Below are 72089 nucleotides of genomic sequence, written 5' to 3'. Positions count from 1 at the left end.
ACTTTCTTTTGCTTCTGAGGTTTTTTTTCAGCTCTCTGCTTTGCCTTCTCTGCCTTCTGTGCTTCCTGTCTTTTCTTTTCTTCAGCTGCATCAGCAAGTCGTTTCTTGTATGGGCTTGATGTTAAATGCTCTGACATTGACCTTTTTGATTGACGTGTTGTAGGCCTACCCTTAGCAGGAGTAGCCTTAGGTGGGGGACTGATTTGAAAGGGTGAAATGAACTCCCTACTGGTGCTTGCAACAGCAGGTCTTGGAACAGCAGCATGTCTTTGAGTGTTACCAATGGGTCTCACAGCATTAACATCAGGTGCAGGACCACCAACAGGTCTCACAGCATCTTCAGGGCCTCTTGCAGCATTAACACCAGGAGCAGGAACATCAGCATCTCTATGGGCATCTTCAAGGGGTCTCTGGTTATCATCCATGGGTCTTGGTTCATTTTGGTTGAGGTCTGTAACTGTCGCTGGAGCAAACTCGTGATCTTGGAAGATGTTGCGGTTCACTGGGAAGATACCAGTTTTCCTAAACCCATTTGCTGCATTCTCGGCTGTAGCGGACTTGCGATATGCAGTCCCAAACAGGCTGGCCAGTTGAAATACTGTCACACATCGTCCCGGGTGCTGCCTCAACCACCTCTCCACCTCCTGCGTGTAATATGTAGATAGTGGCCATTTTACCCCAGGGAAATGGACGGTTTTGCCCCATGAACGACCTCCATGAAAACCTGACATCATTGGAAACCACATGTACTGGGCAGAATGTTTCAAAGGTCAATTTTAGTGACTGACTTATACTCTAAAAGCATGCAGTAACACTAGGAAATATGAGTCACTCTGTCACCACAAACACAATTTTCTCACATACCTACCGATAGATCCTAGTAGGTGTCAAAATGTTGGATGGTTCAGCTCGAGTTCAAGACTGGATAGGGATGGCCACCATGTTGTTACTTTCTGCTAATCCACAAAGGAATGTTTTAACATGAACAGCCACAAGATGGCAGCAGCTGCTGGTGTAATATACCAAGGGGTCCATATGACCCAAGGGGTCCATTTTGTACCACTTTCCCCTATATATCATGATAACACAGCAACTCAGGTACAGTCATTATCCTCAGCTTAAACAAGTCCGTTAGGCGAGCGCAGCAAGCTGAGCCAAGTTCGTATATAATAGGTGAGCGCAACGAGCTGAGCCAAGTTCGTATATAATAGGCAAGTGCAGCGAGCCGAGCCAAGTTCATATATAATAGGCGAGCGTAGCGAGCCGAGCCAAGGACGTATATAATAGGCGAGCGCAGCGAGCCGAGCCAAGTTCGTATATAATAGGCGAGCGCAGCGAGCCGAGCCAAGTTCGTATATAATAGGTGAGTGCAGCGAGCCGAGCCAAGGTCCGGTCCGGAGAGGACGCTGGCGTCGCTTGCTCGCCGCTTCTCCGACTGGGCCATTGTCCGTAGCGTGCTTTGCTGGTGGTCGTGGCATATTTTTAGCCATTGAGTCTGCCCTCTGCATGGTCCCGGCTCTGCTCCTAGCTCCGCCTGCCCAGCTCCTTCGCTGTTTCCCGTGGGTTGTGGCCATTGTTTGCAGCGGCGGTGGTGACGGTTTGCCGCCGTGATCTTGATTAGCGGCGGCGGTCGTTGCCGCCGTGATCTTGATTAGCGGCGGCGGTCGTTTGCCGCTGCATTTGCCGCTTTGCCTCCTCAACCTTGGCCTCGTGCTCGTCTCTTCGCTCCTGTCTGCCCTCTGCTCGGTCCCGGCTCTGCTCCTGGCTTCACCTGCCTGGCTCCTTCACTGTTTCCTCGGGCCCGCTCCCGTGGGTTGTGACCATTGTTTCACCTCCCCAACCTTGGCCTCGTACTCGTCCCTTCGCTCCTGCCTGGCATGGCTCTGCGGTACTCCGCCGCAAGGCTTCTTCTGCTTAATACCCGCTCCACCCCATCATGCATCTCTGCAATCAAATCAAATGGAGTCCTCCAACGACCCAGGTACATTCACCGTGGCTCCGGTCGTAAGTTTGTTTATTTACAATCAGGTCACTCCATCCCCGTCCTCTGGTCGGCTCAGTGCACTCCCACTCATCATCCCAGCGCACCTGGTCACAGCAACGCACGCAATCGCACCTCCTGTCTGCGAACCCTGGCCAAATCACCTGGGTTCATCCCCGCCGTACAAAACAACATCAAGCTCACCCTGTTCAATACCCGGTCCCTCAACAACAAAAGCCTCATCCTGAACGACTACATCCTGGAAAATAAACTGGACTTTCTCTGTCTCACCGAAACCTGGCAACAACCTCTGGACTACTTCGCACTCAACCTCACCACACCCAATGGATATTCTTACATCAATAAACCACGCTCAGAGGGCCGAGGTGGTGGAATTGCCGTTATTCACCGACAAGACATCAGGACCAGCCTCATCTCCATCGCGTCTGCTCCATCATTTGAACACCTGGCTTTTAAACTCTCTGGTCACACACAGTCAGTCAGGGCTGTCGTCTGCCGCCCTCCCAAACCACACCCATCATTCCTGTCTGACTTCTCCTACTTTCTGACCCAGCTATGTTCCCTCTCCCCCTCAATCCTCCTCCTCGGTGATTTCAATATCCACATGGACTCCACCGACTCCACAATAACCACTGACTTCACTGATTTACTCACCTGCTTTAACCTCACTCAACATGTCAACTTTCCTACCCATAACCGTGGGCACATTCTGGACCTTGTCTGCTCTACTGGATTAATTTTGCACCATCTCTCTGGCTCTGACCTCACCCTCTCTGACCACTTAGCCATCACTATGACCATCAACATCCCCACCCCAGCACCAAGGCATTATCGCACTATCAACTTCCGTAAGCTAAACGCTCTTTCACCTACCTCATTCTCATCCACCCTCTCTGAAAAAATGTCCACTTCTCCCTTCGTTGACCTCCACACCCCTTCTGACCTCACTGACTACTACAACCACACTCTCTCCTCCTGCCTTGACCAACTTGCACCTATAAAAACCAAAACAGTTTCTTTCACCCATTCTGCTCCCTGGTTTACCCCTGAACTCCGCCTGATGAAAACTCGTGCTCGCCAACTTGAAAGACTCCGCAATAAAACAGGTCTCACAGTTCACTCCCAAGCCTACAAGGACCACCTACAACACTACAAAGATGCCCTCTCCCGCGCCCGCTCTGCCTACTACTCTCAAATTATCCACTCTGGCCCCGGAAACCCAAAAGCACTCTTCTCTACAATAAACAAACTCCTCAGCCCCCTGAAAACCACCACCAAGTCATTCACAGTAGACAACTGCATCTCCGTCCTTTCATTCTTCCAACGCAAAATTGAAAACATCTACAACAGCTTGACCACCACCGCACCCGCTCCCCCTCAAACCACCTGCCCCCCCTTATCCTGCCATCCCCTGTCTTAATTCTCCCCAGTCTCCCCTACTGACCTCTCTGAACTCCTCATAGGAATGAAAACTGCCACCTGCACTCTTGACCCCATCCCCTCCAGCTTGGTCAAGGCCTCCCTTCCTGCTCTCTCTCCACTTATCATTGCAACAATAAACTCTTCCCTGTCTACAGGCATCGTCCCACCATCCCTCAAAATTGCTGCTGTTACCCCCATTCTGAAAAAACCTGGACTAAACCCTGACACCCTAAACAACTTCAGACCCATCTCCAACCTACCCTTTCTGTCGAAAGTTTTGGAACGCGCTGTAGCCACTCAACTCAAACATCACCTCTCTGCCAATAACCTGTATGAAACATTCCAATCCGGATTCCGCTCCAACCACAGTACTGAAACTGCTCTCCTCAAAATCAACAACGACCTTCTCCTCTCCTCTCCTCTGACGCTGGAAACCTCAACATTCTCATCCTCCACAACCTCAGCGCCACCTTTGACACCATCCTCCTCACCCGACTTGAAACCACCTTTAACGTTACCGGCACTGCCCTCTCTTGGATTAAATCATACCTCTCTGACAGACGCCAGTTCATCTCCATCAATAACTGCAAATCCCCCACTGCTCCCCTCCCCCAAGGTGTCCCCCAAGGTTCAGTTCTTGGCCCCCTCCTCTTCATCCTTTACCTGTCCCCCCTCAGTCACTTAATCTGCAGTCATGGTCTCCAATTCCACTGCTTCGCTGATGACATCCAGCTTTTCATCTCCACCATGTCCATCTCCACCGCCACCCACTCTATCCTGACAAACTGCATCACTGAAATAAAATCCTGGCTTCAAATCAACTTCCTCAAACTTAACTATGATAAATCTGAAATAATCATCATTGGCCCAAAAACGCTCACCAAATCCACCCATAACTTTGCCCTCAACATCGACGGTTTCCCAGTGTCCACCTCCCCTCACATCCGGAATCTTGGCATCATCTTTGACCAAACCCTCTCCTTCGACAAATACGCTAAACAGATCACAAAGACAGCCTTCTTTCACCTGAAAAACATCGCCCGTCTCCGTCCATCCCTCTCCTCCATGGCTGCAGAAACCCTCATCCACGCCTTCATCACCTCCCGTCTGGACTACTGCAATAGTCTCTTATATGGTTCACCCTCAACAATCACCAATAAACTCCAATACATTCAGAACTCCGCTGCCCGTCTACTCACCCATTCCCGGACCCGTGACCACATCACCCCCGTCCTTTACAAGCTTCACTGGCTCCCCATCTCCCAGAGAATCCAGTACAAAATCCTCCTCTTGACCTACAAAGCCCTCCATAACCTGGCCCCACCCTACCTGGCTGACCTCCTCTCCAGACACACTCCCAACCGTAACCTCCGCTCTGCTGGTACCAACCTCCTGACCCCCCCCCCATCCGGACCAAATTCAGATCCTGGGGGGACAGGGCCTTCTCCATCGCTGCTCCCACCCTCTGGAACTCACTACCTCACACCATCAGAGACTCCTCCTCTCTCACCACATTCAAAACATCACTCAAGACCCACCTGTTCAACACTGCATTCAACATTTAACCCACAGCATTTAACCCCTGAATATCTCTTCTCCTTCTCCCTCCTTTTTGCTTTAAATATTTCCCTATTGATTCTTGTCTTTTGCAATTGTTTTTATGTTTTGCTATGCATTATGTTTTGCACTCTGTCAAAGCATCTTTGGGCTTCCTGAAAAGCGCTATATAAAATAAATGCATTATTATTATTATTATTATAACAGGCGAGCGCAGCGAGCCGAGCCAAGTTCGTATATAATAGGCGAGCGCAGCGAGCCGAGCCAAGTTCGTATATAATAGGCGAGTGCAGCGAGCCGAGCCAAGTTCGTATATAATAGGCGAGCATATCGAGCCAAGCCAAACTCGTATATAATAGGCGAACGCAGCGAGCTGAGCCAAGTACGTATATAATAGGCGAGCGTAGCGAGCCGAGCCAAGTTCGTATATAATAGGTGAGCGCAGCGAGCCGAGCCAAGTCGGTATATAATAGGCGAGCGTAGCGAGGCGAGCCAAGTCCGTATATAATAGGCGAGCGCAGCGAGCCGAGCCAAGTACGTATATAATAGGCGAGCGTAGCGAGCCGAGCCGTCCGTATATAATAGGCGAGCGCAGCGAGCCGAGCCAAGTCCGTATATAATAGGCGAGCGCAGCGAGCCGAGCCAAGTCCGCATATAATAGGCGAGCGCAGCGAGCCGAGCCAAGCTAGTATATAATAGGCGAGCGTAGCGAGCCGAGCCAAGTTCGTATATAATAGGCGAGCGCAGTGGGCTGAGCCAAGACCGTATATAATAGGCGAGCGTAGCGAGCCGAGCCAAGTACGCATATAATAGGTGAGCGCAGCTAGCCGAGCCAAGTCGGTATATAATAGGCGAGCGCAGCGAGCCGAGCCAAGTCCGTATATAATAGGCGAGCGCAGCAAGCCGAGCCAAGCACGTATATAATAGGCGAGCGCAGCGAGCCGAGCCAAGTTCGTATATAATAGGCGAGCGCAGCGAGCCGAGCCAAGGCCGTATATAATAGGCGAGCACAGCGAGCCGAGCCAAGTTCGTATATAATAGGCGAGCGCAGCGGGCTGAGCCAAGTTCGTATATAATAGGCGAGCGTAGCGAGCCAAGCCAAGTACGCATATAATAGGCGAGCGCAGCGAGCCAAGCCAAGTACGTATATAATAGGCGAGCGCAGCGAGCCGAGCCAAGTTCGTATATAATAGGTGAGCGCAGCGAGCCGAGCCAAGTCGGTATATAATAGGCGAGCGCAGCGAGGCGAGCCAAGTTCGTATATAATAGGCGAGCGCAGCGAGCCGAGCCAAGTTCGTATATAATAGGCGAGCGCAGCGAGCCGAGCCAAGTTCGTATATAATAGGCGAGCGCAGCGGGCTGAGCCAAGTTCGTATATAATAGGCGAGCGTAGCGAGCCAAGCCAAGTACGCATATAATAGGCGAGCGCAGCGAGCCAAGCCAAGTACGTATATAATAGGCGAGCGTAGCGAGCCGAGCCAAGTTCGTATATAATAGGTGAGCGCAGCGAGCCGAGCCAAGTCGGTATATAATAGGCGAGCGCAGCGAGGCGAGCCAAGTCCGTATATAATAGGCGAGCGCAGCGAGCCGAGCCAAGTTCGTATATAATAGGCGAGCGCAGCGAGCCGAGCCAAGTCCGTATATAATAGGCGAGCGCAGTGAGCCGAGCCAAGCCTGCATATAATAGGCGAGCGCAGCGAGCCGAGCCAAGCTAGGATATAATAGGCGAGCGTAGCGAGCCGAGCCAAGTTCGTATATAATAGGCGAGCGCAGTGGGCTGAGCCAAGACCGTATATAATAGGCGAGCGTAGCGAGCCGAGCCAAGTACGCATATAATAGGTGAGCGCAGCTAGCCGAGCCAAGTCGGTATATAATAGGCGAGCGCAGCGAGCCGAGCCAAGTCCGTATATAATAGGCGAGCGCAGCGAGCCGAGCCAAGTATGTATATAATAGGCGAGCGTAGCGAGCCGAGCCAAGTTCGTATATAATAGGCGAGCGCAGCGAGCCGAGCCAAGGCCGTATATAATAGGCGAGCACAGCGAGCCGAGCCAAGTTCGCATATAATAGGCGTGCGCAGCGAGCCGAGCCAAGTTCGTATATAATATACACGAACCTGGCTCGGCTTGCTTCGCTCGCCTAACGGGCTTGTTTTAGCTGAGGATAATGACTGTACCTGAGTTGCTGTGTTATCATGATTTACACCAATCAGAAGACAAACAATTATTTTGCACAAATATATTTGTAGTGTTTGTGATATTCCATTTTTATAAGTTATTTCGGTTGAAAAAATATATAATATTTCTAAAAATAACCCTCAGCACATACATACAGGAGGGGCTGGTGCAGACTGGGGGTTTGGGACAATTACACCGCACCACCATTAAATTAAAAACACCTCACCACCATTAAATTAAAAACATCTCACCACCATTAAATTAAAAAAACCTCACCACCATTAAATTAAAAACACCTCACCACCATTATATTAAAAACATCTCACCACCACGAAATTAAAAACACCTCACCACCATTAAATTAAAAACACCTCACCACCATTAAATTAAAAACACCTCACCACCATTATATTAAAAACATCTCACCACCACGAAATTAAAAACACCTCACCACCATTAAATTAAAAACACCTCACCACCATTAAATTAGAAAACATCTCACCACCATTAAATTAAAAACACCTCACCACCATTAAATTAAAAACACCTCACCACCATTAAATTAGGAACACCTCACCACCATTAAATGAAAAACATCTCACCACCATTAAATTAGAAACACCTCACCACCATTAAATTAGAAACACCTCACCACCATTAAATTAGAAACACCTCACCACCATTAAATAAAAAACACCTCACCACCATTAAATTAAAAACACCTCACCACCATTAAATTAAAAACACCTCACCACCATTAAATTAAATACACCTCACCACCATTATATTAAAAACACCTCACCACCATTAAATTAAAAACACCTCACCACCAATTTTTTAAAAAAAACGTCACCAACACAAAATTAAAAACATCACCACAACAAAATTAAAAAATCTCACCACCACAAAATTAAAAACACCTCACCACCACGTAATTCAAAACACCTCACCACCATGTAATTCAAAACACCTCACCACCACGTAATTCAAAACACCTCACCACCACTAAATTAAAAACACCTCACCACCATTAAATTTAAAACACCTCACCACCAAAATTTTTTTTAAAACGTCACCAACACAAAATTAAAAACACATCACCACAACGAAATTTAAAAATCTCACCACCACAAAATTAAAAACACCTCACCACCACGTAATTCAAAACACCTCACCTCCACGTAATTCAAAACACCTCACCTCCACGTAATTACAAACACCTCACCACCACGTAATTAAAAACACCTCACCACCACAAAATTAGAAACATCTCGCCACCACGATATTAAAAACACCTCACCACCACGAAATTAAAAACACCTCACCACCACTAAATTAAAAACACCTCACCACCATTAAATTAAAAACACCTCACCACCAAAAATTTTTTAAAAACGTCACCAACACAAAATTAAAAACACATCACCACAACAAAATTTAAAAATCTCACCACCACAAAATTAAAAACACCTCACCACCACAAAATTAGAAACATCTCGCCACCACGATATTAAAAACACCTCACTACCACGTAATTCAAAACATCTCACCACCATGAAATTAAAACACCTCACCACCATGAAATTAAAAACACCTCACCACCATGAAATTAAAAACACCTCACCACCATGAAATTAAAAACACCTCACCACCACAAAATTAAAAACACCTCACCACCACAAAATTAAAAACACCTCACCAAAACGAAATTAAAAACATCTCACCACAAGAAAATTAAAAACATCTCACCACCATGAAATTAAAAACACCTCATCACCATGAAATTTAAAACATCTCACCACAATAATAATAATAATAATACATTTATTTTATATAGCGCTTTTCAAGAAGCCCAAAGGCGCTTTGACAGAGTACAAAAAACAAGTGCAAAAAGACAAAAATCAATAGGTAAATAATCAAAGCAAAAGGAAGAAGGAGAAGAGATAGTCAGGGGTTAAATGCTGTGGGTTAAATGTTGAATGCAGTGTTGAACAATGAAATTAAAAACACCTCACCACCATGAAATTCAAAACACCTTACTACCACGTAATTCAAAACACCTCATCACCATGTAATTCAAAACACCTCACCACCACGTAATTAAAAACACCTCACCACCATGCAATTCAAAACACCTCACCACCACGTAATTCAAAACACCTCATCACCACGTAATTAAAACACCTCACTACCACATAATTCAAAACACCTCACCATCACGTAATTCAAAACACCTCATCACCACGTAATTCAAAACACCTCACCACCTCGTAATTCAAAACACCTCACCACCACATGATTCAAAACACCTCACCGTCACGGAAACAAAAGTTTGAGGGAGTAGTTCTGTGACAACACAGACACTGCCCAGATATGTTGATAATGTTACATTTATGGGGGGAAGGCAATGAAATACCTTAGTCCAGGTAGATTTGTATGGGTAGTGTGCTCCGAATGTCACGGTGAAGAAGAAGAACCCTCACGTACCATAAATAGGGATCCGTTTAGACTGGATGTAATGTAAGAGTGTATCTTTGTCCCCATGATGAGGGGTGGGGTTATGTTAATTAGTTAGGGATTAATGGTAAATCCCCTGTATGCAAATTGCCTCTGTAAACTTTGCCTGTATTAATTATGACACTGCAGCACACACACATAGCCAAGCCAAGCAATCGTGCATTAAAACATTAAATAAAAAGTAACCGGAAACAGGACATTGAGCACCACCAATGATACCATCAGCCGCCACATCACAAAGGAAGGTCCTTGAGGCCCCACCCCGAAGAGCAGTGATTGGTCCGGTATTGTCGAGCGATGAGATGGGACTCGCTGATCGGGGCATGCATGGATATCGTTGGTTGATGTCAGAGCCTTAAGAATAAAAGAATTGAGTACCGACATTTTGTCCTCTTGCGTGGGTACAGTCATTATGAGCAGATGCAGTTTATACGCTCTTGCGTGAGGGACATTGAAAGGGAGCAGTCACATATACCTCTCGGTTTTGGGGTTCGGTGAAGAACAGTGGCATTCAATATATTTCTTGAGCTGGGACCTTGAATGTGCATGGTCGCAGATATCATCCTCTTGTGATGGGTTTTCAATATGGGTGGTGGCAGTTCGTGCACTCGTGCTGGCTCTCGGCGGTGCCTGGTTCGTGTGCACCTCTGTGAGGAGAACCTTTCGGAGCTTTGGGGAGCTTTGCCATGTTGAAGAAGGGGAGGCTGTGCGACTTGGTGATCTTCGGGGGAGCTGGATTTCGTGTTGTGCTGGCTGGCCCGGGATTGAGTGCTGAGACATTTGGCTGCCTGCGGCACGGCTCAGAGCTCGCGTGATTGACCGATGCCATTGGTTGAGTGCTTCGATGTGCGGTCCTCTCATCAACCGATCCCACCACAGTGCTCATCGAGGCCGGAGCTGAGTATCAGGCAAACGCACCTCACGACATTTTGTTACTTTCACATTTATTTTTCCCCTTGTGTGTATGCGGGTCTGTTTGGGAGTGCTTTATATTTTATTTACGACTTCATATTTTACCATGCATTCTTTTGTTAACGGAATTTCTTTCACTAAAGCTGGGTTTTTTGCATTTTTATTCCATGTCAGTTTGCATTGATTAACAGGTTCAAAGACATCCGGTGGAATCCGTGAAGGTAAGAGTTTCCTTACCCTTCGCTGCCCTCCCTTGTACGTATAACGAAGATTCACCATTGTTGACTGAGCGCCTCGGAGTGTTAAGTTTGCTCGGCTATCCGTCCCCAGGGGTGTTCACCCTGGGAATGCGACAATATATAGATAGATGACTGTACCCGAGTTGCTGTTTTGTCATGTTTTACACCAATCATAATACAAACAATTATTTTGAGGAAATGTATTTGTAATAAACGTGATATTACATTTTATAAACAATTGAATGGTAGAGCGCGTATGGGAATTGCACACTGGAATTGGTAGTGAGGCACGTGATTGGCTGTGCAAGTGAGAGCACACCTGTGGTTGTCACAGAGGAGGTGACCGAGGAGGGGCCGCGAAGAGGTGTGTTGGTGAGGTGTGCGAACGACGAGTGTGTGCAAAGGTGTGCGGTGGTCAGGTGTGTGACAAAGTCTGTAAGCGGATGAGTGTACCTAGGTGTGCCAGGGAAGGTGCAATGACAAAGAGCATGGAGACGGCTGGATGTGTGAGCGAAAGAACGAGTGCAATAACGAAGTACGTGGGGTGTACGGGCGGCGTTGGAGCACCGAGCTCGGTGAGGGTGAAAGGGGTCGCGTATGCGTGTGAGCATGCAGGTGAAGCATCGACGGTAACCGGGTTAGCAGTTAGAGCGACGTATAGCCGAATCGGGCCTTCGGTGCGAACCGGGCAGCTTTGCGTGCCGCGGGGATCCGCGGCGGTTTCGAAAGAACCGCCGTGCGAGATCCACGCCGGGCCGCGCTTTGAACGGCCGCGTCCGTGCTCCACTAAGCGGAGCGGGTGGCCCTGTAGGAAGGGTCGTCACGACAACCCTTTGTGGTTGAGGCGTTCCGGCAGGTCGAAATCGGGCCATTGGACGGCTCCGTGCCGAGATGGTGCGTGGGATCTCGGCCCGGGTAAGCGTCCTTCCCTGCACCGAATGCCGGACGTATCCAACCGCCGGCACCAAGCAACCCGCATTCATTGCTCGGCTGTGCGAAGCCGGGCTGTAGAAGTGAATTGGCGCACCGAGAGGCTCAAATGAGTAGACGTGTGATGAGGATAGTGTTTTGGACCCGAAATTAGAAAAACAAAATTTGAGGATTGGCAAAGGATTGGCAGAGTGATGATTGGTAATGGTAGAGTGATTGGCAGATGATTGGCAAATTTTTGATTTGTTGAATTTGGACGAGTAAAATTTATAGTGAAAGATGCCCGATGTGGTGGGATGGCAACTCTGCCATCTCTCACAACGGGGGCAAAGGAGCACTAGTTATGGGGTTTATGGCAGTGAAAACTAGCCCGGGAGGGTTAGGATATAGTGTGTAGGGATCTAGAGAAGATGACAATAGGTAACGGTAAGATTTAGGTAGTGACAATGATACCTGTAGTGGGGACGCAGGTAGATTAGTGTGGATGATAATGACGTGGTATGTGCTTAGTTTAAAGGGAAGACGGGGAGCACTAAGTTAGCAAGGCAACAGGTAGATTAGATGATGCCGTGTGTGTGGTTAAAAGGTGTGATTGCACAGGTGTGCAACTGAACAGGTGTATGGAGCAGTGTGTGAGTGAGTGATAGTGATGTGAGTTGTGCTGACCAAATGGTCCAGGAAGGAAGGAGGGTGCAGGTGGCACAAGGTGATTGCACAGGTGTGCAACTGCAGGTGAATGGAGAATGGTTGTGTGAAATACATGGAGTGTGGAATACATGGAGTGTGGAATATATGGAGTATTGGAATGGATGGTGGTGGAGTGAGTATGGTGGAAACTGTGGAGTGGAGTGGATGGTGCGAAGGTGTGAATGGGGGAAGGATGGACCCCCATCACGAATACCCGGGGAGGGTAGTGTAAGTGTTAGGTAGAGGGTATAGGTAAATTGTGGTTGGATATTGGCACCTGTGGTGCGTGGTGGAAGAATGGTACTTGGATGGGTGCATTAGTGTTGTGGAAATGGCTGGGCGTGTAGCCTGTTAGTGTGTGTAGTTGGTTGACACTCCGCCACTGTTAGGATGTCGGCCAGGTGAGGCCGCAGGTGGGCTCTGGGAGCCGGTAGTTGTTGTGGATGGGGTCCGAGGATCCGGAGGACGGACCCGGGTAGCCCAGTGCCAGAGGGCACCGAGTGGGGTGACAGAGCCAGGAGGGGCCTTCCCCAGTTAGATAGGTTAGGGTGAGGAGATAGGTAAGCTCGGGTGGCAACTACAGTGGTGGCGGTGTGCAGGTGTGTAGACCTGCTGGGAGAGCTACATGCCCCAGTCCTGAAATTGTGCAAGGGCACAGGGAGATGAATCGGGGGAGTGAGACCCCAAATTGAGAAGCACCACAGTTTGGTCAATGGGAATTGGTTTTTAGAACCCATAGTGTAAGTTGGCCAATGGATTGGCAGGGAAAGACCCCGGGTAGTGTAAAGTGTGTTAAAGTCATTTAGAGGATAGTTAGGATGAAAATCTCCTTGCACGATCTGCATCCACTCACCTGGGATGACGTACCTCCACACCATGCCAGGTTGTTTTTATTATTTTTATGATGCAAATGTTTGGAATGCGAGACGCATCATGACGTGGGTGTGACCTTGTGCTGTGATCCATCTCTTCCTCCTTATGAGGATTGATGATGAATTGGGTGATGGCAAATTTTGGATCGAGGGATTGTGGAGACGAATTTGGTATAGGGGAAATATGGGGAAGACGTGACATTAGCGACAAATTTGTAAAGGTGTAGATTTTGTAAATATGGGGTAAGGGCAAGGGTAGAGTAGGTGACAGGGGGGGTGACGTACGGTAGGGACGAGCTTTCTCACTTCGCTCTCCGTACGCACTTCGCCTTGCATTGCCTGTATTGATGTGTACCCTTGTGACCTTACCCCTCGCTCATCTGTCTTTTCCCCCCTTGTCTCCCACATGAGGACCTGTGCGCCACTGGGCGCCGAGGGGAGCGTGCGTGAGTCTGCCATTGTGCGCCCGGAACCAGCTGTCTGCATCGATGCACCACCTTATGGACCACATGTCTGTGGCTGAGCACCACTTATGGACCCCATGGGTTGGGGCATGGCCCCTCTGCTGGAACCGGCCATGAAGGCCCGAGATCTTGCTGGCGGACCTTGGTCACAGGGCACCGATGCCCCACAGGTGAACTACACATAGTCGGCCCTGTGGGCCATAAATAAAAATGGACACGTTCTGTGCTTTTTATTATGACAAATAGGCCGCCAGCAAAGAAGATGACAACATCAGGAAGAGAGCATTAGCCAGCAGAGGGGGCCGAAGAGCAAGACACCACCAAGGGTTTGTTGTTTTTATTTTTATTGAACAGTGATGACTGTGCACCGATTGGTGCTTGAGAGTGTATTGGTGCGTTTTTGGGTGCTTCATGGTGCGTCGATGCAGAGCAGACTGTCTCCCCCCCCCAAAAAGAACAATCACAGGTCCTGGGTTAGTTTTGTAAATAAAATAGCGTCGTTGTAAATAATGCGCCCCCACCGTAAATGTATAGTTTGAAGACAATTCCGCAATTCGGTTAGTTGTGGGCGTGAATCTGTTAGGAAGGGTGCAATGGAGCAGCGGGACATATTTATTTATGTTTTAAAACTGTCGCACTCAGGGTCAGGTTAAATGTAGAGGGAACTACACCTACGTGCCACACTAAAAGTAAAAGTAATAGGCCCGGGACGTGCCTAAGAGGAGGAGGGTGCAGTGTTGTGGATAAGAGAATGGTGTTTTTTTATTGTGTTTTTTTATTGTATAGTACATTGTAAAATATCGCCCTCCTTCCTCCCGTTGTGTATAAAGGTCAAAAGGGCGTCCCGTAATTAGGTCATCAACAATCACGTTAGCCAATCATAGATTTCCTCCTTGTTGGTAGTTTATTTCCTTATTCTGTGTATTAGGCTAAGGCTTTGTCTTCCATTAATTAATACTCCATTGCACCGAATCAATTAAGAATAGCTCCCCTTCAATAATTCAATTTCCCAGCCAAACTCTCCATCTCTGGGTAAAGCAGTTCACAAGCGTGGGGTGCGCGCCCTCTCATTTCGCTGCTATAGTGAATATGTGCTCCGTACTCTGTTTGAACAGGAGGGGCGGGGTCGCCATGGAGAGGCAAGCCAAGGGCGGGGCTGTTCAGCCCCATGCCCAAATAAGGAAACAAGCCCGTGGCTCGCCACGAGGGGCGTGCCGTCGGCGCCATGCCCAAATAAGGAGACAAGCCCGTGGGATTGCCATACAAGGTCACGAAACAGAGCACGGGGGGGAGGGCGGTACCGAAACCGACGAGGGCGTGTCACACCCGCGCTGAAGGTATGAGAGAAGGGTGCGACGATCGCTGGGGAAAGATACACCAGAGATACGGCAGATGAGTCCAGGTGCGTAAGAGGGTTGGCAGTCCACCGGGAGAGAGTTGAGAGTTGCACCGGAGTTGCGTGAGAGATACGGAAAGCCTTTGGGTGGTTGTTGCGTGAGAGATACGGAAAGCCTTTGACAAAGGGCCGCTTCAACCAGCCCCGTTTCAACCAGCCGCGTGAAGCCCTGACGGGGCAGCGAGTGACCCTGCCGGTGTGCGGTGTAAAGCCGAATACAAGGAGCTGCCGGCTCCTCGCTTCCTGCCCGGAGTGGACCTGCTCGCTGTGCCCTGTGATTCCACCTGCTCATCCCTCCAAACGAATCCTGCCCTTCGATCCTTTTGCGTACGTGAGTTTGTTTTGTTTGTTCTGTCCTGGGTAATAAGTTAAGCCTGTTTAGTTGAGCAAGTATTTTCACTGTGTCTTTCTGGTCCGTCCCTCTTTCTGCTTTATTTTCTTATCTTTCCTTCTTCCTTGGTTTCTTTGGTCCTGTACATAGTAATAAATTATATTCGTATTGCAAAACCTTTTTGTCTCCTTCTTCTTTTTCACATCCGTGTCGCCTTTGTCTTTTCCCTATTGAATATCTGTGGCGCGATTTTGGCCAACGTTCAGGAATCGGGTTAGTCGGGGTAACTGTTCGGGCGCGGCGGCCATCCGCTCGGCAAATAACATCCTCGCCGCGTCCGTAACAATTGGTGCCAGGAGCGAGAACGGACCTGAAGCGCTTCGTGCGCTCAAATTACGAGTGGGCCGAAATTTGTTTTGTAAAATCTTAAATTGAACATCGTGCCATGGATAGTCAAGGCGATCGGATGCAGGTGGGTGAGCTAGAAGAGGGGTTTGGGGTAACCCAGGACCACAGGGAAGAAATGGAGGAGAGCAATGAGGTGATTGAGGGAGTATCAGGCGCACAAAATGGCGCTCTCACGCACGTGGTTGAAGAGGCACAAAATGGCGGCGCTGCGGCAGCCGAGACCGCAGCGCTAGGGATATTGGACCTCTACGCGGCGCAGATGATGGGGTATATGGAAAAAATGGGTGAGCGAATGAGGGACGAAGCGAGGGCTGATAGTGAGCGAATGAGGGACGAAGCGAGGGCTGATAGTGAGCGATTGAGGAGCCAAATGGGAGCGATGAGGGACGAAGCGAGGGGTACCGGTGAACGGTTAGACAATAATTTAAAGGGGTTAGACAATAATTTAAAGTGGTTGGACAATACATTTGAGGGGTTAGACAATAATTTAAAGGGGTTAGACAATAATTTAAAGGGGTTGGACAATATTGGGTTGGCGTCAGGAAGGGCATCCGGCCATAAAAACATTGCCTCAAAAAGAGAACCATGACAATCACAAGTACATATGGGTAGGGTACAGCCCGAAGTGGAGATCGGTTTCTGAGGTTTGGGACATGGAATGTAGGGACAATGACAGGGAGATCAGGAGAAGTGGTGGAAGTATTGTTCAGAAGAAGAGTGGACATATGTTGTGTGCAAGAGACGAGATGGAAGGGAAGTGGTGTGAGAATGGTGAAGGGTAGGCAGGGACAGAAATACAAGTTTGTGTGGCAAGGGTGCCCGGAGGGCGTGAATGGTGTTGGTGTCCTGTTTTCTGAGGAGTTTGTAGACAGTGTGGTGAGTGTGACTAGAGTGAGTGATAGGTTGATGATGGTGAAAATGATGATTGGAAAGCTCTTGGTGAACGTCATCTCGGGATATGCTCCGCAGGTTGGTCGAAGCGATGAAGAGAAGGACAAGTTCTGGTGTGCGATAGAGAAGCTGATGGAAAACGTGAAAGATGAGGAAGTTGTTGTGGTGGGAGGAGACCTAAATGGACATGTGGGAAGGAGTATGGACGGTTTTGAGGGAGTTCATGGGGGTTACGGATATGGTGTGAGAAATGGAGAAGGTGAAAGGATTTTGGAGTTTACTGATGGAGCTGATTTGTTGATTTGTAATACTCAGTTCCAGAAAGAGGACAATAAGCTTGTTACATACACGTCAGGTGGGTCGACGACAACCGTTGACTACCTGATGGTGCGTAGGCGAGATAGGGGGCACCTCCGGGACACAAAGGTGATCCCGGGGGAGGAGGCTGTTTCACAGCACCACTTGGTTGTCTGCGACATAAGGGTGAAAGGTGCGAGGAGAGCTCGGCGGGTGAAGTACCAACCGAGAATGAAGGTGTGGAGGTTGAAAATGGTGACAGTAAGGGAGGCATTAAAAGAGAGGCTGAGTAGGGTAGAGGATGATGTGGTTGAGCTTGAAAGTGGTTGGATGTCAATGAAAGCTAGTCTGTTGGGAGCCGTTGGTGAGGTATGTGGATGGACAAAAGGACCACCGAGGCACTCGGAAACATGGTGGTGGGATGTTGAAGTTGGAAAGAGGATTGACGAGAAGAGGAAGAAGTTCAAAGAGTGGCAGAAGGCGAAGGGTACGGGAGCAGAAACAGCAGAGCATGAAAGTTATAAGGCAGCCAGGAAGGCTGCAAAGAAAGAGGTAGCAAAGGCGCAGGAGGCATGTAGGAAAATGTTCGGAGAACGCTTGGATTCGGAAGAGGGTCAGAAAGCAGTATTCAGGATTGCAAAGCACATAGCGAAAGAGAGGTGTGATGTGATGGGGGTGAGTTGCTTGAAGGATGAAGTGGGACAAATCGTTGTCGACCCAGATGGAATTAAAGGAAGATGGAAAAGATATATGGAAATGCTGTTGAATACAGAGAATGAATGGGATGACAACATAGAGAGTAACCCAGTTTTAGGACCGGCAGAGAAGATAACTGAGAAGGAAGTTGAGGAAGCGATAAAAGCAATGAAGAGTGGAAAAGCGGGAGGGCCGACGGGAGTTGTGGGAGATATGTTGAAGGCAGCAGGAAGTTGGGGTGTGAAGAGAATGACAGAGATCTGTAATCTGGTGGTGAAAGAAGGCTGCATTCCAGTGGATTGGGAACCGAGTACCCTCGTCCCTCTATACAAGGGGAAAGGTGACACTCTGGAGTGTGGCTCGTACCGAGCGATAAAGTTATTGGAGCATGGAATGAAGGTATTGGAAAGGGTGTTGGAAAGGAGGATAAGGAAGAAAGTGAAGATCGACGAAATGCAGTTTGGATTTATGCCAGGAAGAGGAACGACAGATGCACTTTTCATTGTGAGGCAGTTGCAGGAGAAGTACATGGATAAGAGGAAGAAGTTGTTTTTTGGGTTTGTTGATCTGGAGAAAGCATTCGATAGGGTTCCACGCAAAGTATTGACATGGGCATTGAGGAAGTTAGGAGTGGAGGAATGGTTGATCAGAGTAGTGATGGCAATGTACAAAAGAGCACGCACAGCTGTAAGGACGAAGGACGGGAACAGTGGTGAGTTTGAGGTGAAGGTGGGAGTGCATCAGGGGTCGGTACTAAGTCCACTACTATTTGTAGCTGTGATGGAGGTGCTGGCTCAGAACGTAAAGGAGGGTTTACCGTGGGAGTTGTTGTATGCAGATGATCTGGTGTTGATTGCGGAAAGTATGGATGGACTGAAGGAAAAGATGAACAAGTGGAAGGAATGTATGGAGACAAAAGGTCTGAAGGTGAATATCGGAAAGACAAAGGTGATGGCAAGTGGTAAAGCATGTGGTGAGGTGGAAAGAACTGGGAAGTGGCCATGTGCTGTGTGCAGGAAGGGTGTCGGAGTGAACTCCATTCAGTGTACAATGTGCGCTGAGTGGGTTCATCAAAAATGTAGTGGTCTGAGAGGGTCATTAACCAGTGTGGCAGCTACATTCAAATGTAAGGTGTGCGCAGAGGGAGCTGCAGATGGAGGAAATGTTGAGTTGGATCTTGGAGATGGCGTGAAGCTGGAAGGTGTGAAAACATTTTGCTACCTCGGAGACATGCTGAATGGAGAAGGTGGATCAGACTCGGCAACGGTTGCTCGAGTGAGATGTGCATGGAAGAAGTTTCGGGAACTGAGTGGCGTGCTGATGAGGAGGAGAGTGTCGCTGAAGCTGAAGGGAAAGGTGTATGCTGCATGTGTGAGAAGTGTTATGATTTATGGGAGCGAGACATGGGTAATGAACGTAGAGCAGCATCGAAGGCTGGAAAGGGTGGAAATGCGAATGGTTCGATGGATGTGCGGAGTATCGTTGAGAGAGAGGGGGACAAATGATGAATTGTGAAAGATGATGGGAATATTGCCTGTGATTGATGCTGTGAAGAGGAACAGGTTGAGATGGTTTGGTCATGTATTGAGGAAGGATGAAAGTGACTGGTTGAGAAGAGTGAAGGAAGTTAATGTAGAAGGAAGTAGAGGACGGGGAAGACCGAGAAAGACTTGGCTAAAAATGGTGGAAGAAGAAATGCGGGCAAGGGGGTTATAACACGGAGAGATGCAGAAAATAGGGCAAAATGGAGAAGATTGTCATGGGGACCGCAAGGCTAACCCCCGCTCTAGCAGGGAAAATTGCCTTAAAATGCATGTTGTTGTTGTTGTGGTTGGACAATAAATTTGAGGGGTGAGACAACGGGATAAAAGAGGTGAAAAATGGGTTAGCGGGGGTGGAAAATAGAATGGCTGCCCAGGAGAATCAGATAGAGGGGGTGAAAAATAGGTTAGAGGGGTTAGAAAACAAGATGGAAAACAAATTGCGGGAAATAGGGGAGCAATCGGCCCGGGAAATTAAACAAATGGGAGAGCAGATAGAGGAGGTGAAAACCTGCCCGGAGTGGACCTGCTCGCTGTGCCCTGTGATTCCACCTGCTCATCCCTCCAAACGATTCCTGCCCTTCGATCCTTTTGCGTACGTGAGTTTGTTTTGTTTGTTCTGTCCTGGGTAATAAGTTAAGCCTGTTTAGTTAAGCTAGTATTTTCACTGTGTCTTTCTGGTCCGTCCCTCTTTCTGCTTTATTTTCTTATCTTTCCTTCTTCCTTGGTTTCTTTGGTCCTGTACATAGTAATAAATTATATTCGTATTGCAAAACCTTTTTGTCTCCTTCTTCTTCTTCACATCTGTGTCGCCTTTGTCTTTTCCCTATTGAATATCTGTGGCGCGATTTTGGCCAAAGTTCAGCAATCGGGTTAGTCGGGGTAACTGTTCGGGCGCGGCGGCCATCCGCTCGGCAAATAACATCCTAGCCGCGTCCGTAACAATATCTTCTGGTACTGTGGCCAAATAGCTCTACCTTTGACTCATCTGTCCAGAGCACATTGTTCCAGAAGTGCTGGTCTTTGCCTAGGTGGTCATTGGCAAACTTTAGTCTTACCCTGATGTTCTTTCTGGACAGCAAAGGTTTCCTCCTGGCACACCTCCGATGTAGATCAAATTTGAGCAGCCTCTTTCTAATGGTAGACTCGTGCACTTTGACATCAACAGTGGCAAGAGCTACCTGTAGGTCCCGTGATGAAATTCTGGGGTTCTTCGAGACTTCTTTCAGCATCTTGCGGTCTGCTCTCGGGCTGAACTTGCTGGGGCAGCCTGGCCTGAACAAGTTGGCAGTTGTTTGGAATCTTCTCCACTTGTAGATGATCTTCCGGACAGTCGAACGATTGATTTCAAATTGTTTGGAGATCTTTTTAAATCCATTCCCAGACTCGTAGGCATCTATAACCTTCTTTCTGAAGGCATCAGAGAGCTCTTTTGATCTAGGCATGGTGACGCCGCACACTTCAACAACAAAGAGCAAACCAAACTAAATGTCTTTTTTTTGTTTGTTTTTGTATACTGAATCGAGGCTCGTGAAAGAGCTAACATTTACTTCACAAACAAATCAACCAGACAAACAAAATACCCAAAACGAGGAAGCGGTGGACAAGATGGGGAGAGAAGGGGAAGCACACAAACACAACATCCGAGAGCAGGGAGATGTGTGGAAGGGAGAGGGCCCGGGTGAAGGAGGCATGGGAAGGGGGGGGGGGGGGGAGGGAGAAGTATAAAACACAAGGACACCAAGGACTTCCTGGACAGAAGTTGGTATTTCAAAAAAATGGAATTGGGGTGAAATTAGCGGGGGTAGAAAAGATCAAGGTTTTGGATGGGGGAAGATAAGAGATGGTGGTGACCAGCTGTTTTAAAGACTTGGAGGGTGGAGTGGGATTGAAGAGAGTGAGGGAGTTTGTTCCAGAGGCGGGAGAAAAGAGGAATGAAGGAGTGAAGGTGAGCAGAGAGTCTTGATTTTGGCAGTTTAACCATAAGAGGGTTGCAGGCAGATCTTGTGCGACCTGTAGGAATATTTGCGGGACAGAGCCCAGAGAGAGCTGGGGGGGCAAGGCCAGAGAGGAGTCGGTAGAAGATGGAAAGACCACCAACCTGCCTGTGGTGAGTGAGTGAGAGGCCCTTGGAGTTAGCTTCATCGCGGGAGATTCCAATGATTCTGAATGCTTTGGTTTCAACAGCGTGAAGGCGAGCGAGGTGTGAGGCAGGAGCACCAGCCCAGAGGGGAGAGCAGTATTCCATTGAGCTGCGGATGAAAGCCTTGTATGTGGTGAGGAGCTCAGGTGTGCCAAGGAAGGACTTCACACGACGGAGGATGCCCAGTCGGTGACTGGCTTTGGAGGCCAGATTTGAAATGTGGTTTTCCCAAAAAGATCATGGCAGATAGTGATACCCAAAAGCTTGAGTGACAGAACTTCTTGGAGAGGATTACTCAGAAAGTGGATGGGAGGGTTGTCCAGTCGGTCTTTTCGGAGAGACATCGTAAGAGTGTGCGATTTGTCAGGATTGAAAGACATGTTCCACTTGTTTGCCCAGTCTGTGATTTTGTCAAGGTCTGCAGAGAGTGAGGAGGCTGCAGACTGCCGATCTGAGGGATGAAGAATGGAGCGACAGAGAGTAGAGTCGTCAGCAAAGAGATAGAGAGGATTTTCAAGAGAGTCAGAGAGATCATTGATGAAGACCAGAAAAAGCACAGGGCCCAGAACACTGCCTTGGGGAACTCCAGCCTGAACAGGAGGAGGAGATGAGAGAAACCCATTCAGGGCCACACGTTGACTACGACTAGAGAGGAAGTCCACCACCCATGCGTGGAGATTTCCATGGATACCAAAAGAGGAGAGTTTGGTGAGCAGAGCGGGGTGCCAGACTGTATCGAAGGCACGTGATATGTCAAGGGAGACTGCTCTAATTTCCTGTTTGGCATTGAGGACCTCCATCCATTGTTGAGAAAGCAGAAGCAGCATGTCCAGAGTGGAGTGTCCAGGTCTGAAACCAAATTGATGATCAGAGATCAAGCCATTGGAGAAGAGGAAAGATTTCATATCTGAAGCAATGATGGATTCCATGACTTTGCTGATAATTGGGAGAAGGCTGATTGGTCTGTAGTTGCTGGGATCTGTTTTTGCACCTTTTTTGTGCAAAGCGGTGATGTTGGCAGATTTCCAAGCAGATGGAAGATGACCTTGAGCAAAAGAGAGGGTGAAGAGAACAGAGAGAGGGAGTGTAAGAGCGGAAGAACATGATTTTAGGACCAGTGGGCTGATGCCGTCAGGTCCAGTTGCAGAATCAGAGTCGAGGGTTGACAGAAACTTTTCCACCTTGTCAGGAGGAAAGGACACAGAGTCCAGGAGCAGCTGGGTACGACTGGGTACGGTGGGTACAGAGAGGGATGGGTTTGGGACACAAGATTTAGAGGCAAACACAGAGTTGAGGCATTGAGCTTTTTCACGTGTGGAGTCAGCCGTGTGGCCATTTGAGGTGAGGGAGGGGATGGAGGGGGAACAAACACCATAAACAGATTTGACCAGACGCCACCAGGATTTGGAAGAGGGAGACAGATGAGAGTTCGGTCCTGAGAACGGAGAGATATTGTTTCCTGGCTCTCCTGAGGGTGGACACACATTTGTTTTGGGCTTTGTGAAAGGAAATGAGATTTCCTTCCGTTGGATTTGCTTTCCAGGAGACGAAAGCAAGTTGTTTCTGGGCAATAGCCTCACCACAAGATTCCGTGTACCATGGACGGGAGGAAGGGCATGACAACTGAAGACGAGATGGGATAAATCTGTGCATGAGAGAGAGCAATTTACTTTGGAAGAATTCCCAGGATGAGTTGATGTCAGAGGCAGTAGAGATGGGAGACCAGTCCAGATGATTGATGGCTGCTTGAAGACCGTGCCAGTTGGCCTGAGAGAAATGCCAGACTCGTCGGCACTGAGGAGGCTCTCTGAGAATGGCCAGAGAGATGTCCACTTTAACAAGCACATGATCAGAAGAGCCGATTGGAGCAGAAGAAGAGCAGCAGACATTTTCAGGGAAGTTAGTCATAACCAAGTCCAGAAGAGAAGATGCTCCGTTGACTGAGATCCCGGTTGGGAATTGACAGATTGTGTCAGTCCCAGTGAGTCACAGAAGTCCTTTGCTGAAGAGCCATGGCTGGTGAGAGAGGTACCCACCCCCAGCCAACTGGCATGGTGACAGTTGAAATCACCACATATGAGGAAGAGAGAGTTGGGATGGGTAGATAGAAGTTGGTCCATATTATCAGACAGCGAGATGTAGATGGAGTCATCACTGTTTGGTGGACGGTACACAACACATATGAACAAAAGGTGGGAGCGAAGGGGAAGCCGTAGCCAAAGGTATTCCTGGGGGTGAGGTGGAGAGAGGGCAGTGCAGGGCGAGTGAGGAAGAGAGTTTTTTATAAAGATAGCAACCCCACCTCCAGGACGAGGCTCAGGTCTATCATACCGGAGGAGGGAGTAACCTGGGAAAGATACCAAGGAATCAGCGACATCATGAAGGAGGAAAGTTTCTGTTAAGCAGATCACGTCTGCTTTGTCAGAAGCAACCTGTATGGAGAGATCAGTTAAGTTTGAGCGAAGGCCCCAGATGTTTGAGGTCCATACTGTTAAGGAAGAGGAAGGGGGAGCATCGGATACAGAACAGGAGGGGGGGGGGGGGGGGAGCCGTAGGGTAAGATGTGGAAGAGGAGGAAGAGGTAGGGAGAGCTGTTGAAGGTGTGTCAGAGATTACAGATATAGCTTGGAGAAAGGGAAGAATGGGGCAAACAAAAGGTTTGATGGTGATTGGGTGAGGCGCAGTGAGGTGTTATTTGAGGAGGGAGAAGAGTGAGGCAGAAGGTTGAGGGAGAAGAAGGTGAAAGTTGGAAGGGGGAAGAAGCGGGGAGGACGCTTTGTGGAGGAGGGGTGAGAGGGGAGTCTAGGAGGGGAGGAGTGAGGGAGAGTCTCGGAGGGGAGGGGAGTGGGGGGAGTTTAGGAGGGAAGGGGCAGGGGGGGAGATTTGAAAGGGATGGGTGATGGGGAAGATTTGGGGGGGAGGGGCAAGGGGAAGATTTGAAAGAGATGGGTGATGGGGAAGATTTGGAGGGAAGGGGTGAGATTGGATTTTGAAAAGTGTACGATTAATGGGAAACGAACATTTATTGCAAAATGAGTTTCTTGAGACATTCGAGTCAAAAATACATTTGAGGACGCTGAAGGATGGGTGGAGTTCTGGAGAGTTTAGGGAATGAATGAAAGATGCACTGTAAGAGATGGATTTTTTTTTTGGAATGAATAGATTTGGTGAGCAAGTTGAAAGCATCCTTTTATAGAAGAAGAAGAAAAAGGTGTTATAGAATATGACAAAATAAAGTTCTTCAGGGGACAGATGAAACATTTTTTAACAACGTGATCACATGATCACGAACAACGTGGTCGAAGAACGAACGAACAAATAAGAATGAACAAACGGATAAGAACAGGGAAGGAAAATATTTTTTTTGTTTTTTTTTAAAAGATTTTAAAACAAGGAAGTATGGGGTGAAAAGACCGTGAAAAACAGAGACCGAAAGTAATTTGCAGCGCGATCGAAGAACCGCTGAGACAAAAAAAAGCCTCAAGCCAAGGCCTGACACGGTAGCCTACTAGCACTACACTAGGCCTCAGAATACACGATACGAAAAAAAACGACGATTCTGTACACAGGTATGAAAAACCAACACCGAGAAACCTATTAAAGTCACCCCAATAGGTACATACACCGAAAGAAATATACAGATTCGACAAAAACACAATTGTGAAAAATTACTTAACTTCCAAAGCGTGCGTGCGGGGACAGCTTTGAAGAGACATGACGACCAATCTTGCGCATCTATGTCAGGGTATGCTGGTAAATATGTAAGGTATGCTGGTAAATATGTGAGGGTATGCTAGTAAATATGTCAGGTCTGAGGTTTAAATAAGACATGTTCCTCCAAGATCCCCTCTGACGATGTTCTAATCATTTGCACCTGAGCTGGTGCACCTGATTCTAACTTTAGGTATTTGAAGTAGTGATAAATGTGGGGCTGTACTTACTTTTTCCACATGCGAAATTTTCAATTATGTTTATTTAAATTATACAATGGACTACAAAATGTAAATGTTTCATGATATTTGTTATATTATATCACCTTTATCTATCAATATTGTTGAAATGAAGATCAAATAGCTGTATGTTGAAATATGTTGAAAAAGTCAAAAATTTAGATGGGGTGTACTTACTTTTTCACGTGACTGTATGTGTGTGTGTGTGTGTGGTTTGTTCGTGTGCAGCCACCTGGCTGCTGGTGACAAATACGTTGGATGTAAGGAAGATATCAGGTTCAGGAAAATCTAAATAGTTTAATGTGTTGTGTCGATCAAAATTACTTGTTTCAATCGTGTAATCTGCAGATGTGTGTAATGAAAGCCAATTCAACGTTAATATTGCAACACTTAAATTGAGTCGTATGTTTAATCGATGTCTCTTATTTTGTTATTAAGAGCTAATTTGCCTGTGTTTTATGCTGAAATTATTTGTAAGTAATGTCAGCCATTTCATATTGTTTGTGAAATAATTATGAAGAATAAAGTATATTTATAGCGGATACTTCGATGGTGCATGCAATGTCACTAAACGTGAGCCAGGAACAAGATGAGAAAGGACAACATGCATTTCTATTGTTTCATTTCAATTTTGGAAACTTTGCAACTGGCTTTGTCTTACTTTATTCGGCCTCCAAAGTTGTTCTTTATGAGTTTGTTCTATTTGCTTTGTGTACAAATAGTCTATGTGAGTACAAGCAATTGCTTTATTTTGGAGGAGAATGAACAGAATGGCATGATAAAAACAGGTGACATCATACTCGGTGGACTATTTCCAATACACTTTGGGATCCGCAAAAAAGAGGAGTCGTTTGAAGCAACACCAGAGTTACCGGGCTGCACAGAGTAAGTAATTATAATTCTCAGTATTATTTTTTCAAAAAAAAAAAAAAAAAAAAAAAAAAAAAAAATATATATATATATATATATATACATATATATATATATACATATATAAAAATACAATATTTCTTGCTAATGTGTTTTGTATTAGTGTTGTTTGCATTATACGTTAATATCACTTGAGTAACTCGAGTAACTCGAGTTACCAAAAGTAACTCGAGAGTTCAGGGAACACGTTACCCACGCTGTCTTGAGAAACAAGCACATGAGCGGGGTACGAGCGACAAATTTGATTTGTCGTGGTGATGTAAAATGCAGTAATATTTTGTGCAAGAAGAGCTTAAACAGAAGGTTTTGAAAAAGGCGATTTGTTATCTACAATGTTCAAGTGGAGAATTCAATCAAAACAAAATAAAGATGTTAAAGGCAGTAGAAAACAAATTGTAGAGGTTTAGCGCCATTGCTGAAACGTCTTATGCACCACCTCATTTAACACGTTACATTATTTATTCATGCCTGTTGTTTATGTCCTTTTGGACATCCTTAAAAAACAGTAAGTTTCCTGTTTGGAATGACCTTCTATTTTGTCCACCAAGTTTTGGCCGTATCCATCCACAACTTTTTGAGATATCGTGCTTTATATATCTTTGCCATTTTAAATTTCTCGTAGTCGGATCTCGATCTTCACCATAATCTAATCAATTTGTCAGCGTTTAAGGATTACCTGTGCTTTAGCAAGACACTCGCTAAGTATTTACAGTGGAGGACTAACAGATATGAGTGTGATGTTTATGTTATTACTGTTTTGCTTGTTTAAATAAATAAAATTAATCAGGTAGTCATTGAATTCCTTCATTGTAAGTTCTGATTTCACAAGTCCAATGCACTTTTTAGTTTTTACCCTAGAGGCTTCCGTTGGGCAATGGGAATGGTTTTTGCTGTGAATGAGATCAATGAAAATAGCTCCTTGCTGCCCATGATAACACTTGGCTATAACATACATGATACTTGCTTTAATATGCCAAAAACAGTGAAGCATTCTTTGCAATACATGGAGCAGGACTTAGAGGGGAATATGACTTGTGTTCATCATGCTGTCGTCGGTACATATGGATCGACACTTGCCCTGATGATGGCTCGTCTTTTTGGACTCTATTTCATCCCTCAAGTAAGAAAATGACAATGATCAGCTAAAAACCTTTCCATTTACCTGTCTTAGATAACGGAGAGGTAGTGTAGTTAATCAGAATATCCATACTTTTGTTTTTGCAGGTGATGCATTCATAAAGTAATTAAAATGAGTAATCATAATAGTCCAAGACAGCAATATCTTGTAATATATGAGGAGATATAATTTTTCAAAATTTCATAGGTAATAAACTTTTCAAAACAAAGTAAATTTTATCAATACATATTGTCTTTAATCTGCATTTTACCATGCATTGACTGGAAGATAGTTAAATAGAATATAGAAGAAATTCAATAAAATATATTTGTTGACCATTGTCCAAGTATCCATCCATAATCTTTTAGTCCATCATTAATATGATAGGCAGATAAAGTATGAAACAAAATGAGAATATCTTGGTGTTATGAGACTGTCAAAGCAGGCTGGTTGAGAGATTCTATGTGTGATCTATTTCAGGTGAGCTACGCCTCATCCTGTAAATGCTTGAGTGACAAATTACAGTTTCCATCCTTCCTGCGCACCCTCGCAAGTGATCAACACCAAGCCACAGCACTGGCACATCTCGTGCGGCATTTCTCTTGGCTCTATGTTGGTACGATTGCGGTTAATGACGATTATGGACGCCCTGCAGTTGCTCAGTTTGTGGAGGAAGCAGAGCAAAATGGTGTTTGCATTGCATTTCGTGAAATTCTTCCACAGATTAAAGATGCACAAGCAATTTCTCTTCTTGGTAGGATTATTTAAAATGTGGATATTTTTCTCATCCTATTATGTTAAATTTGTCACTCCAGGTCACGAGATATGCTACTAAACCGTCTCCCCAATTCGTTTACATCTGAAAACTGGTGAGGAAGGTGCCTGCACACCCTAATGGAACTAAAAACAAGATCCATTAAAGGGTGTGTGAGCTCACTTAAACAAGACTGAAAATCTAACAGTGGCGTAGCCGGGCTTGTAGAATAATGTAAACCACAAACACACATGATTAGCTTTTTAAACAGTCGCTAATGCTGTTTACAACATTAAACAAAGAAACTTGGAGGAATCCCGACATCCAATAGGGTAAGTTTTACTTACAGAACTGAGGGAAGATCTACTGTAATCTATATACCCCACAATGAATGGGTTAATGACATGCTATCAAAAAACCGAGGTGAATTCCTTACTTCCACAGTTGTTAGTACCGTACACCAATTATCATTGATTCATGAACCATACACCACTTCAATCCATTAACTTTGTATTCACAATATTGGGATTAAAGTAATATGGTCATATTTACAATATTATTATTATTACTATTACGAAAACGATACTACTGAAACGATACACTACTGCATTAAGAAACCTGGGCATAATTTGTCCGAAGCGGTCCAAAGGTGAGGCATGAAGGCATGAAGCCTAAGGCCTATATGTACCGTTTTTTTGGGAAGAGACGTAACGCCGATGCTTTCGATATTTTATGGTCATTTTAACAATAAGTTTGTTTGTGTTTCACACTGAATGAAAAATGTAAAGGTAGAGCATGGCGATTGTGATATATGACAGGTTCGACGATATGTTCGGCCTGAACAAAATTGGAATCAAAATGCCAGAGTGTGGAGAGTCAGCCGCCATACCGCAGTAATGAGATCAGACGTAATCACATCACCCTGCCATGTGACCAAATCCTCAGCTCTGATTGGTATACGTTTGAGGGGACATACATACAGACGGCTTTGCCCTATGGACTGCGATACCTTTGTTGTTAATAAATATGCCGCGATTTTTTTTTGCTGTTAATGAATATGTCGCAATGTCTTTGCAGTTACTAAATGCACTGTGATATATTTGCTGTTAATAAATATGCCACGATATATTTGTTGTTAATAAATGCACCACAATATATTTGCTATTGATGAATATGTCACGACATATTTCCTGTTCATAAATACACCGTGATATCTTTACTATTAATAAATGTGCCGTGATATATTTGCTGTTAATAAATATGCTGCGATATATTTGCTGTTAATGAATATGCTGTGATATATTTGCAGTTAATAAATGTGCTGTGATATATTTGATGTTAATAAATATGCTGCGATATATTTGCTGTTAATGAATATGCTATGACATATTTGCAGTTAATAAATGCGCTGTGATATATTTGATGTTAATAAACATGCAACGATATATTTGTGATTAATAAATATGCCATGATATATTTGCTGTTAATAAATATGCCACGATATATTTGCTGTTAATAAATAAGACGTGATATATTTTATGTTAATAAATATGCCGTGATATTTTTTCTGTTAACAAATATGCCGCGATATATTTCCTGTTCATAAATACACCGCGATATCTTTACTGTTAATACAAGCGACGTGATATATTTGCTGTTAATAAATATGCTGTGATACCTTTGTTGTTACTAAATATGCCGTGATATATTTGCTGTTAATGAATATGTCACGATGTCTTTGCAGTTAATAAATGCACTGTGATATATTTGCTGTTAATAAATATGCCATGATATATTTGCTGTTAATAAATATGTCGCAATATCTTTACCGTTAATAAATATGCCGCAATATATTTGCTGTTAATAAATATGTCGCGATGTCTTTGCAGTTAATAAATGCACTGTGATATATTTGCTGTTAATAAATATGCCATGATATATTTGCTGTTAATGAATATGCCGCGATATATTAGCTGTTAATAAATATGTTTCAATATCTTTACCGTTAATAAATGTGCTGCAATATATTTGCTGTTAATAAATATGTCGCAATATCTTTATCGTTAATAAATATGCCACAATATATTTGCTGTTAATAAATATGTCGCAATATCTTTACCGTTAATAAATATGCCACAATATATTTGCTGTTAATAAATATGTCGCAATATCTTTATCGTTAATAAACCACAATATATTTGCTGTTAATAAATATGTCACAATATCTTTACAGTTAATGAATATGCCGCAATATATTTGCTGTTAATAAATATGTCGCAATATCTTTACCGTTAATAAATATGCCACAATATATTTGCTGTTAATAAATATGTCGCGATGTCTTTGCAGTTAATAAATGCACTGTGATATATTTGCTGTTAATAAATATGCCATGATATATTTGCTGTTAATGAATATGTCGCGATGTCTTTGCAGTTAATAAATGCACTGTGATATATTTGCTGTTAATAAATATGCCATGATATATTTCCTGTTAATGAATATGCCGTGATGTATTTGCTGTTAATAAATATGTTGCAATATCTTTACCGTTAATAAATATGCTGCAATATATTTGCTGTTAATAAATATGTCGCAATATCTTTACCGTTAATAAATATGCCGCAATATATTTGCTGTTAATAAATATGTCGCAATATCTTTACCGTTAATAAATATGCCACAATATATTTGCTGTTAATAAATATGTCGCAATATCTTTATCGTTAATAAATATGCTGCAATATATTTGCTGTTAATAAATATGTCGTGATATCTTTGCAGTTAAAAAAATGTGCGGTGATATATTGCTGTTAATAAATATGCCACAATATCTTTGCTGTTAATAAATATGTCACGATATATTTGCTGTTTATAAATATGTCGCGATATCTTTATCATTAATAAATATGTTGCAATATATTTGCTCTTAATAAATGATGATTTGGGGATTTCACAATACTCTAGACAAATATAATAGGCTAACGCTGTCTGTCGGATCCAGGAAGGAGAAGTCCCACCCACATATACACAGATTGTGAGTGCATGTCTGCTCATTTTCTTCACACCCTGAACAAACTAGATGCAGAAAAACGGATTTATCTTTGTCTGTTTTGTAAAGAATGACAGGAGAAGCTATTGATATAATTTCCTGAACCAAGGAAAGGATTCTGATGGGCAAAGTGAGATAAGGCCAAGTCAGAATTGACCCTGGAGACTTGGAACCGTTACAGGCAGGTAAATGGTTCTGTAGAATTTAGGATTCGATTCCTGGTTCCGATGGTGGGAATGGATCTTAACCGGTTAATCGACTTTTTGCCCAAGCCTACTCTGATGGCGATGGAAGTTATTGGAATTGCTGAACAGATTTCTTCCAAATGAATGCCTGATCGATAGTTAGGCCTCTTTATGTTGTCGGGGGCAGGTTCTCATTTGTCTTATTTTTCTGACAAAACCTCCCATAACGAACGTCATCAGCAGTGATACCAGCCTTACTTGCAGTTGTACACATGTAGCAAATGAACTTCTCCGATGACTGCAGCACTTCTCCTGATGAAACTGAATGATCGACCAGCTGGGCAAGTGTTTCCTGGCAGTGTAATAAATATGTAATATAATATATGTATAATATACATATAATATACATATATTATATACATATAATATATGTATATATGAATGAATATATGAATGATCGTTTTAAGGCCATTTTTCCCCGCTAGAGCAGGGGTTAGCCTTAATATATGTATATAATATATGTATAATAATATATGTAATAAATAAATCTTCCTTAACGCTTCAAATGAATTATTCTTTCCAACTCCTTACAACCTACTTGTATCACACCCTGTTAGAGCATTTTATTTTATTTTTTTGTATACATGATCGAGACTCGTAAAAGAGCTAACATTTATCACACAAAAAAATCAAACAGACACACAAAGTATATAATAAGAGTAGCGGTAGACAAGATGGGGAGAGAAGGGGAAGCACACAAACACAACATTTGAGAGCAGGGACATCGGGAGATCTGTGGGAGGGTGAGGACTTGGGGGGAGGAGGCGTGGGAAGGGGTGGGAGGGGAGGGAGAAGTATAAAACACAAGGACACTGCAAGCACTTCCAGGAAGGAAGTTGGTATTTCAAAAAAGTGAATCTGGGGTGAAATTAGCGGGGGTAGAAAAGATCAAGGTTTTGGATGGGGGAAGATAAGAGATGGTGATGAACAGCTGTTTTAAAGACCTGCAGGGAGGAGTGGAATTGAAGAGAGTGAGTGAGTATGTTACAGGGGTGGGAGTAAAGAGGAATGAATGAGTGAAAGTGAGCAGAGAGTCTTGATTTTGGCAATTTCACAAGAAGAGGGTTGCTGGCAGATCTTGTGCGACCTGTAGGAATATTTTGGGGACAAAGCCCAGAGAGAGCTGGGGGAGCAAGGCCGGAGAGGAGTCGGTAGAAGACAGAAAGACCACCAACCTGCCTGCGGTGAGTGAGTGAAAGGCCCTCGGAGTTAGCTTCATTGCAGGAGTTTCCAATGATTTTGAAAGCTTTGGTTTCAACAGCGTGAAGCCGAGCTAAGTGTGAGGCAGGAGCACCGGCCCAGAGGGGAGAGCAGTATTCCATTGAGCTGCGGATGAAAGCCTTGTATGGGGTGAGGAGCTCAGGTTTAATCATTCCCCTGTCTGTATTTGTGTCTGATGGGAGGATCCTCATTTAGGAATCATAGTTTTTACCTCACTGTTAATTTCTTTATTGCCTACATTATTTTAATTAAATCATTATTCGTTGCCTTTTCAATTTCTTGTCTTGTATGTTTATTTGTTCGTGGTTTCGGATACACCCCCATTGTCCATTCAACTAAGACCATGAGACCACCGTTTCCCTCCCACGCCGTACAAAGGAACCGCCATCGTTTTCGGCTTGCTTGCCTCGGAGTTAAAACCCGCTTTGGCCATTCGTCGCCCTGAGGTCTTCACTACAGGGTCGACACGACAATATTACACATTTTGAGTTAACATATAGATAGTAAAATAAGAACTATGGGATGTGTAATCACATAAATTAGTTTCACTTGCACCACAGGTGGATTCCAATCAAGTTATAGAGACATCTCAAGGATGATAAACGGAAATTGGGGTTGAATACGTATTGACTCCACACATTTAAGCTTTTAATTTTCATTATTTTGTAAAAAATCAAAAAAAATTCACTTTGACAGTTTGGGGTATTATGTATAGATCAGTGACAAAAATCTCAATTTAATATATTTTTAATTCAGGCTGTAACACAACAAAATGTGAAAAATAGAAGAGGTGTGTATACTTTCTGAAGGGTGCTGTATTCTGACAGACCTCATTCAAGGATTCAAACACAACGGCTAACAGCAGCACAGCAATACTGAGATAGAGGTCGTGGTTTTTGTTGTTTTTTTCGCAGGAAATTTTTTGATATTGAACTTACTCCAGATATTTTATGCATGTTGATATTCTTTATCATCAATATGACTTACTAAGTTTGTTATAGAAGCACTCTTTATGAGGGAGTTGGTTCATTAAATCTGTCAAAGTTGTCCATGTTGTCATAAGGATATAAACACTTTCATGACAACAGTTCAATTGAAAACCTGAGTGGAAGAAGTATTTAAGTCACATTTTTGGGCAAAGTGAGTTAGAACCAGGAACTCCATCCATGTCTGTACTAATTTTGCATAGAGTTATTTTGTGACAAGTACTTCTTCCACTTAGGTCTTCAATCTCATACTGATTTGAGAAATGACTTTGAAAATTAGGAAATTATGTGAGAGTTGATGCAAAGTTGGATAATGGACTGGACATAAAATTTTGGGAATCAAGAAATGTAATATGAGTTTTGTGTTTCGTTAAAATTTATTTGGTGAAGGAGATGTAGTTGCAATCTATGTTAGGAACAGCATATATGTACCCAGACGTCTTCATGAGTTCATGTATGAACAAATGTATGTCGTAGTGAGCATTATTGTGAAGAAAGACAGGAATGAAAGAAGGAAGTTTCTAATTGAGATTACAACTTTGATGAGCTGGTCCACTGCATTTACCTGTAAGATGATGTATGATTATATTTTTTGGGGTCTCTCATGGTGAGTAACACTCGATCCAAACAACGACAATGGAAATCTGACACACCAAACCAGGGCAGTGTAAAATCAGCAGAGGCATACAAGCCTGATTTCCTAGGCCCACCAAAAAAACAAGATGGCAGCCATATTATTTTGTTTGGGTGCCATAGTGGTTAGAATCAGAAACAAATGTGGGTGGGTAACACAGCTAGCTGTTCGACCAATGAGTGCCATAGTGGGTGGAGTCAAGTGACAAATGTGGATGGGTCCTGCAGCTAGCTATTCGACCAATGGGTGCATATTTCAAAAATCGACCCCCAACAAGAACCACAACTACAACAACCATATGGAACTGTCGTAGACCTGAAACACGTCACAGGTAAAAATGGCAGGAATCCAAAAAAAATCCCTTTGCGTGTTATTTGTAGACTATGAGAAGGAATTAGACTCTGTAGAAATGTAGTCAGTGGTGGATACATTTCATCAACAAGGACTGGAAAGGAAATACAGCAAAACATCTTTGTTGTCCATGGGGGTTACATTCTTGTAAAACTCCGCGAATGGCGAAATTGCAAACGGCAAGTCAATGAGATATGTTCCAGCCTCACAAAATTTAAGTCTAAAAATAATTAATAAATTTAAAAAACAAGACGTTTAAATATTAAATAAGAAAAATTGAATAAAATAACATCAAAAAGGTAACACCATTAATAAGAAGGCTTTTATGCTTAGAGTAGGTACCTGTATAGTACATTACGGTATTGTGATCAATCTCACAAGAGAGATACACAGTTCCTTCACGTCTATTATGATTTGATGCTGCCTTCGTGAAGCCCAGACCGGGCAGTCTTCCATAATGTGTTTTGCACAGTCTTCCATAATGTGTTTTGTTGTGTGTGAAGCTCCCTGGAAGAAGTTGAAAATGCCATCTGTGGCATGCCCAATAGGAATCCTCGATGCAACTGAACGATGAAAATTAACATGGGGTTCGTCTTCTTCTTCACGAAATTATATCCCCCTTCTTTTCTTCAGAAATATTTTTTTTGTTGCATTATACTGCTCCTTTTATTCTGTTGCATCCTCATTAAAACTGTTTAAAATTTTAAAGTGTTAAAAAACATGTGTAAACCGAAAGAGTTAAACGTCGGTGGAGTTCACTTTTCCCGTGTTGTGGCACAAAACCAGAAAACATGGACTGCAAAGTTTCAATTTTTAAAATATTATTTGGCTCTACGGCACCGTAATTAAATTTAACACATAATGCTAAATTAAGGAAAATACTGTTATCCAAAATGAAAATTGTTTAGAAGCATAGAAACCGAATGACTTTAAGTTGGGAGGGGTTCAATTTTCCACGGGTACGTGGGAGTATCAGTGAGGAGGGAGAAAAAGGGTGTTTAGAAGGTAAGCGCAGATACGTGAAATTGCAGACCGCAAACATGAAGATGGCGAGGTTTGACGATATTGTTACCGCCCGCGGATAAGATGTTGTGTTTGCCGAGCGGAGGCCCCGCGGTCGTACAGTTTCCCCGATTCACCCGATCCCCGAACGTTGGCCAGATCGCGCCACAGATATTCAATATGGAAAACTCTAAAGCGACCAAATGTAAAGAGGAAGAAGAAGACATACAGAAGAGTAACGGGATTTATTATTTATACACACAAGCAAAAGGGGGCAGTCACGGTTATATACAGGGAACATGGAAAAAAGCAGGTGACACAGTGAAAATTACTAGCTTATCTAAACAGGCTTAACTTATACCCTTGACAGAACAAACAGAGACGGACTCACACGAATGGGGACTGGAGGCAGGAACGATTGGCTGGACCGGGAGGAAGGTTCAGCTCGGACCACAAGCTGGAAGGCTTTGCAGGGCGCACAGCAAACTGGGCCTCGTCAGGCTGGGAGCGAGCAGGGTGACGTCGTGCACTTCTCTCAAGGCTTCCCCGCGCTTCTCTCGCGCACTTGTGTTAAAGGCTTCCTTCTCGCTTCTCTTCCCTCCTTGCGCACTTCTCTCTGAAGCTCGTCTCTTTTCAGAACTCAAAACTCATCTCCTTGGGGAGCGTCCCGCGGCGGGTTATATAGGCCCCGCCCTTCAACCTTCGCGAACCTCCTCGATCGCTTTTCCTCCGCCCTCTCAAACCAAACCCCTCGTGCTTGGTTGGTTGTTCGGGGCTGGCTCACTCCTCCCCTCTATGACGAGGTGGAGACACGCCCTTCTTCTCCGAGCCTACCTCGTGGCGAATGGAGTCGCGGAGGGAACAGTTGGCAATTGCGGTTTTTGGGAATGGGAATGAAAGGGGATCTATCTATTTCACTTGGTGCAATGGAGTGTCATTTTAATGGAAGACAAAGCCTTAACCTCACACACAGAATAAGGAAATAAACTACTGAACAAGGGTATTATAGTGTCCTTCAATGTATGCTTTATGGAATTAACTACCGGAACGCCCTTTGACCTTTATACAACAGACTGGAGCAAGGAGGGCTCAGAATAAAGCAATAATTCATAACAATTTACAATACAATACAATACAATCAAAAAAATACAATCCTCATATCCGCAACACTGCACCCTCCTCCTCTTAGGCACGTCCCGGGCCTATAACTTTAATTTAGTGTGACATGTAGGTGTAGTTCCCTCTACTTTTAACCTGACCCTGAGTGCGACAGTTTTAAAACATAAATAAATATGTCCCGCTGCTCCATTGCACCCTACCTAACAGACTCACGCCCACAGCTAACCGAATTGCGGAATGGTCTTCAAACTATACATTGACGGTGGGGAGCATTATTTACACTGACGTTACTTTTATTTACAAAACGCAACCCAGGACCTGTGATTGTTCTTTCTGGGGGGGAGACAGTCTGCTCTGCATCGACGCACCATGAAAGCACCCAAAACGCACCAATACACCCTCAAGCACCAATCGGTGCACAGTCATCACTGTTCATCAATAAAAATAAATCGACAACCCCTAACCCTGCAGGTGGTCTCTTGCTCTTCGGCTCCCTCTGCTGGCTATTGCTCTCTTCCAGATGTTGTCATTTTCTTTGCTGGCGGCCTATTTGCAATAAAACTTGCCCAAACGTGTCCATTTTTGTTTTATTTATGGCCCACAGGGGGCCGACTAGTGTGGTTCAGCTGTGGGGCATCGGTGCCCTGTGATCAAGGTCCGCCAGCAAGATTTCGGGCCTTCATGGCCGGGTCCAGCAGAGGGGCCATGCCCCAACCCATGGGGTCCATCAGTGGTGCTCAGCCACAGACATGTGGTCCATAATGTGGTGCATCGATGCAGACAGCTGGTTCTGGGAGTTCCGGGCGCACAATGGCGGACTCACGCACGCTCCCCTCTGCGCCTAGTGGCGCACAGGTCCTCATGTGGGAGACAAAAGGGGGATAAGACAGATGAGTGAGGGGTAAGGTCACAAGGGTACACATCAATAAGGCAATGCAAGGCGAAGTGCGTACGGAGAGCGAAGTGAGAAAGCTCGTCCCTACCGTACGTCACCCCCCCTGTCACCTACTCTACCCTTGCCCTTACCCCATATTTACAACAATCTATACATTTACAAATTCGTCGCGAATGTCACGTCTTCCCCATATTTCACCTATACCAAATTCGTCTCCACAATCCCTCTAGCCAAAATTTGCCATCACCCAATTCGTCATCAATCCTCATAAGGAGGCAGAGATGGAACATCAAGCACAATGTCACACCCACGTCATGATGCGTCTCACATTCCAAACATTTGCATCAATAAAATAACAAAAACCACCTGGCATGGTGTGGAGGTACGTCATCTCAGGTGAGTGGATGCAGATGGTGCGAGGAGATTTCAATCCTAGCTATCCTCTAAATGACATTAACACACTTTACACTACCGGGGGTCTTTCCCTGCCAATCCATTGGCCATCTTACACGATGGGTTCTAAAAACCAATTCCCATTGACCAAACTGTGGTGCTTCTCAATTTGGGGTCTCACTCCCCCGATGCAACTCCCTGTGCCCTTGCACAATTTCCGGGCTGGGTCGTGCAGCTCTCCCAGCAGGTCTACCCACCTGCACACCTCCACCACTGTAGTTGCCAACCGAGCTTACCTGCTCCTCACCTAACCTATCTAACTGGGGAAGGCCCCTCCTGGCTCTGTCACCCCTTGGTGCCCTCTGGCACTGGGCTACCCGGGTCCGTCCTCCGGATCCTCGGGCCCCATCCACAACAACTCTACCGGCTCCCAGAGCCCACCTGCGGCCTCACCTGGCCGACATCCTCACAGTGGTGGAGTGTCCAAACAAACTACACACACTAACAGGCTACACGCCCAGCCATTTCCACAACACTAATGCACCCATCACTACACTCCTGTGCAACTACCCGCACCACAGATGCCAATATCCAACCACAATTTACCTATACCCTCTACCTAACACTTACACTACCCACCCCGGGTATTCGTGATGGGGGTCCATCCTTCCCCCATTCACACCTTCGCACCATCCAATCCACTCCATAGTTTCCATCCTACCCACTCCACGACCATCCATTCCAATACTCCAGATATTCCACACTACCATTTATTCCACACAGCCATTCTCCATACACCTGTTGTTGCACACCTGTGCAATCACACCTGGTGCCACCTGCACCCTCCTTCCTTCCTGGACCATTTGGTCAGCACAATACTCATCACCATCACTCACTCAAACACTGCTCCATACACCTGTTCAGTTGCACACCTGTGCAATCACACTACAACTCACAATCATCAAACACACGGCATCATCTCATCTACCTACTCCCATCTGAAACTCGCGCTTCCCAGTCGTCCCTTTAAACTATTGCGCTCCCCTAGTCATTATCATCCAACTAATTTACCTGCGTCCCCACTACCGGTATCATTGTCACTACCTAACCTTAACGTTACCTAATGTCATCTTCTAGGTCCCTACACATTATCCAAACCCTCCCTCGGCGAGCTTACACTGCCATAAACCCCATAAGACTAGTGCTCCTTTGCCCCCGCTGTGAGAGATGGCAGGGTTGCCATCCCCCCACATCGGGTATCTTCCACTACCAATTTTGCTCACCAAATTTCAGCCAATCAAAAATTTTTGCCAATCACTACCCATCATCTGCCAATCATCACTCTGCCAATCTTTTGCCAATCATCAAATTGTGTTTTCCTAATTTCGGGGCCAAAACACTATCCTCGTCACCAGTCTACTCACTAGTGCCTCTCGGTGCGCCAATTCACTTCTACAGCCCGGCTTCGCACAGCCGAGCAATGAATGCGGGTTCTTTGGTGCCGGCGGTTGGATACGTCCGGCACTCGGTGCAGGGAAGGAGGTTTACCCGGGCCGAGATCCCATGCACCACCTCGGCACGGAGCCATCCAATGGCCCGATCTCGACCTGCCGGAACGCCTCAACAAAAAGGGGTCGCCATGACGACCCTTCCTATCAGGATGCCCGCTCCGCCTAGTGGAGCACGGACGCGGCCGTTCAAAGCGAGGCCCAGCGTGGATCGCGTACGGCAGTTCTTTTGAAACCGCCGTGGTTCGGATCCCCGCTGGTCCTCGCGGCACGCGAAGCTGCTCGGCGCGCACCGAGGGCCCGATTCGGCTAAATGACGTTCTAACTGCTAACCCGGTTACCGTCGATGCTTCACCTGCATGCTCACACGCATATGCTACCCCTTTCATCCTCACCAAGCTCGGTGCTCCAACGCCGCCCGTACACCCCGCGTACTTCGCTATTGCACTTGTTCTTTTGCTCACAGACTTGGTCACACACCTGACCACCGCACACCTTTGCACACACTCGTCATTCGCACACCTCACCAACACACCTCTTCACGCCCCCTCCTCGGTCACCTCCTCTGTGACAATCACAGGTGTGCTCTCACTCGCACACCCAACCACGTGCCTCACGACCAATTCCAGTGTGCACTCCCACACACGCTCTACCATTCCAGGTGTGCATCCTTCCATTCCAGGTGTACATCCTCTCTCGCCTGCCACAACCAACTCACGCTCCGTGTCACTCTTACCACTTTCACCACCACTCTTGACAGCGCACTCACCCTTACTCTCGACAGCGCACTCTTTCCTCATGCACCAGTCCGTTACACACCTTTCTCACGCACACTCTCCGGTTACACCCTCTGTAACACTCACCACAGGTGTGCATTCTCCCTTACTTTTGACAGCGCACTCTTTCCTCATGCACCTGTCCGTTACACACCTTTCTCGCGCATCCTCTTGCGCACACTCTCTTGTTACTCCCTCTGTAACACTCACCACAGGTGTACACTCTCTCGTTACATCCTCTGTAACACTCCCCACTCCGCGCTTCCATGTGCCCCCTCGCACACGCGCTACGACCAACTCATTCTCGACAGCACACTCACTCCTCGGCGCGCACTTTTTCCTCACACACCCCAGAGTCGGACATTCTCGCACACCTCCTCCTTCACACACCGTACCTGTCGCACACTTCACCAACGGCCTCTTCACCCCGGATCCAAATCAACCCCCAAGCCGACTGAAGCTCCCCTCACATCATATACATTTCCACGTATATCGCCACTCACCTTGGCACCTCGTCTCCGCACCTCCTTCGCCACCTGCAAACTCTTTATTTGGTTAGCGAGCACATCATCACGATTTGAGCACCGACCTTGTACATATTCCATCACCTCCTCCTGTATTTCTCTCTTAGTTTCTGTCCGTCTCTTCTTAATTTCACTCACCCCCTCTAACACCTCCTTTAACTTTTGCTTCACCTCTTTTATCTCCCGGTGCGTCTCCTCAATTTCGTCCTCTAAGGCTACCTTGACCGTCTCTATGTGCGTCCTCACCTCCCGGTCCTTCGTCTCCATTACGTCTGTCACCTCGTCCAACCTCGTTGTCAGTCCCTCACGTACCATCTGACATTGCCTCTGTGTTGGGTTGTATATATATACTAGCTGAGGTACCCGGCTTTGCCCGGGTTGAATAGGAATAAGACAAATATATGATGAAAAGAACATGTATATTTTAGAGCAATATCACAGTACATTTCCTACATGACGTTTTGTCAATATTGTCAATTTCTCAAAACCTCTGGGTATACAACATTTCTGGTTTTCTTACTTGGTGCCAAGTGAGAGGGGATAGAGTGAGAGGGGGATAGAGTGAGAGGGGGATAGAGTGAGAGGGGATAGAGTGAGAGGGGGATAGAGTGAGAGGGGGATAGAGTGAGAGGGGGGTAGAGTGAGAGGGGAGGCTCGGCCCGGCCCGGCTTGTTAACGAATAATGGCGCTCACGTGTCCAGTCCGACTACGGGGCCCAAGTGCCCATTCTGAGAGAGCGCGACGTACGAGCTAAGGGCGCCCGGTGCGCGGAGCCGTGTTGGGTCAGGCTGGGAGCGAGCAGGGTGACGTCGTGCACTTCTCTCAAGGCTTCCCCGCGCTTCTCTCGCGCACTTGTGTTAAAGGCTTCCTTCTCGCTTCTCTTCCCTCCTTGCGCACTTCTCTCTGAAGCTCGTCTCTTTTCAGAACTCAAAACTCATCTCCTTGGGGAGCGTCCCGCGGCGGGTTATATAGGCCCCGCCCCTCAACCTTCGCGAACCTCCTCGATCGCTCTTCCTCCGCCCTCTCAAACCAAACCCCTCGTGCTTGGTTGGTTGTTCGGGGCTGGCTCACTCCTCCCCTCTATGACGAGGTGGAGACACGCCCTTCTTCTCCGAGCCTACCTCGTGGCAAATGGAGTCGCGGAGGGAACAGTTGGCAATTGCGGTTTTTGGGAATGGGAATGAAAGGGGATCTATCTATTTCACTTGGTGCAATGGAGTGTCATTTTAATGGAAGACAAAGCCTTAACCTCATACACAGAATAAGGAAATAAACTACTGAACAAGGGTATTATAGTGTCCTTCAATGTATGCTTTATGGAATTAACTACCGGAATGCCCTTTGACCTTTATACAACAGACTGGAGCAAGGAGAGCTCAGAATAAAGCAATAATTCATAACAATTTACAATACAATACAATACAATCAAAAAAATACAATCCTCATATCCGCAACAATATATTGAATTACTGAAAGATTTATAAAGATTGTACAACTACAGTGACTGAAGGGAAAGGTGTATGCTGCATGTGTTAGAAGTGTTATGATTTATGGGAGCGAGACATGGGGAATGAACGTAGAGCAGCAATGAAGGCTGGAAACGGTGGAAATGTGAATGGTTCGGTGGATGTGTGGAGTATCGTTGAGAGAGAGGAAGACAAATGATGAATTGCGAAAGATGATGGGAATAGAGCCTGTGATTGATGCTGTGAAGAGAAAGAGTTTGAGATGGTTTGGTCATGTGTTGAGGAAGGATGAAAGTGACTGGTTGAGAAGAGTGATGGAAATGAATGTAGAAGCAAGTAGAGGACGGGGAAGAACGAGAAAGACTTGGCTAAAAATGGTGGAAGAAGAAATGCGGGCAAGGGGGTTAACAAGGGGAGATGTAGAAAATAGGGGAAAATGGAAAAGATTGTCATGGGGACCGCAAGGCTAACCCCCGCTCTTGCAGGGAAAATGGCCTTAACATGCCTGTTGGTGTTGTTGTTTGTACAACTACAGTGACACTGCACAAATGAAGTGGAAAGATCAACATCAAAAAAGGAGGAAGACAAGGTGACAAGATCTGACCCAAATTATTCACTGTGTCTGGAGTATACATTTTGCTCAGTTCAGTGGGAAGATAAAGGTGTCAACATTAATGGAGAAAGGTTTAACCATCAGAGATTTGTAGATGACAATGTTTTTATATAAAGAAGCTTAGAGAAAATAGAAACCATGCTCGGCGAACTCGCTGAAGCGAGCATGAAATGTGGGCCCAACACGAACATGTCAAAAACCAAAGTAGTAATGAATTCCTTTGTACCTCATCGAAAAATCATAATAAATGAAAAGCAAATACAAGAAGTCAAAGAATACATCGACTGAGGACAAAGCTTTAGCCTCGAGGAAAATAATCAAGAACAAGAAATAAAGAGTAGAATCAAACTTGGATGGAGAAAATATAGAAAATTCAGTAACATCATGAGAGGTAGCTTACCAATCAATATGTCTGAAAAGGAAAGTTTTCAATTTAATTAGTGTGTTATTCTAACTATAATATATCGGACAGAGACCTGGTCATTAACAACAAAAATGGAGAAAATGTTTTAACAGCAGCACAACAAGTTGGAACGAAATCTGTTAGGTATTACATACAATGATGGAAAAACAAATAAGAGAACAAATGAAAACTCAGGATATCTGAGAAATAATCAAACTCAGGAAATGGAAATGGGCAGGACACATTAGCAGAACAACAGATAGCAGGTGGCAGGTGGCCAACAATAGTAACAACCTGGAGACCTATGGATGGTAACAGAAATAGGGCAATGCAACCTCTAAGAAGGAGGGATGAAACAGACAAATATTGTGGAAGATTCAATTGCAACAACAAAGGAAGAGACAGCAACATGGCATCATCATGCTGAGGCTTTCATCCAGTAGTGGACTGAAAATAGCTGATGATGATTTATGGGAAACTTCTTGATTTGTTACCTTCAGCATATACATGATGGAATGCAAACATTAAACAATCACATCTGGATGTTTGATTTTTTTATAGTCAGGTCCCAATTTCCATATAATGACCCAATTGTAGACATAGAGGGAATCCTATGAGTAGTCAACAAACGTCTCTCTTACATTACATTATATGAGTGGATGAAATGAATCAGGCAAACTTTGATAATGACTGAGGGACTTCCTTTTATGTCAATGGCAAAATATCATTATTTTACTTCACATCAGTTGCAGAAAGCTCTGAATCATTTATCATCATATCTTGGCAATGGCAACATGATTAGTGTTGCATCGATCTGAAAAAGTTTCAACTTCATTTCTTGGTGCGATTGAACAACTTATTCTAACAATAAATGATCATTTTTGCAGGGAGCATTGTGGAAAAAACAAAAGCAACTGTTGTATTGCTCTACACAAATGAAATTGATCTCTTTCCATTTGCTGAAGAATTATTGAAACGGAATTTGACTGGAAAGTCATGGATTGCAAGTCTTGCTTGGGTAACATCCCCCATTCTTGAAAAAGCACGTTTTGCTCATATATTTCACGGAACAAATGGCTTTGCTATGCGCCGTGGTTATATTCCGGGCTTTCGCAGATTTTTGACAAAATTTCGCCCAGTGGCTTCAAAGGATGAAAACCTAGCAACTCCGACACCTAATTTAAAGGACCAAAAAAACAAGTTCAAGGCATTCAAGAGCCAAAAGCTTTTGAACATAAACAAAAGTGATAATATTAACAGTGTTTGCAACTGCAATGTGCAATTTCATCATTTCCTTCTGTTCAACGAAACAACTTCAAGTATTGTGGACAGTTTAGAGAATTGCTCTGCAATCTCAGACGATATTGAAAAAGTTTATAACAAAAGTAGAAAAGTTCAGACTTTTCATGCTCATCTCTTAAGTAACAACTGTTCATATGTACTTTGTACAAACCTATGTCTGAAACGCATGCTGAAGGAAACAATAAATAAAAGAATCATCAAAACAAAAAACAGGAAACACTTGCATACTCATGTCGACAATTATGATGAAAGCAAATTGTATACACAAAGTTCCAAACAACCAATGAGCAACATTTTAAACGGTTACTTGAAAGAACTATGGGAGGAAACATTTGACTGCACTTGGAACTCGGAGGAAGATCACATCAAGTTTTGTACTGGTGATGAGAATCTTTCTGAGGTTTATTCTCCATTCACTGATGTTTCACAGCTTCGAGACACGTACCTTGTATATACAGCTGTGTACAGCATAGCGTACGCCCTCCAGGATATGCAAGCATGCCTACCTGATCGAGGGCCATTTCAAAACAACTCTTGTACTAATATTATCGACTTTCAACCATGGCAGGTTTGAACAAGTTTTCATTCTATTTGAAAAATCTGCTCAATTATACCCATTTACTTTCCTCCAATCATTCACAGTCCTATAATAAATTCATTCTGTATTTGCTCATGACCACATAGTCCATTTACACTGCAAATAGCATTTTTAAAAGTAATCTGCATAATGTAACGCTTGATTAATGAACAATGTAACGCTTGATTATGTAACATAATGTAACGCTTGATATGCATGCCTTTTGCCGTGCCGGGCGTTCTGATGGGCTATTATTCGACATAATCTGCACTTTGATTTATGTCGACGGTGAGGCATATTGGGCAACATCGCAATGTCAAAAAGTGCTGTTCTAATTTCATGATATAATGGGTTAGTTGGCAGGGAGAATGGGGCACCTGAAAGTGGTGATTGCACTGGGCAACAAAAAAAAAACTTTTCGTCTGCTGCATTTATCATTAGTACACAAATTAGTACACCCCTGCATTTATCACTACTTCAAATACCTAAAATTAGAATCAGGTGCACCAGCTCAGGTGCGAATGATTAGAACATCGTTGGAGAGTGTCTTGGAGGAACATGTCTTATTTAAACCTCAGACATTTAGTTTGGTTTGCTCTTTGTTGTTGAAGTTTGCAGCATCACCATGCCTAGATCAAAAGAGCTCTCTAAGGCCTTCAGAAAGAAGGTTAGAGATGCCTACGAGTCTGGGAAGGGATTTAAAAAGATCTCTAAACAATTTGAAATCAATCATTCGACTGTCCGGAAGATCATCTACAAGTGCAGAAGATTCCAAACAACTGACAACTTGTTCAGGCCAGGCCGCCCAGGCAAGTTCAGCCAGAGAGCAGACAGCAAGATGCTGAAAGAAGTCTCAAAGAACCCCAGAATGTCATCACGGGACCTACAGGTAGCTCTTGCCACTGTTGATGTCAAAGTGCACGAGTCTACCATTAGAAAGAGGCTGCACAAATTTGATCTACATGGGAGGTGTGCCAGGAGGAAACCTTTGCTCTCCAGAAAGAACCTCAGGGCAAGACTAAAGTTTGCCAATGAACACCTAGGCAAGATGAGCACTTCTGGAACAATGTGCTCTGGACAGATGAGTCAAAGGTAGAGCTATTTGGCCACAGTACCAGAAGACAAGTTTGGTGAAAACCAAAGACAGCATTTGACCACAAGAACCTGATACCAACTGTAAAATAGGTGGTGGAAATATCATGGTTTGGGGCAGCTTTGCTGCATCAGGGCCTGGACAGCTCAACATCATAGAATCCACTATGAATTCTTCATTGTACCAGAGGGTGCTTAAGGATAATGTGAGGCTATCTGTCGGAGAGTTGAAGCTCAACCGAAGGTGGACCTTGCAACATGACAATGACCCGAAACATACCAGTAAATCCACCAAGGAATGGCTGAAAATAAAGAAATGGAGGGTTCTGGAATGGCCAAGTCAAAGCCCGGATCTAAATCCCATCGAGATGTTGTGGGGGGATTTGAAATGAACTGTGCATGCAATAAACCCCTCAAACATCGCACAGCTGAAAGAATTCTGCATGGAGGAGTGGGCAACATTTCTCCCAGTGATATCAGAGACTGGTGGACAGTTATAAGAAACGCCGACTTGAGGTTGTTTCTGCCAAAGGGGGCAATACCACCGATTGGAGCCAAGGGTGTACTTACTTTTTCCACATGCGAATTTTGCATTTATGTTTATTTAAATTAGACAATGGACTACAAAATGTAAATGTTTCATGACATTTATTATATTATATCACCTTTATCTATCAATATTGTTGAAATGAAGATCAAATAGCTGTATGTTGAAATATGTTGAAAAAGTCAAAACTTTACATGGGGTGTACTTACTTTTTCACTTGACTGTATATGTATTAATGATACCCGGCATGCTATATTAGATACTTAGATCTAATATCAGTGCTTAGTAATAATTACTTTCACGTCATATTTCGATAGCAATGATTGATCTCCGTGTATAATGTGTAGTATACAAAGCAAAAACATACACAAGTTGCAGAAAAAAGATGAATAAAACATTAGAACATGGTAATCTTAGGAAGGGTGTAAACTTGATAGGGAAATCTGCCCCCATTGTGAGGGATTCATAAACAACACTTCAATTTTACACTCTTCCTTGCAATATAGTCAGCATAGGCCCCACTGTTCAGACGTGTTCAGAAGTGTGTGAGACACTTGCTCTTGCGCTTGTGTGTGGAATTGGTCTCCCGTTGTAGGAAGCAGCAGTAATCACCCATAATGTTTGGGTTGAACTGGCCTTGATACCTAGTTTCCATGACCGAAATGTCTTGGTGGAACCTTTCGCCATGCTCATCGCTTTCCTCACCCAGATTAGGTGGGAAGAAATCAAGATGAGAATGCAAGAAGTGCATTTTAAGAGACATCCTACAGCCCATTCGCTGATAGGCCTTTAGCATGTAGTCCACTAATTCAGCACACTGTTCAGCTCTATGGATCCCCAAAAAGTTCTGCACAACCAACACAAATGTTCCCATGTTGCAAACTCAAGTGGGTTCAGTTTATTTTTGAACTCGGGATCAAACATCAGTTCGCAAATATGGGGCCCAACAGAAATGCCTGCAAAATTCCCAAAAAGACCCCGAAGACCAAAAAGACCCCATAAAGACCCAAAACACCCCGAAGACCCAAAATACCCCTAAGACCCAAAAGACCCCTAAGATCCAAAATACCCAGAAGACCCAAAAGACCCAGAAGACCAAAAAGACACTGCAGACCAAAAAGACCCAAAAGACCCTGAAGACCAAAAATACCCCGAAGACCCAAAAGACCACGAAGACCCTTAAAGACTTGAAGACCCTTAAAGACTTGCTCTTGAGATCTCACGAGATCTTTGTGGGTGAGTCACGTCTTTTAGAAGCTGTCTACGCTCTCAAAGTTAAGTAATTGTTCACAATTGTGTTTTTGTCGAAACTGTATTTATCTTTCGGTGTGTGTACCTATAGTGTGTCCTGAGGAAGATTCTCGGTGTTAATTTTTCATACCTGTATAGAAAATCGTCGGTTAATTCGGGTCGCGTCTTTTGAGGCCTTGTAGGCTACCGTGTCCTACCTTGAGGCTTTGTTTTTCACTCAGCGGTCCGTCGATTGTGCTCCAATTACTTTTGTTCTCTCAGTTTTTCCCAGTATTTTCACCCCATACGTCCTTGTTTAAAATCTCAACTCAAAAAAATAAAAAAATAAAAAAATAATTCCCTTCTTTATTCTTATTCGTTGTTCTTATTCGTTTATTCGTTATTCTCATTCGTTCATTCGTTCTTCGATCACGTGTTTCACCTCCATTTCCCCAGATAGTTTTCACTGTTAAATTTAAAAATGTTTAAACTTTCCCCTGAAGTACTGTATTCTGTCGTATATTATAACACCCTTTTTTTTTTTCTTCTTCTTCTTCTTCTTTAAAAGGGTGTTTTCGACTTGCTCACCAAATCTATTCATTCCAAAAAAAAATTCCATCTCTTACAGTTCCTCTTTCCTACATTCCCTAAACTCACCTGCACTCCACCCCCCCCCCACCCCCCACCCCCTCAAACGTATTTTTGACCCGAAGGTCACAATAAACTCATTTTTCAATAAAAGTTCGTTTCCCATTAATCGTACACTTTCTAAGATCCAATCACACCCCTCCCCTCCTAATCTTCCCCATCACCCTTCCCCTCCAAAACTTCCCCATCACCCCTCCCCTCCAAATCTCCCCCCTTGCCCCTCCGCTCCAAATCTTCCCCATCACCCCTCCCCTCCAAATCTCCCCCCTTGCCCCTCCCCTCCAAATCTTCCCCATCACCCATCTCTTTCAAATCTTCCCCCTTGCCCCTCCCCTCCAAATCTTCCCCATCACCCATCCCTTTCAAATCTTCCCCCTTGCCCGTCCCCTGCAAAACCTACCCATCACCCATCCCTTTCAACTCTCCCCCCTTGCCCCTTTGCTCCTAAACTCCCCCCACACCCTTCCCCTCCTAGACTCCCACTCGCCCCTCCCCTCCTAGACTCCCCCCTCACCCCCCTCCAAATATCCCCCATTTCCCATCCCTTACAAATCCCCCCCTTGTCCCTTCCCTCCTAAACTCCCCCCTAGCCCCTCCCCTTCAAATCTCCCCACCCTCATTTCTTCTCCATTTCCCCACTCTCACCCCTCCTCCTCAAAGCGTCCTCCCCGCATCTTCCCCCTTCCAACTCTCACCTCCATCTCCCCCAACCTTCTGCCTCGCTCTTCCCCCTCCTCAAATAACACCTCACTGTGCCTCACCCTATCACCATCAAACCTTTTGTCCGCCCCATCCTTCCCTTTCTCCGAGCTATTCTGAAATCTCTGACACACCTTCAACAGCTCTCCATACCTCTTCCACATCTTACCCTACCCCTCCCCCCTTGTTCCCCCTTCCTCTTCATTAACGGTATGGACCTCAAACATCTGGGGCCTTCGCTCAAACTTAACTGATCTCTCCATACAGGTTGCTTCTGTCAAACCAGACGTGATCTGCTTAACAGAAACTTTCCTCCTTCATGATGTCGCTGATTCCTTGGTATCTTTCCCAGGTTACTCCCTCCTCCGGTATGATAGACCTGAGCCTCGTCCTGGAGGTGGGGTTGCTATCTTTATCAAAAACTCTCTTCCTCACTCGCCCTGCACTGCACTCTCTCCACCTCACCCCCAGGAATACCTCTGGCTACGGCTTCCCCTTCGCTCCCAGCTCGTGAGTTCCTGAGACGTCTGGGAGTAAAATAGGCTATATTGTTTTTCCAATTTTTCCAAGTTTTCCTTTTTTCAAGTTTTTCCAAACACGATGGAATAATATTTACCGAAATGAACAGTGATGTGGCTTTTGTTGAAATTCGACAAATACTGTTTATTCTACGTATCAGGAGAGAGTAGATCGACTCCTGACAAACTCTTCCTATATAAACGTGCGGCTCCGAAGTAACACGGCAGCGTGTGCAAAGAGACGGAGAAACAGGTGTGGCGGCCGATTCCGTGTTGCAGATTCGGCGCACACTCTTCATACATAAACGTGCGACTGAGAAAGACGTGTAGCGGCCGCTTCCGTTTTGCAGAATTCAATCTGTTTTTTCAAAATGGGTGCCATGTACTGTTTAGATTTTGATGATTTGCGTGTGATATGATTCAACGGATGTTTATATGAATCGTTTAAAATAAAAAAGCCTTCAATTTCTGATATTTTTCCTTTTCATTTGGGCTTCCCAATTGAAGCCCCACCCATAGGGCGGGTAGCGTTGCTCGTATGTATAACTCAAAATCCTGACATGCTGAGAAAATTCTGACTTCAGATTCACAATCAATAAACTCGATTTAGTCTGGAACACATGTTTCTACCCCAGTAGCAAAATCTTTGTTGTCCAGTGTAGTGGGAAAGAGTTTGTGCTGTGTTGATGTAAGACAAAAGTATTATTTCCTTGTGCCACATAATTACTAGTGCATTCATAAGTGTACTTTGTGAAATAAGCAATAAAAAGATGCAACATCTTTCAGTATGAACACAGATATTAAAACATGAACATACTAGAACAGCACTCGTACTGGAACTGGACAGCACAAGAACAGCATACCTGCACCATGCTGCACAGTTTACGTTTTGTATGCCAGTGATAGGTCGGATCTGGATTCAGATCTGAACCAAAATCGAATCGGCTTGTCTTGTCACTTTCCCATGTCATCCACATAGTTTTGTCATAAGTCGTCCACAACTTATTGAAATATCATGCTACATATCGTTTTTGGTCGTGTCACTCAATGGTGAAGAATCACTTGAAAATTTAAAAATTAATCGTATCCGGATATTTTTTTACCTCAAAAATAGTTGGTTTCCCAATTCAGTGACACGATATGCAAATCCTGTTCAACGTTTAATTCAATTGTATGAAAAATGACGATTTTAGAAATTTGACCTCAAGATGACCTCTGGGCCTTTGCCCTCAAACTCAATAGGCTTCTCAGTTGTGACTACCTCTACGGCTTGGTAAAGTTTCATGATGATCGCTTAGAATGGTGACCTGTAGGTGATTGACAAACAGACAAACAGTCAGAATAACAAAGTCGACCGACCAATACACTTGAAAAATCTTCCATTTTGCAAGTAACAAACATACAAGCACACATACCAACTGGGCAGACCGACATATGACGAACATGATCAATTTCCGTCAGAACAAACAGATAGGGGTGAAAAAACAACTTATATCCACCTTCGGTGGCAGAGGTAAAAAAAAAAAAAAGTGATAAATGATCGTGAATCACAAAAGTCATCATTTTCAAACAGTTCTGTATATTTAAAGCTTTTAACCTCGTGCTCGCAAAGTATTCACATTTATGTGACGACTCAGCAGAAAAAGACAACACTGGAAATGTAAATATTCAACTTTTCTTAAACTTTTTATCTCTAACATTGTAAGCATTAATTGACATGTCTTACAGCTTACGTATTACATCCGACAAACAAGATTCATCAATAACCGAGGGGAGTTGATGTATTTTGATGAAAATGGAGACCCTCCTGCTATTTATGAGCTTATGAACTGGCAAATTATAGATGGTGAAACAAAGTTTAAAGTCGTTGGTGCTTATGACTACACAGCACCTCTGCAGCAAAGGCTTCACATCAAAAGTGAAAGCATATTGTGGACTGGAGGGAAGTCACAGGTAGGTAACCAACAAATACCCTGGGACAAAATTTTAGGACAAGTGAGCTGATACCGTCTGGTCCAGTAGTAGAGTCAGAGTCGAGGGTTAAATAACCTTGTCCATCTACTCAGGTGCAAAAGACACAGAGTTCAGGAGTAGTTGGGTATGACAGGAAAGGATGGCTACTTAGAGGGTGGGGATGGAGACACAAGATATGGAAGCAAACACAGAATTGAAGCATTCGGCCTTCTCACGAGCAGAGTCTACTGTGGTGCCATTTGAAGAGAGGGAAGAGATGAAGGGAGAACATACTCCAGAGACAGACCTAACAAGGCACCACCAGGTTTTAGAGGAGGGAGAGAATTTTGAAAGTTGAGAAAAACGCAGATGTTGTTTTCTGGCTGTCTTGAGAGTGGACACAAACTTTTGCGGATGTTTTGGGATGCACTGAGATTGTCTTCGGTCGGATTTGCCTTCCAGGAAGAGAAGGCAAATTATTCCAGACCAACTGCTTCACCATATAATTCAGTGTACCATGGGCTAGAAGAAGAGGAGGATAATTGAAGACGAGATGGGATGAATCTGTGCCTGAGAGAAAGCAGGTTTGGAAGAATTCACAGGCTGAGATGACATCAGGGGCAGTAGATATTGAAGAAGAGTCCCGAACAGAGATTGCTGCTTGTGGTCCCTTCCAAACTTATTGAGTAAAATGCCAAACTCAAAGGTGTTGAGGCAGCTCTCTGGGAAAAGCCAGAGATGTTGACTTTCATTAGTACAATAGTACAATGTACATGATCATATGAACCGATTGGAGCAGAGTAAGAGCAGGAGACATTTACAGGAATGTTCGTCATCACCAAGTCCAGAAGGTAGGATTTGCTATTGGGAGAAATCCGGGTTGGAAAGTTCACCGATTGGGTCAGTCTCATGGAGACACATAATTCCTTTACTGAAGTGCCATGGCTGGTAAGAGATGTACCAACACCTGGCGTCCTAGCCAAATTGCACGATGACAATTGAAATCGCCACATCTGAGGAAGTTGAAATTGCCACAAAGGAGGCTATCAGGCTCCTGCATGTATTCCCCCTATAATACCCCTATAAAGTGAAATCGGCACATATGAGGAAGTGAAATCGCCACATATGAGGAAATGAAATCACATATTTTCAAAAGATGGATGGAACCAAAGAGGCATGTATCACTCAGGAACTATATAAATTTAATGGACACAAGACAGACAGCCGGGGAAGTGGGGGGGTGGGGGGGGGGGGGGAGGGAACGGTGAGGGCAAATCTCTCTCCCCTCTCTCCCACACCCTACTCACTCTCCCCCTTCCCCTTGCCATCTCCCCCTCTCTTAGTATTACAATTAGCAAAGCGAAGGGTGGTATATGCTAATATATTTACGTACAGTGCCTTCAGAAAGTATTCACACCCCTTGACTTTTTTTCACAATTTGTTATGTTACAGCCTGAATTTAATTTTTTTTTAATCGAGATGATTTTTGTCACTGATCGAGACATAATACCCCATAATTCCAGTGTAAAATTGATTTAACAAAATCGGTCCATGCATGTCGAGAAATGGTTGGGGACATGTTTAAGCAACAAAATGGCTGCCAATCAGCCATCTTGTATCTGATCTCTGGGGGAAAAAATGATGTGCATATGTAACCATCATTCATTTTCTGTTTGCCATGTTTGAACAAGATCGGTAAATGCATGTCCGAGACATGGTTGAGAATGTGGTCAACATTGGGTTTTTTTTACAACTAAGATGGCCACCCGTCTACTAGTAGGCCATCTTTGATCAGATCTAAAAATAAAGTGAGGTGCACATATATGCCGTCATGTGCTGTTCTTGTGCGAAGTTTGAACAAAATGAGATCAGACAATGCTTGTTCAAGAAATGGTTAGGGACCATTTCAACATGTCAAAACAAAATGAGGTACATATGTAAGCCACCATTATTCATTTCAACAGAGGCTAAAAATGAAAAACGAAATACAGAAATATCTAATGTACATAAGTATTCAATCCCCTGAGGCAATACTTCGTAGAAGTGCCTTTGGCAGCATTTACAGCTGTTTACTCTTCTTGGGTATGTCTGTATCAGATTTGCACATCGGGACTTGGGGAGTTTCTCCCTTTCTTCCTTGCAAGGTCTTGGTCTGAAGCCATTCCAGTGTTGCTTTGTCTGTATGCTTGGGGTCATTGTCCTGTTGGAATATAAATCTTCACCGCAGTCCAAGGTCGTTTGCACTCTCACGCAGGTTCTTCTCAATAATTTGCCTGTATTTGGCTCCATTCGTTGTTCCCTCTGTCCTTACAAGTCTCACAGTCCATTCCACTGAAAAGCATCCCCATAGCATGATGCTGCCAATACCATGCTTCACTGTAGGGATGGTGTTAGATGGGTGATGAGCTGTGCTCGGAATATTTTGCCTCATGCTCTCTGTCTTTCACATGTCTTTTGCAAACTCCAGGTGTGCTGTCATCTACATTTTTCTCAGTAGTGGTTTCCGTCTGTCCACAATCCAATAAAGCCTAGATTTGTGAAGTGTGTTACGTGATCCTCCCCGGCCCCCTGGTCACGGTGTACCTCCAAGCCCCGAGAAGAGTCACGGCAGAAAAATGTGTTATTCTGTATGTCAAAGATCAAGGGAGAAGCCACCCCAATTGTTCCTCACAAACAAATATTGTATTAAGATCACACAAGAATAACAGTACAACAATAATATTATTCAAAAGTACAATCAATATGTCCTATGATGGTACCATCAGTTTTGTAATATTTAACTCACTGTGCTCCAAGTGAGTGAAACATGAACATTCCCCAATGTCTCTAATTCCCAGCTTCGAGACAAAATTGATTCGCTCCAGCGATCGCCAGAACGAGGTCCAATCGAGACCAGAATCCCGTGCGGATGGCAAATACAGTCACACGGCCGAAGCTGCACAAAGGCGCCCTCAAGGCACCTGGGAAATCCAAAGGCGCCCTACAGGCGACTGAGAGATCACACCCTCGGGTATGGATGAATTAACCTTCAAAAAGCCACGTCACACACACGCCCCAGATCGACGTCTGAATGCGGTGGAGATGGTCGAAAAGAGACGAAACCGCGAGCGAAGCACAAGTCCTGCGCGAGTCAAAATGGCCGATGACCGGGTCTCGTGGCGCACGGCACAGTGATGCTTCTCTCCTGAATCGATCACAGAACCTGACACGCAGGTTGACCGGTCACAGCGATGACCACTCTGTCGTAGGAATCCCTTTCCCGGAAACCCGAAAGTTCGCTAGTGACTCTGGTTCGCCAACGTTCGCTTCAGAACCCGGAGCAACTCGGCTTTCTTGTCCGACTCATTCGCTCCGCCCTCTTTCTCCTCTTCTTCCTCCTCGTCGTCTGGTTCCCGATCCGGGTTCCTGTTTCTTTTAACATTAACTATTTTACCTTTTGAAAACAGTTCCTAGACAATAAACCTTTTTAAAACAATAATAGTACATGGAATCAGAAATAATAAAGTGGATGCAAACCACCACAACCGAAGTGACGAATCCATAACAAGTACTGCAGAGACTATTGTCTACCGGAAGCCTACCTTCACTGGGCAGTTTACTCATTGGGATTCCTACAGCTGCACGGGATACAAAATTGCCTTGATGAACATCCTTGTGAAGAGAGCTCGGAGGATTTGCTGACCTTGTAATCTTCCTACTGAAATGGACAAAATCATGGAATATACCAGGTGACGATGGTTATGCAGAGTAAAAAAATCAAAAGATATGTGCCCAAGTTTCTCAACACAACAAAGGAACACAACATTGGTCCAGACAAATGTCTGGTATACAGTCACGTGAAAAAGTAAGTACACCCTATGTAAAGTTTTGACTTTTTCAACATATTTCAACATACAGCTATGTGATCTTCATTTCAACAATATTGATAGATAAAGGTGATATAACATAACAAATATCATGAAACATTTACATTTTGTAGTCCATTGTATAATTTAAATAAACATAAATGCAAATTTCGCATGTGGAAAAAGTAAGTACACCCTTGGCTCTAATAGGTGGTATTGCCCCCTTTGGCAGAAACAACCTCAAGTAGGCGTTTCTTATAACTGTCTACCAGGCTCTGACATGGACTGGGAGAATTTTTTGCCCACTCCTCCATGCAGAATTCTTTCAGCTGTGCAATGTTTGAGGGGTTTCTTGCATGCACAGCTCGTTTCAAATCCCCCCACAACATCTCGATGGGATTTCGATTTAGGCTTTGACTTGGCCATTTCAGAACCCTCCATTTCTTTCTTTTCAGCCATTACTTGGTGGATTTACTGGTATGTTTAGGGTCATTATCATGTTGCAAGGTCCAACTTCGGTTGAGCTTCAACTTTCTGAGAGATGGCCTCACATTATCCTCAAGCACCCTCTGGTACACTGAAGAATTCATAGTGGATTCTATGATGGTGAGCTGCCCAGGCCCTGATGCAGCATAGCTGCCCCAAACCATAATATTTCCACCACTATCCTTTACAGTTGGTATCAGGTTCTTGTGGTCAAATGCTGTCTTTGGTTTACGCCAAACATGTCTTCTGGTACTGTGGCCAACTAGATCTACCTTTGACTCATCTGTCCAGAACACATTGTTCCAGAAGTGCTGGTCTTTGCCAAGGTGTTCATTGGCAAACTTTAGTCTTGCCCTGATGTTCTTTCTGGACAGCAAAAGTTTCCTCCTGGCACACCTCCCATGTAGATCAAATTTGTGCAGCCTCTTTCTAATGGTAGACTCGTGCAATTTGACATCAACAGTGGCAAGAGCTACCTGTAGGTCCCGTGATGACATTCTGGGGTGCTTAGAGACTTCTTTCAGCATCTTGCGGTCTGCTCTCGGGCTGAACTTGCTGGGGCGGCCTGGCCTGAACAAGTTGGCAGTTGTTTGGAATCTTCTCCACTTGTAGATGATCTTCCAGACAGTCGAATGATTGATTTCAAATTGTTTGGAGATTTTTTAAAATCCCTTCCCAGACTCGTAGGCATCTGTAACCTTCTTTCTGAAGGCCTCAGAGAGCTCTTTTGATCTAGGCATGGTGATGCCGCACACTTCAACAACAAAGAGCAAACCAAACTAAATGTCTGAGGTTTAAATAAGACAGGTTCCTCCAAGATCCTCTCTAACGATGTTCTCATCATTAGCACCAGAGCTGGTGCACCTGATTCTAATTTTAGGTATTTGAAGTTGTGATAAATGTAGGGGTGTACTTACTTTTTCCACATGCGAAATTTGCATTTATGTTTATTTAAATTATACAATGGATTACAAAATGTAAATGTTTCATGATATTTGTTATATTATATCACCTTTATCTATCAATATTGTTGAAATGAAGATCAAATAGCTGTATGTTGAAATATGTTGGAAAAGTCAAAACTTTACATGTGGTGTACTTACTTTTTCACGTGACTGTATATATCAGGATGCCATGGAAAGGACACGATCATCACGAAGGTTGGAGAACAAATGAAACATACGGTATCAAACACATACCAGGTTGTGCAACCTCGAGTAATCTTTACCTCTTGTTGTTTGCTCACATCAGTCAACAAGGATGTGCTACCCACCTTACAAATCAGCAATGCTATCCTTGAGTTTAAGTGCCGATGTGAAGCTCGGTACGTGAGACGTACAACCCAAAGGTTGGCTGATCGTATCAAAAGCATGTTCCCCTAGCGATTGGAGGAAAGAACTTGGGAGTGAGGACACAATCGGTGCGAGCATGTAGGGAACTCCTCGCGAACATGGCGACAGCCCACTGAGCTATGTGGAAGCCTAGACTTTACGGATAACCGAAATATCACTGGTTTTCACAAGTCAGATCTGGGTGGTTATTACTTGCCTGTGATCCAGAAGGATTAATATTACTGGGTCGGTAATTCAACAGGATATAATCAAACAATGAATTATTCAAAACTAATACATTCAAACATTGAATGATTGTGCAATAATCTGTCAAATTCATTTGGAAATCATGCAAGACTGTTTTTCAGGTTCCAATATCCGTTTGCAGTGAGCCATGTCGACCTGGTACAAGGAAGGTGGCTCGTGTTGGAGAACCTTTCTGCTGCTTTGATTGCATGCCTTGTAACGTGGGAGAATATTCAAATATAACAGGTCAGAATATTCGTATCTCTTTTTCATTGCCATTCTTGAAACATGTCCATGTTACGCACAAGAAAGAATTGGGGGCATACAACAACAGCAACAATAACAACAACAGTAACAAGAACAACAACCATTTTACAAACATTTTCCCTTTTTTCAGGTGGTCAGTCAAATGATGGCTTCCCTCCATAGGGATCTATCCAATGCAGCAGTTTCATGCAAACCCAAACATTCCATATTTTTCTTGACATTTTCAATCCATGTATTTTGGGTCACCATCTTGCTTCCTTCTCCCTTCCACCACGTGCTTTATTGCTTTCTTTACAGTTTCATCTTCTGTCCTTTGTTGCACATGACCATACAAACTAAGTCTTCTCTTCCTAAGTTCTTCTTCATTCGTATTGATTTTTAATCTCTTCCAGAGTTCTGAGCTCAGACTTCTTTCTTTCAGAGACAATCCATTGATCCATTGTATCATTCTCATCACTGTTATTTTCATTATTTTTATATATTTGAACTGCAGTGCTTATATTTCACTTCTATAGATTAATACTCGACTGATAGAGTTTATAAACTCTCACTTTTACAGGTAATGGAATGGTTCTGTGCTTCGTGATACCACATAGTTGCCTTCCCTGTGTTGAAGATGATTTTTTTTATTCCATTGGTCAATTCTGCTCCTCCTGATGTCTCTATCATATCTCCAAGGCTGTAGGACCTTTTTTGGACTGTAGTTTGTCATCCCTACATTGCCTTTTTAATTTAGCATACATTTTTTTATTCACTTGTCCCACATTGACTTCAAACATTTCAGATAATCCCAAATTTATCTGTACAATAGTTCTTGATTTTTATTTTGTTTGCCAAATATTTCTCTTGGCATTGGCTCAAAATAAGAATGGCCTCTGTTCTTACTTACTGGCAAAAAAATGTCTTGCTGGCAAAAATGTCTTACTGGCAAAAAAATGTCTTACTGGCTAAAAAATGTCTTCCTGGCAAAAAAATGTCTTACTGGCATAGACACAATTTGTTTGTTTTTATTTGTACTACTTTTCCTACTCTTCTGCCTTCCTTACACTTCCATGAGAAAAGTAAATCAAAGACCAAAAAACACCGCTCTTGCAGAAAAGACAAAAAAAAATTAATGTGATAATATTATTTTTACAGAAAATGCGTTGGCTCTTCATCTTATTTAAATCCTCATCACATTGACTGTAACAAAACCTCATGGGTTCTCCTAATATTCGCAATTTGTAATATTTCTCAGGGTGCGTCAATTCCACTGTTGCAATGACCTTCCTCCCGACCCCGTAGATCAAGGAAAGGTTTGAATACAATCATAGGACGACTGTCACACAATAGTCTTCTTTTCAAAAGGTATTATGAGATCTTCACCTGCAGACAGAAGAGGAAAGCCAGCTTTATACTCCAGTCAAAAAAAGTGTACTCATCTTTGTAATTCCCTGCCCACAGAGCAACAGGATGGCAGTCTATACCCAGATAGCAAGGTGTAATGAAATCAACATTGAACTATTGTTGACAACATTGGTTCAATTACACCTGCTACCTGGGTTTGGGAATCAAATCCAGACTTGACAGCTCAAAGTAGAGAATTTGAAACAAGTAAACAAATATATTGTTACGTTTGTGGGTGTAGGCATGAAATACCTCATAAGAAAGTTAGAATCGTGTAGATTAGAATGCTCCATATGCCGCGAAGCCATCTCGACGTACATAAGTAGGCCATCTGTCCGGATAACAGCGTTTTCATGTCGCCATAAGGCTTTGTGTGGCTTTGTGCTAATTCATTCTAGGGCTTAAAGATCAATTCCCCAGTGTGTAATTTGCCTCCTGTGGTCTTCCCTTCGGTTTTATTACTTTCTGCCAGCCAGGAAATTGAGGGTTCGGTAAAACAACAATCACACTGTAATGGGACTCAATCACTCACGGCACCGCCAGGGCCAACAGAAACAGCATTTGCCAATCGGCAAGGAAACTCCGACATCAACTGAACATATCTGAACATTACAAAAAGACGACTAGACTCCACCTCCCCCCCCCCCCCCACCCCCTGACGACTCGTGGCGAGGCCACACCCCAACCTTCGTGATTGGTGGAGGCATGATGGGATGATTGAGTGGTGCTCTATGATTGGACAGAGTGTGATGTCAGCGTGGAACATTTGAGAGCTGGTAGAGGAAAAGGACGCCATCTCTCCATCTTGGTCTCTTTTGTCCTGACATTCGTTGGAAGAAGTCGCATTCTCTGTCCCTGTCTCTCTGTCCTGGCGCTCATATTTTTTGTTTGTTCAGGCTTGGTCATAGATGGTGGACTGGTGGTGCATCTTTGGCTCATGTGCGCTTGTGGAAAGAGACTGAACAAGAGAGGTTTGGGGCAGTCAGCAGCGCGAGAAGGACCTCACGTTAGGATGTCGAGGAGTGCGACTCCACGCCATTTTGTACGTTTCCCGCGTGGTGATCTGGAGGCAACCAATGCCCAGCAAGCCTTATCAGCCATTTGGGGACGCAAAGCTGAGTACCGGCCGATTACCAAAACATTATTTACTTTCTTTTACTTTCGTTTCTCCCTAGTTTGTATATGAGTCTGATTGGAGACGTCTCAAATTAGGAAATAGTTTTTACCTCACATTAATTTTACTTGGGTTACGATTACGTTTAATAAATTCATTATCTGTTGAATTTTACTTTTCTTGTCCTGGTTTGTTTCTTTGCTTGTGGGTTCGGAATAACCCTGTGTGTTTCCAATCAGATAAGGCCTCGGACCTTCCCGCACGTGCAAAAACATAATTCCGCTAAGTTTGAAGTATGCCTCAGAGTTAAAGCTTGTTTCGGTCATTCGTCCTCTTGGGGTCTTAACCCTGCGGACGCGACAATATTTCCTGTTCTGCATGATATTTTAAACATCTGGCCTCTGTGCTTAACTGCTAATGTTTTCTTTCCAGACTCACAGGACTGCTTCCGTTGCAAGAAATATTTTGGCTCAAGTTCACAGCATGTTTATTGCATCCCACTTCCTGAAGAGCTGCTCGCATTCTCTGATCCAATGACAATTACCTTGTTGGCTTTTGCTCTGCTTGGAAATGCAATGACGCTGGCATTTAGCGTTATATTACTTTGGTTCTGTAAGCAATCCACTTCCAACAATATAAATGCCCTCCTCTTATTATCTGTTTCTATCTCATTTGCCAGCAGTTGGACGTTTGCAGGAAAGCCATTGAAGACAACATGTCAAATAAGAAAGCCATTGGCTTCGTTTAGTATCACACTGACAACTTCCTGTTTAATGAGCATCATCCTGCATCTTTGTCACAAATCTGGAGGTAAAGTACAAAATGTTATCTTCTGATATAAGCTTCACATAATTTATTAGCTGTGTTAAATAATTTGTAAACTTGTTTCTTTCTCCTTGAAAAAAAACTCTCCTGAAATCGCATTTTGACCATCAAATAAATAAAATATGCACGCATCATCGGCAAAACATTTATTTGTAAGGTTGGCTGCATCAGTTGTTCGAAATGTGTCCCACCAATCTCAAAACTATTAATTTTGAATAAAGGTAATAAAACCATAAAGAATAAAGTTATAAAACCTGAAAAAATAAGACATTAAAAAATAAATACATGAGATAAATTAAATAATTTCCTATGATGCGCGAATTTGTGGACACCCTGTATATAAAAAAATAGATGGATTTCTTTACTCATCCCTCTGTCTGTCAAGCTATTAATTTCGCTGGGACATCATTGCAGTGATACATCTGAGACAGCATTACATCTACCATGAGACTAGGCCTTTACGGTGGTGTGTAATTCATGACTCAATGACAATTGCATTTTCCAACTTGGGGAAAAAAAAGACGTAAGATCTGATCCCTGGGAACATAAAAAGGTTAAAAATATTGTTTTTTTCTAGACTAAGGGTGCGTATTCCTAAAATTAACGTTGACTTGTTAGCAGTAAACAAAATGTTTCTGGAATTGCAAATATTCACTCTCAGTAAATTGTATTACTGCACTGTAACATATGTAAGTAATGTTGTTCAATGACTGTCAATGAAGCGACGGGTTCAGTGCTCGTGATTGTTATTTTTGCAGAGCTCACCCAGTACTGACCAATAAATAGATTGAATAACGTATATTCATGGAACTGTGGTATTTAATTGGGGTTACCAGGTTTGATTTTTAAAAAGAGGACCAAATAAGAAATAAACAAGAAATATATTGTTACGGATCGCGGTTTTAGATGTTATTTTACCGAGCGGTTTGGTATTACCGCGACCTAACAGTTACTCCCCGATTAGAACCCAAACGTTGGCCAGATCGCACCGCAGCTAGTCAATGAGGGAAAAGACGAAAACGACGCAATGCAAAGAGGAAAACGAAGGCAAAGAAAGGTTTGGAAATACTACTGAATTTATTGACTATTTACACACAAGCAAAAAGAAAGCAGTCACGTTTATTTACAAGCACATAAGACGCAGGTGACACAGGGAAAATACTAGCTTACCTACAGTCTTAATTAAATACCCAGGGACAGAACAAACAAAAGACAGACGTAGACTCACGCGGGGAATGACAGGAATGGCAGGAGGTGGATGGCTGGAGGTGAACGCTTGGTGGAGCCAACGCGGAGCTTGGTGGAGCTTTGGTGGAGGTGAACGCTTGGTGGAGCCAACGCGGAGCTTGGTGGAGCCTTGGTGGAGGTGAATGCTTGGTGGAGCCAACGCGGAGCTTGGTGGAGCCTTGGTGGAGGTGAACGCTTGGTGGAGCCAACGCGGAGCTTGGGGGGTTGGTGTGACAGGTTCTCTCTCCTTCCCTCACAAGCTTCAGGACTCTTTCTCTGCCTTTCTTAGTCCCACCCAGTCCAACAACTTCCTCTCTTGCTTAGTCCCACCCAGTCCAACAACTTCCTCTCTTGCTTAGTCCCACCCAGTCCAACAACTTCCTCTCTTGCTTAGTCCAACTCAAGGCCTTCCTGTCTTCTGATCTCCTCCCTCCTCGACTCCTCACCGCAACCAACACAACCACTGACCGCCACCACCGACTCCTCACCGCAACCAACTGACCACCGACTCCACTGACTGACTCTTCACGACTCTCTCTTGACGACCAACTCTTTGTGACCAACTCTCTCTGGCAACCGACTCTTTGTGACCAACCCTTTTGCTTCCTGCCTGCACGCCTTTATAACGCCTCCGGCGATTAAGCCGCCGGCCTTCAGGACACGCCCATCGGGGTGCTCACCTCGGCCCTGGTTGGTCATGCGACCCTCTGGCTCCGCCCTTGATGACAACGGGCGGGCACGCCTTTCTTCCCCTCTATGACGAGGTGGAGACACGCCTTTCTTCTCCGACCCTGCCTCGTGGTCAATGGCGGTTATTGGAGGGGAGGTAATATGGGCAATCGAGGCTCGGCAATGACGAAAGGGGATGTGAAGGAAATGGGGATTTTGGGGATGGGAATGAAAGGGGATCTATTCTCTTTCACTGGTGCAATGGAGTACTTCACTTAATGGGAGACACAGCCTTACCCTAAAACACAGAATAAGAGATAACTATCAACAGGGGTATTCTATTATTTGGCTGATGTGTTTGCTTGTGGACTAATTATGGGATGCCCTTTCACCTTTACACAGCTCCGGAGGTAGGGGGGCGCAGAATAACCAATAATAATAATAGTACAGCACACAATCAAAAAATATACAGTCCTCATCTCCGCAACACTGCACCCTCCTCCTCTTAGGCACGGCCCGGGCCTACAACTTTTATTTTTAGTGTGACACGTAGGTGTAGTTCCCTCTACTTTTAACCTGACCCTGAGTGCGACAGTTTTAAAACATAAATAAATGTGTCCCGCTGCTCCATTGCACCCTGCCTAACAGACTTACGCCCACAGTTAACCGAATTGCGGAATGGTCCTCAAACTACACACTGACGGTGGGAAGCATTATTTACACTTGACGCTACTTTTATTTACAAGACTAACCCAGGACCTGTAATTGTTCTTTCTGGGGGGGAGACAGTCTGCTCTGCATCGACGCACCATGAAAGCACCCAAAAACGCACCCAAGCACCAATCGGTGCACAGTCATCACTGTTCATGAATAAAAATAACCAAACAACCCCTAACCCTGCAGGTGATCTCTTGCTCTTCGGCTCCCTCTGCTGGTTATTATTATTTCTTCTTCCAGATGTTGTCATTCTTTTGCTTTGCTTACTGGCGGCCTATTTGCAATAAAAGAATGCACCTAACGTGTCCGTTTTTATTTTATTTATGGCCCATAGGGGCCGACTACGTGTGGTTCACCTGTGGGGCATCGGTGCCCTGTGGCCAAGGTCTGCCAGCAAGATTTCGGGCCCTCATGGCCGGTTCCAGCAGAGGGGCCATGCCCCAACCCATGGGGTCCATAAGTGGTGCTCGGCCACAGACATGTGGTCCATAATGTGGTGCATCGATGCAGACAGCTGGTTCTGGGAATTTCGGGCGCACAATGGCCGACCCACGCACGCTCCCCTCGGCACCCAATGGCGCACAGGTCATGTGGGAGACAAAAGGGGAAAGACAATTGAGCGAGGGGTAAGGTCACAAGGGTACACATCAATAAGGCAATGCAAGGCGAAATGCGTACGGAGGGCGAAGTGAGAAAGCTCGTCCCTACCGTACGTCACCCCCCTGTTACCTACCCTACCCTTGCCCTTACCCCATATGTACAAAAATCTACACGTTTACAAATTCGTCACTACTATCACGTCTTCCCCATACTTCCCCTATACCAAATTCGTCTCCACAATCCCTCTACTTCAAAATTTGCCATCACCAAATTTATCATCAATCCTCATAAGGAGGAAGAGATGGAACACAAAGCACAATGTCACACCCACGTCATGATGCGTCTCACAATCCAAACATTTGCACAGTAAAAAATAATCAAAACATGGCATGGTGTGGAGTACCTGTCACCTCAGGTGAGTGGATGCAGATGGTGTGAGGAGATCCTTCTTCCTAACTATCCTCGACATGACTTTAACACACTTTACACTACCCGGGGTCTTTCCCTGCCAATCCATTGGCCACTTACACTATGGGTTCTAAAAACCAATTCCCATTGACCTAACTGTGGTGCTTCTCAATTTGGGGTCTCACTCCCCCGATTCATCTCCCGGTGCCTCGCACAATTTCTGGGCTGCGACGTGTAGCTCTCACAGCAGGTCTACCCACCTGCACACCTCCACCACTGCAGTTGCCACCCGAGCTTACCTAGCTCCTCACCCTAACCTAACTAACTGGGGAAGGCCCTCTCCTGGCTCTGTCACCCCTTGGTGCCCTCTGGCACTGGGCTACCCGGGTCCGTCCTCCGGATCCTCGGGCCCCATCCACAACTACCGGCTCCCAGAGCCCACCTGCGGCCTCACCTGGCCGACATCCTCACAGTGGTGGAGTGCGCAAACCAACTACACACACTAACAGGCTACACGCCCAGCCATTTCCACAACCCTAATGCACCCATCCAAAGACCATTCTTTCACCCGCACCACAGATGCCAATATCCAACCACAATTTACCTGTACCCTCTACCTAACACTTACACTACCCGCCCCGGGTATCCGTGATGGGGGTCCACTCTTCCCCCATTCACACCTTCGCACCATCCACTCCACTCCACAATTTCCACCATACTCACTCCACGACCATCCATTCCAATACTCCATACCATTTATTCCATACAACCATTTATTTCACACAACCATTCTCCATTCACCTGTTGTTGCACACCTGTGCAATCACACCTGGTGCCACCTGCACCCTCCTCCTCTTCCTGGACCAGTTGGTCAACACAACACACATCACCACTACTCCCTCATACACTGCTCCACACACCTGTTCAGTTGCACACCTGTGCAATCACACCTGTTCAATTCTCACCTGTTCAATCCTCACACACACGGCATCATCTCAGCTAACTACTCCCCTCTGAAACTTGCGCTTCCCAGTCGTCCCTTTAAACTATTGCGCTCCCACGTCATTATCATCCACACTAAACTACCTGCGTCCCCACTACAGGTATCAGTCACTATCTAAACCTTAACGTTACCTAATGTCATCTTCGCTAGATCCCTATCAATATGACCAAGTCCTCCCTGGCTCGGTTGTCATAGCCACCCCATAAACTATAGCGCATTTGCCCCACCTGTGAGGGATGGTGGATTTGCCATCCCACCACATCGGGGGTCTCTCACTATAAATTTTGTTCGTCCAAATCCAACAAATCAAAAATTTTCCATTTACTGCCAATTCTACTCACTTTTCTAAATTTCGTATCAAATCACTATCACTATCACCATCACCCGTCTACTTATTAGGTCCTCTCGGTGCGCCAATTCACATCTACAGCCCGGCTTCGTACAGCCGAGCAATGAACGCGGGTTCTTTTGTGCCAGCGGCTGGATACGTCCCGCATTCGGGGCAGGGCCGGGGGCTTACCCGGGCCGAGATCCAACGCACCACCTCGGCGTGGAGCCATCCAATGTCCCGATCTCGACCTGCCGGCACGTCTCAATAGAAAGTGGTCGCCATGACGACCCTTCCTATCGGGCTGCCCGCTCCGCCTAGTGGAGCCCGGACGCGGCCGTTCCAAGCGAGGCACAGCGTGGATCGCGTACGGCGGTTCTTTCGAAACGGCCGTGGTTCGGATCCCCGCTGGTCCTCGCGGCACGCGAAGCCCGGCACGCACCGAGGGCCCGATTCGGGATAAGTCGCTCTAACCACTAACCCGGTCACCGTCGATGCCTTACCTGGATGCTTACATGCATACGCTACCCCTTTCTTGCTCATACATGCAGCCGTTTCCATGCTCCTCGTCGTACCTCTTCTTACACACCTCGGTACACTCATTCCGCTCACCGACTTGGTCACACACCTGACCACCGAACACCTTGGCACACATTCGTCGCTCGCACACCTCACCAACACACCTCTTCGCGCCCCCTCCTCTGTCACCTCCTCTGTGACAATCACAGGTGTGCTCTCACCTGCACACCCAACCACGTGCCTCACGACCAAGTCAAGTGTGCATTCCCACACACGCTCTACCATTCCAGGTGTGCATCCCCGCTCACCTGTCATAACCAACTCACGCTCCGTGTCACTCTCACTACTTTCACCTCCATTCTTGACAACGCACTCACCCTTCCTCTCGACAGCGCACTCTTTCCTCATGCACCTGTCCGTTACACACCTTTCTCGCGCATCCTCTCACGCACACTCTTTCGTTACATCCTCTGTAACTCTCACCACAGGCGTACACTCTCTTGTTACTTCCTCTGTAACACTCACCACAGGTGTACACTCTCTCATTACTTCCTCCGTAACACTCACCACACCGCGCTTCCATGTACTCCCTCGCACACGCGCTACGACTGACTCACTCTTGACGGCACACTCACTCCTCGGCGTGCACTTTTTCCTCACACACCCCATGGTCGGACATTCTCGCACACCTCTTTTTTCGCACACCAGACCTGTCGCACACTTCACCAACGGCCTCTCACGAACACCCGGATCCAAACCAATCCCCAAGCCGACTGAAGCTTTCCTCACATCATATACATTGCCACTCACCTCCGTACCTCGTCTCCGCACCTCCTTTGCCACCTGCAAACTCTTTATTTGGTTAGTGAGCAGCACATTATGAGTTGAGGACCGACCTTGTACCAATTCCATTACCTCCTCCTGGATTTCTCTCTTAGTTTCTGTCCGTCTCTTCTTAATTTCACTCACCTCTTCTTCCACTTCCTCTAATTTTTGTTTAACCTCTTTTATTTCTCGGTGCGTCTCCTCAAGTTCGTCCTCTAAGGCTACCGTGACCGTCTCTATGTGCATCCTCACCTCCCGGTCCTTTGTCTCCATTATCTCTGTCACCTCATCCACCCTCATTGTCAGTTCCTCACGTACCATCTGACATTCCTTCTGTGTCGCTATTAATTCATTTTTTATGTCCTTTTGTGTCGCTTTTAACCCCCCGATTATTGCAGTGTTCTTTTCCACTTGGTCCGCTATGTTCCCTTTGTCCGACTGTCAGCTGTTCTACTCCCTTCGTCAGATCCTCTATGCCCCCCTGTAACCTAGCCGTATTATTCCTCACTTCTTTCTCCATACGCTTCTCACCTCGCTTTACCTCCTCGCGTAGCCCCGAAACCTCCTCACCCACACCTCGTCGTATCTCCTCCTTCATCTCCTCCCTTTCTTTTGTAGATGCCGCCCTCATCTGTCCCAATTCATCCCTCTGAGCATCCAGTTTGGTTTCTACCCCGATTTTTACCTCCTCTATCTGCTCTCCCATTTGTTTAATTTCTCTGGCGGATTGCTCCCCTATCTCCCGCAATTTGTCTTCCATCCTATTTTCTAGCCCCATTAACCCATTTTTCACCCCCTCTAACTGATTCTCCTGGGCAGCCATTCTATTTTCCACCCCTGTTAACCCATGTTTTAATCCCTCACCGGTACCCCTCGCTTCGTCCCTCATTACTCCCAATTGCTCACTCTGAGCATCCATCCGGTTCCCCATTACCCCCATTTGGTTTCCCAAGTCATTCCTCAGGTCTTCACTTGTCTGGACCATGAGCGCCTTTATTTGTTCCATAAATAGGCCCCAATCCATCGGCGGCGCTGCTACGGTCACGGGCGCGGCTAAATTTGGCGCCACAATAATCATGTGCGCGAGGCCGCCATTTTGTGCGTCTGATACTCCCTCAACCGCCTCCTCAATGCTCCCCTCCATTTGATCCTGGGTTACTCCTAACCCCTCTATCTCTACCACCGGCATCCCGTCGCCTTGACCAGCCATGGCGCGATTTCAAAGTTCAGGTTTTGTAAAACAAAACAAATTTCGGCCGCTCCAAATTTTGACCAAATTTTTTTTTTTTAGATGTTTTAAAAATTTGGTTCGGGCCCCGAATCTCACTCCCAGACACCAATTGTTACGGATAACACAATTGGTGTCCAAAATTTGGGCCTAACAAATTTAGTCCCAGGTCCGAATCCCACTCCTGACACCAATTGTTACGGATCGCGGTTTTAGATGTTATTTTACCGAGCGGTTTGGTATTACCGCGACCTAACAGTTACTCCCCGATTAGAACCCAAACGTTGGCCGGATCGCACCGCAGCTAGTCAATGAGGGAAAAGACGAAAACGACGCAATGCAAAGAGGAAAACGAAGGCAAAGAAAGGTTTGGAAATACTACTGAATTTATTGACTATTTACACACAAGCAAAAAGAAAGCAGTCACGTTTATTTACAAGCACATAAGACGCAGGTGACACAGGGAAAATACTAGCTTACCTACAGTCTTAATTAAATACCCAGGGACAGAACAAACAAAAGACAGACTCACGCGGGGAATGACAGGAATGGCAGGAGGTGGATGGCTGGAGGTGAATGCTTGGTGGAGCCAACGCGGAGCTTGGTGGAGGTGAACGCTTGGTGGAGCCAACGCAGAGCTTGGTGGAGCCTTGGTGGAGGTGAACGCTTGGTGGAGCCAACGCGGAGCTTGGTGGAGCCTTGGTGGAGGTGAACGCTTGGTGGAGCCAACGCGGAGCTTGGGGGGTTGGTGTGACGGGTTCTCTCTCCTTCCCTCACAAGCTTCAGGACTCTTTCTCTCCCTTTCTTAGTCCCACCCAGTCCAACAACTTCCTCTCTTGCTTAGTCCCACCCAGTCCAACAACTTCCTCTCTTGCTTAGTCCCACCCAGTCCAACAACTTCCTCTCTTGCTTAGTCCAACTCAAGGCCTTCCTGTCTTCTGATCTCCTCCCTCCTCGACTCCTCACCGCAACCAACGCAACCACTGACCGCCACCACCGACTCCTCACCGCAACCAACTGACCACCGACTCCACTGACTGACTCTTCACGACTCTCTCTTGACGACCAACTCTTTGTGACCAACTCTCTCTGGCAACCGACTCTTTGTGACCAACCCTTTTGCTTCCTGCCTGCACGCCTTTATAACGCCTCCGGCGATTAAGCCGCCGGCCTTCAGGACACGCCCATCGGGGTGCTCACCTCGGCCCTGGTTGGTCATGCGACCCTCCGGCTCCGCCCTTGATGACGACGGGCGGGCACGCCTTTCTTCCCCTCCATGACGAGGAGGAGACACGCCTTTCTTCTCCGACCCTGCCTCGTGGTCAATGGCGGTTATTGGAGGGGAGGTAATATGGGCAATCGAGGCTCCGCAATGACGAAAGGGGATGTGAAGGAAATGGGGATTTTGGGGATGGGAATGAAAGGGGATCTATTCTCTTTCACTGGTGCAATGGAGTACTTCACTTAATGGGAGACACAGCCTTACCCTAAAACACAGAATAAGAGATAACTATCAACAGGGGTATTCTATTATTTGGCTGATGTGTTTGCTTGTGGACTAATTATGGGATGCCCTTTCACCTTTACACAGCTCCGGAGGTAGGGGGGCGCAGAATAACCAATAATAATAATAGTACAGCACACAATCAAAAAATATACAGTCCTCATCTCCGCAACAATATCGTGCATAGCACGATACTTGCAAAATCCCTAAAATAAGTTGTTGGCCTATGATGACCTCAAAAATAATTGGTGGTTGAATTCAATGACCTGGTGTGCAAATCCTCTTAAAATTTAAAGTTAATCCGATGAAAATTTAGGAATTTAGAAATTTGGCCAATGTTGACCTTTTGGTCTATGTTGACTCCAAAAATACTTGGTGGTTGAATTCAGTGACCAGATATGCAAATCCTCTTAAAATCTCAAGTCAATCACATGAAAATTGAGGACTCTAGAAATTTGACCATGTTGACCTTTTTGACCTATGTTGACCTCAAAAATAGTTGGTGGTTGAATTCAGTGACCAGATATACAAATCCTCTGTAAATTTCAAGTTAATCAGATGAAAATGGACGATTTTAGAAATTTGGCCTATGTTGACTCCAAAAATAGTTGGTGGTTGAATTCAGTAACCATATTTGCAAATCCTCTTCAAATTTCAAGTCAATCAGATGAAAATTGAGGATTTTAGAAATTTGAGAAAGTTGGTGACCTTTGGCCTATGTTAACCTATTGACCTTTTGACCCCAAAAACAATAGGCTTCTTGCTTATGACCAACTCCACCGTTTGGTGAAGTTTTGTGAAGATCAGTTGAAAATTGTGACCTGTAGGCGACTGACATACAGACAGACAGACAGACAGAATAACGCAGAAGACCAAACAATATACTTGAAAAATCTTCGATTTTTTTTTCTTTTTCTTGGTATACAAGATCGAGCCTCATGTAAGAGCTAGCACATAAAACACACATTAGCACATAAAACACAAAAACATAAACGGACACACAAAACATAATAAAGGGAGGGAGAGACTAATTGGGGAGAGAGAGAGAGGGAAGCACACAAGTACAACAGTATGGAACAGGGACATCGGGAGATCTGTGGGAGGGAGAGGGCTGGGGTGAGGGGAGAGGGGGAGGGAAGGGGTACACGGTATAAAACAAATTGACACTACTAGGAATTTCAGGAATGAAGTCGGAGAGGATTTTCGCAAGTAATAACAAATAAATTAATTTAAAGGGGTTTATCGGTATCTGCATCTATCAATTCGTGTTGTGTTGTATTAATGTGTTATATACAGTGCATTCAGAAAGTATTCAGACCCCTTCACTTTTTCACATTTTGTTATGTTGCAGCCTTTTGCTGAAATCGTTTATATTCATTTTTTCCCTCATCAATCTACACTCAATACTCCATAATGACAAAGAGAAAACAGGATTTTAGAAAGTTTTGCTAATTTATTAAAAATAAAAAACTGAAATATCACATTGACATAAGTATTCATACCCTTTGATATGACACTTGAAATTTATCTCAGGTGCCTCCCATTTCTCTTGATCATCTTTGAGATGTTTCTACACC

At 44.9% G+C, this 72089-nt stretch overlaps 1 protein-coding gene across 1 annotated transcript; it reads left to right on the top strand.

Annotated features, from left to right (window-relative positions):
* Positions 1-25193: 25193 nt before the first annotated feature.
* On the top strand, positions 25194-61407 carry LOC144889112 (extracellular calcium-sensing receptor-like). Its single transcript, XM_078769005.1, has 8 exons — positions 25194-25224; positions 26152-26314; positions 27218-27479; positions 27957-28230; positions 57567-57639; positions 58035-58138; positions 61092-61243; positions 61339-61407. Exons 1-8 carry the CDS (start codon positions 25194-25196, stop codon positions 61405-61407), a joined length of 1128 nt encoding a protein of 375 aa, XP_078625131.1.
* Positions 61408-72089: the final 10682 nt, after the last annotated feature.

This window comes from Myxine glutinosa, unplaced genomic scaffold, assembly GCF_964187855.1.
Source record: "Myxine glutinosa unplaced genomic scaffold, kmMyxGlut1.1 SCAFFOLD_884, whole genome shotgun sequence".
Lineage (NCBI taxonomy): Eukaryota > Metazoa > Chordata > Myxini > Myxiniformes > Myxinidae > Myxine > Myxine glutinosa.
Note: the sequence above shows the minus strand (reverse complement) of the source record. Positions and strands in the feature narration are given on the sequence as shown.

What these genes read in the sequence shown, in the direction of transcription:
- LOC144889112 (XM_078769005.1), top strand. Translation starts at nt 25,194, where the DNA reads ATGACGACCAATCTTGCGCATCTATGTCAGG. An exon ending in AAGTGCCGATGTGAAGCTCG is followed by an intron (nt 57,640 to 58,034) that starts GTACGTGAGACG and finishes ATCCGTTTGCAG; the next exon opens with TGAGCCATGTCGACCTGGTA. An exon ending in AGAATATTCAAATATAACAG is followed by an intron (nt 58,139 to 61,091) that starts GTCAGAATATTC and finishes TTTTCTTTCCAG; the next exon opens with ACTCACAGGACTGCTTCCGT.